The sequence below is a fragment of the Telmatherina bonti genome (genome assembly GCF_933228915.1).
Source record: "Telmatherina bonti genome assembly, chromosome: 10".
Taxonomy (NCBI): Eukaryota; Metazoa; Chordata; class Actinopteri; order Atheriniformes; family Telmatherinidae; genus Telmatherina; species Telmatherina bonti.
Genome location: NC_136628.1, coordinates 35,388,788 through 35,460,058, shown reverse-complemented (window position 1 = coordinate 35,460,058; position 71,271 = coordinate 35,388,788). Strand labels below are relative to the sequence as shown.

The 71,271-nt window shown below is 43.3% G+C and overlaps 3 protein-coding genes across 3 annotated transcripts; 1 reads left to right on the top strand and 2 right to left on the bottom strand.

Moving 5' to 3' along the window:
* Positions 1-19,454: 19,454 nt before the first annotated feature.
* On the bottom strand, positions 19,455-27,600 carry mrpl22 (mitochondrial ribosomal protein L22). The gene is made up of 7 exons (XM_079247660.1): positions 27,552-27,600; positions 27,410-27,452; positions 26,018-26,153; positions 24,684-24,749; positions 22,468-22,545; positions 22,264-22,333; positions 19,455-20,018 (listed from the first exon to the last, which is right to left on the bottom strand). Exons 1-7 carry the CDS (start codon positions 27,574-27,576, stop codon positions 19,810-19,812), a joined length of 627 nt encoding a protein of 208 aa, XP_079103786.1. The 5' UTR covers positions 27,577-27,600; the 3' UTR covers positions 19,455-19,809.
* A 1,064-nt stretch (positions 27,601-28,664) lies between these two features.
* gemin5 (gem (nuclear organelle) associated protein 5) lies at positions 28,665-54,182 on the top strand. Its single transcript, XM_079248135.1, has 28 exons — positions 28,665-28,901; positions 30,475-30,629; positions 32,556-32,737; positions 33,366-33,517; positions 33,610-33,708; positions 36,383-36,515; positions 36,588-36,753; positions 39,063-39,275; positions 39,490-39,575; positions 40,672-40,754; positions 42,170-42,303; positions 42,417-42,490; positions 42,594-42,775; positions 43,938-44,077; positions 44,148-44,319; positions 44,393-44,605; positions 44,678-44,731; positions 45,991-46,116; positions 47,090-47,185; positions 47,258-47,395; positions 47,473-47,620; positions 49,765-49,884; positions 49,979-50,189; positions 50,262-50,525; positions 50,597-50,759; positions 50,835-51,243; positions 52,870-52,957; positions 53,846-54,182. The coding sequence occupies exons 1-28, from the start codon at positions 28,760-28,762 to the stop codon at positions 54,005-54,007; spliced, it is 4,305 nt and encodes a 1,434-aa protein (XP_079104261.1). The 5' UTR covers positions 28,665-28,759; the 3' UTR covers positions 54,008-54,182.
* A 1,291-nt stretch (positions 54,183-55,473) lies between these two features.
* On the bottom strand, positions 55,474-60,883 carry cnot8 (CCR4-NOT transcription complex, subunit 8). The gene is made up of 7 exons (XM_079248201.1): positions 60,824-60,883; positions 59,583-59,788; positions 59,279-59,472; positions 58,129-58,290; positions 57,751-57,895; positions 57,549-57,659; positions 55,474-56,260 (listed from the first exon to the last, which is right to left on the bottom strand). The coding sequence occupies exons 2-7, from the start codon at positions 59,697-59,699 to the stop codon at positions 56,132-56,134; spliced, it is 858 nt and encodes a 285-aa protein (XP_079104327.1). The 5' UTR covers positions 59,700-59,788; positions 60,824-60,883; the 3' UTR covers positions 55,474-56,131.
* Between the last annotated feature and the right edge of the window lie 10,388 nt (positions 60,884-71,271).

Sequence of the window (71,271 nt, the reverse complement as noted above, 5' to 3'; positions counted from 1 at the left end):
TAAAACAGAATCTAATTCCTTCTCAAGCTGCTGCCTCACACAGTCATACTGCACTCTGATCAGCTGCTTTCTACAGGCTCATCGACATGTTTAGAAAGTACAAAACCCCTGATCAGAGATGATTTACTCTCACATCAACAACATGAAGCTGCAACAAACTCACCTGATGGAGACTCGGTCAGCTGAAAGATGCAGATAACTTCAGTGGTTCTCTTCCAGTTGTTGCTGTCCTGCTGGAGGACGTAACACTTGGATGTCCATGTTGTCAGGTGATGGCCCAGGCTGTTTTGCAGGAGAGAACACACAGATCAGAAAAGTTAAAAAGATCAGAGAAGAAAGATTTACTTCCACAGCAGCATTAGTATCATGTAAACTTGATTAAATAATAATTCTGTCAGTGGGCAGCAAACAGCAGAAAGTTATTCATGCAGGCCAGAGAGGGTTACAAGCACTAAACATAATTACACACACACACACACACACACCATTCTGAAATGGTGTGTGTGTTACGAAGTGACATAAACATTGTATTATTTTAAAAAGTGGAGAATTAAAAAGCCTGGAGAAACTTTAAGGGTTAAACTGGTAAGCAGCCAGTACAGTTCACAGCTGGACTGAATATTAACATTAATAATGATCATAATAATTTTGATCATTTTGAAATTCAATCAGTTGACATATCTGTACCAGAGAGAAGTGAGTCGCACCAACAAAGTGTGTTTTGAAATATTTAGCAATTTGCCATTTTTATGCTTGCACTCCAATGCACCAGTAAGCCCAATTACTAGACAAGTGGCAGCAAATCAAGGTGAAATGAGAAGTATTTATACTAATCATAGAAGCTCTCCCACACAATCATCTATCAGTGTTCAATAATTTAACTGCACCTGAGATGAGAGCGCCCTCTGGTGACCAAAATCGGTTCTATTTGTTTTACTTGATGCGGCGTTGGGATTTCTGATAAATCGGTTTGATGTATCATTTCTTTGTGTCTGAATGAAATGAACACCATGTTGAGAGCTGGGCATATAAGAGTTTGTGGCAAGTCAACAAGTTTATATGAACAATCAGACTGTGGCACCACAGCTCGATGACTTTTTCTGCCACTGTGAGGTAGAAACTGCTGCAGCAACCATCAGCCCAGTTCCACTCAGCCACCCACCCTGCACTCAGATCATGTGAAAAGAAGCTCCTACATGAGGTCAGCACCAGGACGGTTCTTAAAGACTGGTCCAGAGTTAGCTGAGTAAATGTTTTTAATATCTTCTAATCTGTGCTCTGTGGATCTCCTGTGTGAAGACCTCTGCCTTTAGACAGGTGGGGACATGATGCTCCTGGTTTAAATTATTCCTGACAATCGTGAAATGTTTCACAAGATTGTTTTAAAATTATAACAATAAAATAAATAATATATATACAGTCCTGATCAAAATCTTAAGACCAGTTGAAAAATTGCTAGAATTTACCTTTTGCATATTTTGATCTCAATGAGATTTTAAGTAGAGCTACAATATGCAAAAGCAAGAAGGTGCAGAGTGAAAAAAAGCACTTTGAAAAAATAATTTATTGAAAACAACAATTAAACTGAAATAGGCTGTTTATCAGCTGATCAAAAGTTTAAGACCACAGGCTATAAAAGCCTAAATCTGCTCAAAATTCTCATTTTCTGTTGGGCTTTCACATGGTCATGCCTTCCTGATGGCTAAAGCTAAGAAGCTTTCTCTTCTTGAACATGGTCAGATCATCGAGCTACTTAAAGTGGAACTATTATGTGTGTAATATTCCTGCACTTAGGCAGAGGTCCCGGCAGAATGAATAAGGAGGCAAAAAGGTAATACGAACACAACCTTTATTTTGTACAGCTCATAAGGCAACCAGTCTCAGACCTGTATGGGATTCGATAGATAGCAGTTTGTATTTGAGCCAGTCACTTGCTCCCTTTAGTGCACGGCCACAGTGGGAGGAGCCACAAGGCAACGCCTCAAACCCACCCACTCCACAACACAGCACTACAACCGTAGGTCCCCACTTTTACACCCACACAGCAAACTCACCAATACGGAGGGAACTCTTAGGACCCCCCCCCCCCCCCCCATCCCTGGTGTCACCGTAGGGCAAGCCGCAGCAGCATCCAACTCCTACTTTAACAATTCCTTCACGGTCCAATACTGTGTGCAAGCAACACCAATAAAACTTTCCTACACTCACACAGCACATTCATACAATTTATAGAATTAAAAAGACTACTTAGCTTTCCCCTGGGTCGAGACCCTCCCACGGGGTCTGAGCTTCGGCGCTGGTCCGACGCAATTAGCTGTCCCAGACAGATGCCGGCCCAGCGCAATGAGGCCTCCACTGACGGCAGGAGTACCTCTCCTCTGGCTGGGGAGTGGAAGAGCGTGCTCCTATGTATTTCCCTGACTCCTCCTATCCCTGCCTGGATGGTGAACTCACCCTACCGTCCCCCTAACTGTCTTCGCCGCCGGCAGCCCTACACAGCTGCGATCTACACCCTCCCACCAGGCCCACTGAGCACTAGACGGTTGCTTGGCTGGGTAATCACCCGATAGCAGTCACCAAGCTCCTCTCCCCAGAACACCTCACACACACTGACTCAGTCCTTTTGTCACCTCTGCTTGCTCTACCTATATACATATATATATATATATATATATATATATATATATATATATATATATATATATATATATATATATATATATATGTGTGTGTGTGTGTGTGTGTGTGTGTGTGTGTGTGTGTGTGTGTGTGTGTGTGTATATACACATACATGTATAGAAACGCATCCGAGCTCTGTGCCTTAATATGGAGGTGAACTCATCATACAAATAGACTGAAGCCATCGTCTGCCTCTTTAGTGACCGTGGAAGATGTTAAATAAACTATAAATGGTAATTAGAATGCTAATTAATAATTACAGATGAGTACAGATGAGCGACATGCTACCACACAGGTAGTTTAATAAAATTATTGCGCATTATGGTGTTGTTTTATAAGCCACAAATGCAAAGTAAGCAATATATGTCAATGATAATAATAAATTTCTATTTGAGTGTGTGTCCTGGCAGTGCATTTGGATTTCGTTGCAGACAATTACACAAGCAGACAGCTTAACAAACACCAGAATGGGCTCATCAAAACTACTCATACAGCAAAGGAACTCTGTGATGAACTGGTGATGTCTGCTCTTAGTCTTTATTGATTGGATGATTACGGTTCAATTTCAGTGGCATTTTTTTTTTTTAAAAAAGCCGTTTTTTACGAGCGTTGTACTTGCACAAAACGCTGTTTTTAACGCGCGTCAAAGTGCCACAAAACGGCGCTTTTTACGCGCATTCATTGAACGCAGGGCCAGTACAGAACGTCGTTTTTTGCGGCGTTTATCGAAACGACGTATTTTACAGCATTTTAGCCATAAAAAAAACAGCACTTTTAACAATGTTTCGTAAAGAAAAGCGGCGTATTTTGCGCCGTTGTTATGCCAACGTGCTAATTAAGTGGCAATATATGGCCCCCTTGGCTTGCCATACTTTGAAGACGTTTCGAAGCACGTTTTTGGCACAACCGGCCTTCCCGCGAAATCTCTGCCGTCACATGACCGTTGACGTGTGACTCTCCTACACGCCAACGAAACACCGGAAATTACGTACCTGATTCAAAGCATTTTTTTTTTTTTTTAACTTTATTTAAAGAGGTTGTATGACAATACAGCTTGGAACATGTGTACAGCTTTCCAGGTACATATAGTGCAACTGCGCAGTAAAATTGTAACATTGCAACATGTATCAGAAGAAGAAAAGAAAAAACAAACAAACGGAAAAACAAACATGAAAACAAAACAAACAAGATTGAGCACTATTGCCAACTAAAGTTCTCAAGTATAGGTGGATAAGTATATATATCCAGTATATACATTCCTTATGCATATATATATTTATTTGTAAGAGAGGAAACAAAGATAAAGGAAACAACAAAATACACTTGTCATTCAAACAGCCTATTCAAAAAATCATAATTTATAGGTTTTAGGGAATTTACAATATTTAAGGGCTTTTTTTTTTTTTTTTTTAAATTAATTCTTTTTTAAATCCTTCAAGAATTGGGTATATATTCAAAACTCTACATTTGTGAATAAAAAAATTTTGCCAATATAATAAAATTATTATTTTCAAATTCAACTCTTTTATTTTCCATTTGCAGACCAAATCTAATTTTTTGAAAGGATAGCGGGGGACAATCTATATTTTTGCAGGAAATCCAATATTGTAAAACTAATCCAGAAATCAGCCGATTTTCCACACGAATAAAAGCGGTGTTCAACAGTTTCAATGTCAGTTCCAAATTGAAGTTGTGTGGGGTGAAAAATTATGCTTGTAAATAATTGTCAAGTATTGGAGAACCTTTTTATGAAAGTTAGATAATTTGATTGGTAATTTAGAAATTTCAAAATCACATTTTAGTAGGAATTCAATTCCTCCAAACCTTTCAAAAATTGTTTTGGGGATGTAAAACCAAGACTCATTCAGTTTCTTAGTGAATAGCTGGAGCCATTTTAATTTGATGGTACCATTCCTTGACATAAAATCAATCATATTTAATCCTCCTTCCTCTAATGATTTTACTGTGTCATTCTTTCTGACATAATGATGTTTGTTTTTCCAAATGTAACTAAACTGAATTTGATTGATATTCTTAATTGAATTTTCAGATATTCATAAGCATTGTGAGGGGTAAATTCAGCGTGAAAGACTTTCTTATTGGAGCCAACTGTTTAGGATCTTTTTGGATTTTTAAATATTGTTCTCAAAGTTTAGTGTCTCTCTTTTCTTTATATCTTTTGTAATAGTGATTCCTAAATATTTAACTTCATTTTTAACAGGGACATTAGAGATTTTTCCAAGTGGATGGTCATAAATTGTCAATATTTCACATTTTGAAATGTTCAGAGATAATCCAGAAGTTTTGAGAACAGCGAAATTTCAAAAAGCGCTACAGGAACTTGTGAAATGTTCTTTAAAAATGAAGTTGTATTGTCTGATAATTGACTAATAATCAACGAGTTTCCCATCAAGTCCAAATGTGCAATATTTTGATTTTGTTTCATAAAAATTGCTAACAGCTCAGTCCCAATGATGAAAAGCAAAGGAGAAACAGGACATCCTTGATGAATTCCTCGTTTTACATTGAAACGTTTGGTTGTCCCGAAAGGCAGAGAAATCGAACTATTAATATCAAAGTATAACGTTGAAATTAAATTAGTAAACTTTTCTCCAAAATCAAAGTATTTTAAGGCCTTTAAAATAAATGCATGTTCAACCATATCGAACGCCTTATAAAAATCTAAGAAAAGAATCACACCATCGTCCTCAATTAAGTCATTGTAATCGAGCAAATCAAAAATCAGTCTGATATTATTATGAATTGATCGGTCCTTCAGAAATCCAGACTGAGTTTCACTAATTATCTGATTCAGGCCGACTTTTAACCTGTCTGCAATGACATGGATGAGAATTTTATCGTCCGTCGTTCAATAGTGTAATTGGTCGTAAATTATGTATAATTCTCTTATCTTTTCCCGGTTTGGGAATCAGAGTTATAAGTCCTTGTTTTATCGTGGATGTTAATGTTTTATTTAAAATTATATCTTGGATAGCATTAAAGAAAAAATCTTTTAGTTCTTCCCAAAAGAATTTATAAAAACTTGCAGTCAGTCCATCTTGACCAGGAGATTTTCCTATTATCCGTTTGTTAACTGCTAAGTTTAGTTCATCAATTTTTTATGTCAGAATCACATAAATTCTTAACTCCTGAATCAACTTTTGGAACATGGGTTTTAATCTGATCAAAGAATTCTAAGGAGTTCACAATGGAATAATCAGAGGAATACAAGTTAGCATAAAATTGGTGTATTTGTTCTGATATAGTTTAATGATTTGTACATTCATCTCCATCTATCAAAAGAGTATTTATTGATTTTTTTTTCCTGTCTTCATTTTTCCAGATTGTAAAAGTAAGATGTGCTTTTTTCCCCTTCTTCTATCCATTTTGCACGAGCTCTGATGTACGCTCCATGGCCTTTTTTCTTATACAGCTCATCCAATTGGGCATGTAAAATTCAAAGGTTGCTTTTATCTGTACTTGTCATTCTGGGTTTATTGCAACAGTTGTTTTTTATTTTGAATTAAATTACTTTCCATTTCTCTTTGTTGTTTACTTTTCAACTTACTAAAAGTAATTGAAAATTCTCATTTATATTATGAATTTAAAGAGTTCCCATCTACTCATATAATTACCAATTGTCGCATCATTATAAATATTATGGATAAGATCTGTAATAATTTCAACATATCCATCGTCATTTAGAAGTTCAGCATTAAATTTCCAATAATCTTTGAAATTTTCTTTTCTTGTCTGGATTAAGAGTCAGAGTTATAACACTATGGTCAGTTTGCGGCTGTGGAAATTGATACATGTGAAACGTATCTATACAGGACAGCTGAACCTAACCATAAATCTAACCGAGACCTATTCTCATTTGGTTTGATCCAAGACAATTGAGTGCTACCGGGGGGTTTTCTCCCCAAATATCATTTAAATGATTAGAATCAATAAAACTGCTCAATGTTGGGTTCCATTGATCGACCGTGTATCTTGGAGGGAATCTATCTTGCCACTCATTTGGAGCCAGATTAAAGTCACCCCCTAATAATACCAAATCTGTATGATATAAGCATTTATATTCAGACAAAACATCTGATAATTTTTCCAACAGTAGCTCATTTTGAGTAGTTGATGAGTATCCATATATATTCATCACTATCACAAATGACTCATCAATATTTAGCACAACAGCTAACCAGTGTCCAGATTCATCTGCCTGAAAGGTCACTAACTTTCCCGGCCATCTGTTAAGGCAAAGAGCTGCTCCAGCAGAGTGGTTTGTGCCATGGCTGAATATTATCTTTTCACCTCATTGATTTGACCAGAAGGTGGCGTCAGCGGCGCTTGAATGAGTTTCTTGTAATAAAGTGCAGTGCGCTTTCAGCCCCTTGCAGAACAGAAATAAAGCTTTTCTTTTAGCATTATCCCTGAGTCCTCTCACATTTAAAGTGACGAATGATAAACTTGTGCTTAACATCTTATAAAGAACAGTATAAATAAAAACAAAACCGGAACGATATCAGATTAGAAGAACAAAGAAAAATACTTTCCACTTGAAGGGAAAAAGTAGTAGTGCAAAAAACAGTAGTGCAGGTTCCTCCTACCCCATTTCAAAACAGTAAACTATTAATTAAACGTCCCTCTGTACCAGATCGAAGTGTTAAGTGGTTTTAACCGTCTGCAGAGATGATATATCTGAACGCTCCTCTGTTGTTAGCCTTTTCTCCTGCGTTCCAGGCTTGCAGAAGTTTTGGCCAGACCTTTTCCCTCTCCAGCTGATCTTCTTTGGTCAGGTCCTCAGCAAAACGAATGTTTTAATCCTCACAGATTTTTGCTTTCTTGGATCTTTTCCACCTCTCCCTGAGCCGTCACCTTATCGTGGTGGAGGGGTTTGTGCGTCCCGAAGATCCTAGCAGCTATGTTGTCGGGGGCTTTATGCCCCTGGTAGGGTCACCCATGGCAAACAGGTGTCTAGGGGAGGGACCAGACCAAGCACGGCTCATAGACCCCTATGACGATGACAAACCTGGGCATAAATGTTCCCTTGCCCGGACGCGGGTTACCAGGACCCCCCTCTGGAGCCAGGCCTGGAGGCGGGGTACGAGAGCGAGCGTCTAGTGGCCGGGCCTTCGCCCATGGGGCCCGGTCGGGCTCAGCCCGAAAGGGTTACATGGGCCCCACCTCCCGTGGGCTCACCATCTGCGGGAGGAGCCGTAGGGGTCGGGTGCAATGTGAGCTGGGCGGCAGCAAGGGGCGGGGACCCTGGCGGTCCGATCCCCGGCTGCAGAAGCTGGCTCTAGGGACGTGGAACGTCACCTCTCTGGTGGGGAAGGAGCCTGAGCTTGTGCGCGAAGTTGAGCGGTTCCGACTAGATATAGTTGGACTCACCTCGACGCATGGCTTGGGCTCTGGAACCAGTACCCTCGAGAGGGGCTGGACCTTCTTCCACTCTGGAGTTGCTCATGGTGAGAGGCGCCAAGCAGGTGTGGGCATTCTCATCAGCCCCCAGCTTGGTGCCTGCACGTTGGGGTTTACCCCGGTGGATGAAAGGGTAGTTTCCCTCCGCCTCCGGGTGGGGGGACGGGTCCTGACTGTTGTCTGTGCTTATGCGCCGAACAGCAGTTCAGAGTACCCACCCTTTCTGGGGTCCTTGGAGGGAGTGCTGGAGGGTGCTCCTTCTGGGGACTCCATTGTTCTGCTGGGGGACTTCAATGCTCACGTGGGCAATGACAGTGAGACCTGGAGGGGAGTGATTGGGAGGCATGGTCCCCCCCCCCCCCCCCCCCTCTGAACCCAAATGGTGTTTTGTTATTGGACTTCTGTGCTCGTCATGGATTGTCTGTAACGAACACCATGTTCCAGCATAAGAGTGTCCATATGTACACCTGGCATCAGGATTCCCTGGGCCGCAGTTCAATGATCGACTTTGTAGTCGTACCGTCGGACCTGCGGCCACATGCCTTGGACACTCGGGTGAAGAGGGGGGCGGAGCTGTCAACTGATCACCACCTGGTGGTGAGTTGGCTCAGATGGTGGGGGAGGAAGCCGGTCAGAGCTGGCAGGCCCAAACGTGTTGTGAGGATCTGCTGGGAACGTCTGGCTGAGTCCCCTGTCAGAGCGAGCTTCAACTCCCACCTTCAGCAGAGCTTCGAACATGTCCCGGGTGAGGCGGGGGACATTGAGTCCGAATGGGCTGTGTTCCGTGCCTCTATTGCTGAGGCGGCCAGCCGGAGCTGTGGCTGCAAGGTCGTTGGTGCCTGTCGTGGCGGTAATCCCAGGACTCGTTGGTGGACACCAGCAGTGAGGGATGCTGTCAAGCTGAAGAAGGAGTCCTATCGGGCCTTCTTGGCCTGTGGGACTCTGGAGGCAGCTGATGGGTACCGACGGGCTAAGCGGCATGCGGCTTCGGCCGTTGCCGAGGCAAAAACTCGGGCATGAGAGGAGTTCGGCGAGGCCATGGAGAAAGACTTCCGGACGGCTTCGAGGAGATTCTGGTCCACCATCCGGCGGCTCAGGGGGGGGAAGCAGTGCTCCATCAATACTGTGTATAGTGGAGATGGGGAGCTGCTGACCTCAACTCGGGACGTTGTGGGTCGGTGGAAGGAATACTTCGAAGACCTCCTCAATCCTACCAACACAGCTTCCCATGAGGGAGCAGAGCTGGTGGACTCAGGGGTGGACTCTCCTATCTCTGGGGCTGAAGTCGCTGAGGTGGTCAAAAAGCTCCTTGGCGGCAAGGCCCCGGGGGTGGATGAGATCCGCCCAGAGTTCCTTAAGGCTCTGGATGCTGTGGGGCTGTCCTGGCTGACACGCCTCTGCAGCATCGCGTGGACATCGGGGGCAGTACCGCTGGATTGGCAGACTGGGGTGGTGGTCCCCCTTTTTAAGAAGGGGGACCGGAGGGTGTGTTCCAATTACAGGGGAATCACACTCCTCAGCCTCCCTGGTAAGGTCTATTCAGGGGTCCTGGAGAGGAGGGTCCGCCGGATAGTCGAATCCCGGATTGAGGAGGAGCAGTGTGGTTTTCGTCCTGGTCGCGGAACAGTGGACCAGCTCTATACCCTCTTTGGGGTCCTGGAGGGGGCATGGGAGTTTGCCCAACCAGTCTACATGTGCTTTGTGGACCTGGAGAAGGCATTCGACCGTGTCCCCCGGGAGGCTCCTGTGGGGGGTACTCCGGGAGTATGGGGTACGAGCTGTCCGGTCCCTGTACGACAGGTGTCAGAGCTTGGTCCGCATTGCCGGTAGTAAGTCGGATTCGTTTCCGGTGAGGGTTGGACTCCGCCAAGGCTGCCCTTTATCACCGATTCTGTTCATAACTTATATGGACAGAATTTCTAGGCGCAGCCGAGGGGTTGAGGGGATCCGACTTGGTGGCCTCAGGATTGGGTCCCTGCTTTTTGCAGATGACGTGGTCCTGTTGGCTTCGTCTGGTCGTGATCTCCAGCTCTCGCTTGAGCGATTCGCGGCCGAGTGTGAAGCGGCTGGGATGAGAATCAGCACCTCCAAATCTGAGACCATGGTCCTCAGCCGGAATAGGGTGGATTGCCCTCTCCGGGTCGGGAGTCAGGTCCTGCCTCAAGTGGAGGAGTTTAAATATCTCGGGGTCTTGTTCACGAGTGAGGGAAGGATGGAGCGCGAGATCGACAGACGGATCGGTGCGGCGTCTGCAGTAATGCGGGCTCTGCGCCGGTCTGTCGTGGTGAAGAAGGAGCTGAGCCAGAAGGCGAAGCTCTTGATTTACCAGTCGATCTACGTTCCTACCCTCACCTATGGTCATGAGCTGTGGGTCGTGACCGAAAGAACGAGATCTCGTATACAGACGGCTGAAATGAGTTTCCTCCGCAGGGTGGCCGGGCTCTCCCTTAGAGATAGGGTGTGGAGCTCGGTCATCCGGGAGGGGCTCAGAGTAGAGCCGCTGCTCCTTCGCATCGAGAGGAACCAGTTGAGGTGGCTCGGGCATCTGGTCAGGATGCCTCCTGGACGCCTCCCTGGTGAGGTGTTCCAGGCACGTCCCTCGGGGAGGATACCCCGGGGAAGACCCAGGACACGCTGGAGGGATTACATCTCTCGGCTGGCCTGGGAACGCCTCGGGATCCCCCCCCGCAGAGTTGGCAAATGTGGCTGGGGAGAGGGAAGTCTGGGCTTCCCTGCTTAGGTTGCTGCCCCCGCGACCCGACCCCGGATAAGCGGCAGAAGATGGATGGATGGATGGATGGATGGATCTTTTCCAGACTCCATCCCGGTGTAAACGCTTAGCGAACTGGATGATCACCTGTCGGTTCCTGCCCTCCTCCTTTCTGCCAATCCGATGCACAATATCCACAAAGCTCTCCATACCTTCCGACCACTCTGGAAGAACTTTAATGAGAATCTGACTTACATCCTTTCTAATATCTTCACCCATGTTTTCTTTCATTCCTTTCATCTTCAGGTTCCACCTCCGTCAGTATCGGTCTCGTTCTTTTGCTTTTTCTTTCAGCTCGTCCAGTTCTTTCCTTGTGGCAGAAACCTCCTTTTCCAAGCTGTTCATTTTTGCTTTGCATTCCTGAACTTCAGCTGCGTTAAATTCAATGGATTTGGCCAGACTGGCTATCATCACGGAGTTTTCACACAGTTTACTTCTCATGTCTGCCATCTTAGCGTTTTCTTCCATCTTTGTTCTTTGGGCATATTTATTATTTCGGTTCGGATTTTTGAGGGGGAGTTATTAGATTACATAGTACTTAGTATAATTGTTATTGAAGTATTGTATTCAGTATTATATGGTATTGCTAAATATTTCTCTCCGACATTGGCTAGGATAACTGACAATAGAAGTTTAGTTAATATTAAAATATAAAATTTCATGATGTTGATGGTGTTTCTGACTAATGAGGAAGTGCAATATCTCATTCAGAAATCAGGAAAAAGCATATGAACAAAATTTAAGATTGTCGTAAGAAATCCCTATAATTCCCACTGAAATGCATAAGCACTTCTCCCAAACCATCATTTCTCCCAACAAACTAATTTTGACAAACCTGTCTATCATCATATTTCACAGCACACACATTATCTAAATCATGTTAGAAAATCTAATGAATAACAGAACAACACGTTGAAACACTGAGAAGGCAGAGTGTTACAACACTTAGAGATGACAATCCCTTTTTTAAAGTCTCTTTAAAAAAACTCATCTTTTTATGTTGACTTTTAACTCCAGAGAGCAGGACCACTAGGTCTTAAATGTCTTATTTTGTCTTTGAACTATTTTATTGTCTTTCAACTGTTTTTATTTTTATGTGATTAATGTTGATTTATTTTACCTGTACAACACTTTGGTCACCTCGTGGTATGTGAAAGTGCTCTATGAATAAGGTTTTGATTGATTGATTGAATAGGGGAGGATGATAAATCAGCCTATAGATTTAAGCAATTTGTCCCCCTCACTTCTAAAATGATGGCTACGCCCTTGCTCTGCTGGGTGGCTGGGCTCTCCTTTAGAGATAGGGATATGAAGAGACTTTTTTTTTTTTAAAATATATAAAATCTATACGACTTTAGTTGCCAGAGCATTTTTTTTTAAATTTTATTTTAATTGGAAGACAATCACTGTCTCTGGTGCACAAACAAAATGTTCTTCTATTCTTGAGGAATAAAAGAAGCATCAAGTGACTGAAAAAAAAACTCAGGTTGAGAACATATCCTGAATCACAGATGAGATAGGCAGCTGTGTGACAACAATGCAGTGATTAAGTCTTCTTGACTTTCTGCTGCGCTGTGTTTCACACACAAAGGGAGACATCACATGGATTGCATCATACAGCAGTCTTCTCAAAGTAACTCACTGTGGTGGAATCATGCGAATAGTGTAGTTTTAATATGTTACTCATTTATTAAGTTATATGAAGATATATATTCTGCATAGTTAGAGTAGTTCAGTAAGCTTGCTTTAGTAGATTCATGCATAAAACTAAGTGTTCTGTTCAAGGCCTGTTTCAGCTTTGACTGTTGTTATCTCCAAGCTAACAGTTGTTTTGACCAGTGCTGCCAGGCAAAGGTTGTTTGTGTATGCTTAAAGAACACTGTAGCACTCTGAGCAGGAGCAGAGCTCTCCAGACCTCTCGCCCGCAACATCTGTACATGGCCAATAAATTGAACAGAAAACAGTTGATTGATGAGATTTATTTCTCATCAGATAAATTCCACGACACTCATTCAGCTTCTGTTTCTCCATCTTCAATGAGAAGATGTGCTTCTTCAGACCCGGAAGTGGCAGCTCCTGGGATGATTGACCCAGATGGCAGCAAACCAGGCAGCAGGTGAATCAGGCGTGGAGACAAAGAGCCAATCCCAGCCAGGTATGGAACATGGTGATTTACATGCAGGATGAGAGCAGTAATTAAGTTCATGGAAGACAGTTAAAGTTTGAAGCGTTTCTGATTGAATCCCAAACAGTCACCTACACATAACCTCTTCACTATCTATCTATCTATCTATGACTCAGAGTCTGAAAGACTGAACGGACATTAAATTGATAGGTTGCTATAGTAACAAGTAGTCTAAAAACTCTGATCAGCTGCTTTCTACAGGCTCATCAACATATTTATTAAAACACAAAACCTCTGATCAGAGATGATTTACTCTCACATCAACAACATGAAGCTGTAACAAACTCACCTGATGGAGACTCGGTCAGCTGAAAGATGCAGATGTCTTCAGCGATTCTCTTACAGTTGTTGCTGTCCTGCTGGAGGACGTAATACCTGGATGTCCATGTTCCGTCAGGTGGAGTCGCACGCAGTTCTGCAGGAGAGAACACACAGATCAGAAAAGTTAAAAAGATCAGAGAAGAGAGATTTACTTCCACAGCAGCATTAGTATCATGTAAAACACATTAAATAATAATTCTGTCAGTGGGCAGCAAACAGCAGAAAGTTATTCATGCAGGGTTACAAGAACAAAACATGATTACACACACACACCATTCTGAGATGGTTGATGTTATTCAGCTACATTAACATTGTATTATTTTAAAAAGAGGAGAATTAAAAAGCCTGGAGAAACTTTAAGGGTTAAACTGGTAAGCAGCCAGTACAGTTCACAGCTGGACTAAATATTAACATTATTATTAATAATGATCATAATAATTTTGATCATTTTGAAATTCAATCAGTTGACATATCTGTACCAGAGAGAAGTGAGTCGCCATGTCACGTTGCCGGCGGAGCATTGTAGCGGGCTAAGAGCGTGGCTCAAGGCCTAAAGCGACTCATCATTTCTGCACTCTGAACCGAATAAAGTCTGAGTAAAGTAAAAGAAACGCGACCCTAAAACACTCCTCGTGAACTCAGAGTCTGCACACGTTGCCTCATGCGGCATGGCATTCAAACAAACGTTGTCGAACATCAACTAGCTTAAAAGACTCACCTGGTGTGGACACGGGGCGAACACACATAGCTAGAATGAGTCCAATAACGAAAACCTTCATTGGTGACATGGTTAAACTGATGCTACTGCACAGTTTAGCTGTTATAATCTAAGATTGAAAATTTTTTAGCTAATGATTGCGCACGCTGGTGCTCTGCTATTCAGCTAGCTGTATCTGCACAAGTACACTCGGCAACACGTGTCCATATAGAATGGAAGTGACGTAAGTTTTTGAGTCTCACAGCAAAAGAAAAGCCACGACACAATTAGCCATAACGGACATTATATTGCTTTTTATTTATTTTGTTCTCTGGACCACCACAACGAAATTTACATCATCTGAAGTGAGCTGCGAGGTACGTAACATCACGGGAAGTCAGCAGTTTGCAGTCCTTACAGACGATGTGTTGTGGCTGAATGTGTTGCTCTAAAACTTCACGTCTCAGGTTTTTTCCTTTCACAGGAATATCGTGTCTGCTTTTACACAACTAGATGGAGCAATGGAGCAAAGAAACAGTCGCAGCAGCTACCCCACCTCCTCTCACGGCACTGCAGAACAGGGCGTTTCAGGAAATCTTTCATTCCCACAGCCAGCAAACAATTTAATAAAACCAACTGAATCTCCCTACTACATGAACATACATCAGAGTTGCATCTAGTTTTATGTTGATTTAACCATATCTGTCTGTTCTATTTATTAATTCAGTTTGTAATATATATGTGAGAGACTGACAAGTGTTTTTATTGACCTGCCAGACGATTTGAATTTCTCTTTGGGGATTAAGGAAGTTTTCTTTCTTTCTGTTTTGTTTTTTCTTTCTTTCTTTCTTTCTTTCTTTCTTTGTATTTTTTCTTTCTATCTTTGTTTTTTCTTTCTTTCTTTGTGTTTTTCTCTTTCTATCTTTCTTTTCTTCCTGAAATGATGAAAACAGACATTTGGGAAGAAATGAACCAACATAAACTGAGGTATGTTTAATTGTTCATTTCACTTATGAGACAAAGTACTACCATGATATTTGTCATACATATATAAATATAAACAATTTTAAAATAATAACATTATTAAATATAATTATATATATCTTCTGCTTCCTGGTGTCCATTAAGGGGCAGAAGAAAAACTCAGACTGTGTTCAACAGAATTTTAAGCAAAGTTTTTACCACAAATTGAAGCCTAAATTCCCCAGAAACTGTATCATATATGTCATTCTGGGTTCTGAAACCTCATCAATAAATACATAAAGCCACATTGTGATCTGATTACCAAAACAACCTACTTCCATTTCCCTCTGTCACCCACAACATGTTAATAAATTAAAAGGTTTACCTTTGTGACTTTTGTTTGAAAAAGCTTGAAAATGCTGTGAACATGTATTCCATGGTTGTCACTCAGAGCTGCTTCCTGCTTCAAATGACACCAGCAGCAGTTTGAAATTTGTTTATTAAGTGATGCGGAACATGGAACAAGTCTGACTTGAAGTTCAACTTCAGGATGGAACATGTTAGTTTTTAATCATGAATACTTATTGCAACACCTTCCTAACCGTCGGCACAGACTGACAGACTTCTGGATAAACAGACAACTTCAGCTTTAGAAAATAATAAAACATGTATTTCCCTCATTGTTGTTTTGGATCTGGAAGTTCTTCCTCAGCATCTGGAAAACACATAAACAGATTATATATAAACTGTAACAAAGTTTCTCAAACTGTGACAATGAATAAAAAAGAATGAAAAGAAGTCAAATTGACCATATTTGACACCTCTTTACAAGGGGTCCGGCTCTCCAAGTCCGAGACTCTGTTAAGCTTAACTAAAACTAATATAAACTGGAGACGAGGAGACATGGAGACTTTCAGCAGCTGGTAAATATCGATTTAGTGGCTTGGAAAATGAGCTGTCTCGGTCCTAGATCCTTGTCCTCCTTTGTTTTCCAGCTCATTTTTACTGACTTCCTCTCTTTTTAGACCCAAAACAAAAAGCATTTTCTTTTTTGTTGTTGTTTCTTTAAAACACTCATACAGTTATCACTTTTGAAAACACACAAATAAGTCCTCCACATTAAACAACCTTGTGATATGTGCGCAGTCATACTATTACTGTTCATGTACTTATGTTTAATCCATCCCTGTGGGCTCCCAGTTATGGAACCACCAGTTTAACATGGTTCAGACTGGCTACAGAAGATCAGGCTGTGTGTTGAAGTATAAGCAGCACAGAAAATGAAATCTTTGAGTAAGGTAATTTACTACATCATGATTGGACATATACTACTTTTATTTCACACTGGCTGATGAATCACAAATTCCGTTCTGCATGTAGACCTACTTTAAACCCCAACAAAAGCTGTTTTAACCCCTTCATAAGAGCACTTGTGACTCAGCTGTGAAGTGACTACAGGCCTGTATCAGGTTGTGTCCTGATCTGAAACTTCAACCACAGTAGAAAACCTGCTGAAGGAGTCAATCTGCAGATTATGTCTGATCTGGTTGTTTAAAATCTACTGAAGCAGAATGATCTCTTTAACTGTAGGAGGAGGAAGAGGATGATGAGGATCCAGAGACACAGACAGTACATTTCTACCATCACACACCTCTGATGTGATGTTTTCAGACAAGTCCTCAATGTTCTGTGTTCCCAATGTCATAAAGAAAACAGAATGAGGTTTTCATAAAGTATAATAGTAAACCACAAGTTCCCATATGTAGGTTTATCTGTCTAACCAGTGTCCGGATTCATCTGCCTGAAAGGTCACTAACTTTCCCGGCCATCTGTTAAGGCAAAGAGCTACTCCGGCAGAGTGGTTTGTGCCATGGCTGAATATTATCTTTTCACCCCATTCAAACTGTTTCTCCAACCTTAACCCCCCAAATGACTTTACATGAGACTTTATTGTTAGTAAACTGCCCTATGTTTTAGGCACTCAGTCTTGGTTTCACCATCTTTTTTATAATAAATAGTCTCTAGTTTATCCCATAGTCTGCATGTTTCGCCCAGTTTCGCCGCACATTCAATGGTACGCATGCGCAGTAGAACACCAGTGTTTCTTCAGTTTAGCATTCCCATCAGAACCATTGGGTGTTTCTCAGTCCAGGTTCCGCACACTTCCAAGTGCAGATTTGTCGGCTGCATGTGTCACAGTGTGTGCTGTCCCAATTCAAAGGCTCCTTCCAGTTGTCCCTCCCAGTCTGCACTTTGTTTGGCTCCAGATTAGCTTATAAGGAAAGATACAAGAAATGCATCCTAAGCGCCCTCTCCTATCCAAGAATTCATGGAAAAGAATGAGCAGCAGAGCGCTGGTGTAGGTACCACACCAGACAGACCGTTTATTTATCTATTTTTATGTATATACACACACATATCTGTCCCAGCAGACAAACTGGGAGGACAGCGGCATTGTGTCCAATAACCACAAATGAATTTCATTCTCAGATGTCTTCATCCCCTTTCATTAAAGAAAAGACTGAATTTCTTACAGTCACTCAGATAACTGGAGACGGGAATAAGGAACAATAATTAAACATGTACGAAATTATAATTCAGTGATATAAGACACTGTCATTTAATTGAGTTAAAGAAAAAAACAAACAAACAAATCTGTCCTGGACAAATTAGAGCATTTTTCTGTTGAGCAGTGGGACAGAATACCTGTCAACAGGTGCAGAAGTCTGACTGAGAGGAACAGAAAAAACCTGACTAGAGTGGAAACATTAAAGGATTCTTAAAAATATATATTTTAATTTGAGAGATGTAACATGTTATTTTATCATATTGGTTTGCTTTTTAAAAATTTTTTCTATCAAACCAGAATTAGAAAATAATGTCATGATTTTCATAAAACCTTTATTTATTATTACTTTAGTCAGTTTCATCTTATTTCCCAGGCAGCTGTTTTTCTCCTTCTTTAATGGGAGGGTTTGAATACATATGAGGACGACTGTATATGTGTCTAACAAGGATTATTTTCAACTAAAGTTAACCCCATCTAAACAGGATGAACTGTCAGCCAGAGGAGAGCTCGTCTAAACCGCCTCCTCCATGTTTGTCATTTACACACAAAGGAAAAGGAAAATAAATCAAAGTTAAATTACTAGCACCATTTTCTGTCATTTAAAAAATATGTTTGTGTCTTTTTGTGGAAGAATGGGATCAGTAATTACATAAACTTGGCATATGTAGTTGCCAGGCAACGAAAGACCGGAGCACTATGGGTAATTCTCATACACGAGATAGGCCGTCTCATTTTACTGGCAGTAAGCACACTTCGGTGCAGACGTCGTATGACACTTCGTTGCCTACACAGTCTGTGCACTTGGAAGTGTGCAGACCCTGAATTGAGAAAACACCCTATTGTATATATCAAGCGGCAACCTCCGGCGGTTAAAAGTGAAGTCTATGTGTTCCCCCTTCATCCACTAGGGGCTCCAAAACAGAGTGAATCCCCATAGACTCCCACGTTAAAAAAAGACCAACTTCACAGCAGAAATAAACATGTTTACCGCCTGGTTCAAAAATCCATTTTCGGATAGTAGTTCAGGTTTACCTTCATGACAACTGTGGGGGGGGTGAATTTTTTTCTAACTCGCCCGTTTAAAAGTAATTTAATCTCGAAGTTCGGGAAATTTAGGGGCGTGTCCTTTTGATTGACAGGTACCCGATCTCCTGCTTCAAGTCAGAAGAACGTAGAACAACCGCGGTTTTTAGCCGGTTAACAACATGACTTAGTTGTAGCCCGCTTACCTCCGTTAGCTGGTTAGCTCCTGTTATCTCCAGGTTAGCTCGGTTAGCTCTTAGCTACATAAAGCTCGGAGTTCGCTTCATGTCAATCATCCCCCCCTCTCAGCTCCACCTCTTTGCCCATATTTGTATTTTCCGGGTTCTCTGGAGTGGCGTTTCTACAGACAACCCATGTCTGACAGCTGCTTCAGGTGGGAGAAGACAACCTGCCAGAGGAGGATGTTGACTTATCTCGCTTCCTGGAACGGAAACTACCGAGTTTTCCCGACTCGGGGTTTAACATTCTCAGAGTTTTAACATAACCTGCTTTCTGGAACAACCTCTGTTTATTTTCTCCCACAGTAAGGCAATAAAAACTCCTGGCTGCAGGTTTGGAAATGAAAACGTAACAGTGTCTCTTTTCCTGGAAGTCGTGTTTACCAGTGTTCCAAATCAGCATTTCTTACTAAATGGCACTGGTGTTTACATGCTCGCTCAGCCCCTCCCACACACGCTCATAACGTAACCTGATAGTGACATAACAAAAGAATAGAAAAGGAAATGTATATCTACTCTTTTCTATTTTAACATATTTATATAAATAAATAAATGTCTATCAGCTGCATACAGACATATAAGGGGTTGTTTCTGACCGACTGTGGGAGCTGACAAGAAAGCACAAAAACAAAGGAACCTGAAAAAAATAAAAAGTATAAAAAGTTTCACAGCCTCATAACATCCTGAAAACAGTCCAGCAAAACATGTTTAAATTATGAAACGTTACTTTTAGGGGCAAATATTGTGAAATTAAAATACAATTATTCAAAAATTATAACTTCTGAATAAATTCAAAGGAACTATTTCCTTTTTTAGATCAATTAATTAATTTAAACATTTCAACAAACATTAGTATAAAATCTCACCCATTCCATTATTATTGTTTTTATTTACAGATATCAAAAGATACACACACAGAATATTGGGGTTTATCTGAGTGATCTACAGGCTGTGGATGATGGTTCGGTTCTTCAGGTCCTGGACGTACTCTTTGGCCTGGTCGAAGCTCGTCTTCGGCTCCGTTTTGGGCGGCGATCCTTCCACCAGTTTGACAAAATAGTGACAGTAAACCTTGTCCATGATGCCAAACATGCCCCTGCCGTGGTAACGGATCCGTTTCAGGTACTTCCCTTTCCCGGAGAAGGACTCAGCTGCAGGAGCAGAAACATCAGGAAGCGGGGTGATGGAAACAGGATAAAGGACAGAAAACAGCTCATTTCATTCACAGAGATGCTGTTCAACAACAACAGGTTGAAATTAGAAGACAGAGTTCAGGTTTATCAGCACAGTGACACCTCCACATGAATTATTCTGTCCAGCATCTGACATCAGATGCTTCTGCGTCTGCAGCAGACTGCACGTCTCCGTGTCTAAATAAAGATCATTTCACCATGTTTAATTCTATTCTATTCTACAGTCATTTAGCAGACACTTTTATCCAAAGCGACTTACATATGAGTGAGAACAACACAAGCACGAAATAAAACAGTAGAGGGCATAGTAGGAAGATGCTGGTGGACTGTCCACTTGGATGTAGATCCTTGCATGAAGTGCTACAGGCTTTTTTTTTTTTGTTTTTTGTTATTCTGTTTTTGTGTTTTTTTTGTTTACTCCCTTCCCACCATATAATGTCACCTATGTTACAATACAGAGAATTAATATCAAAGTTTGTTGCAAAGAACTGGGCTCAGTTCTTCAACTTTCCAATAAATACAGCTAGAGTTTGGGAGATCATTCCACCATCGTGGCACAACAGAGGAAAAGAGTCTGGCTGGTGATTTAGTCCCACGTTGTGGTGGTAACACGAGGCGTCTTTCACTGGTGGAACGTAGCTGTGGAGAGGGAGTGTAGGTCTGGATTAGGGAGTGAAGGTAGACGGGAGCCGTTTGAGTTATTGTTTTGTAAGCCAGAAGCAAGGCTTTGAATTTGATGCATGCTGCAACTAGAAGCCAGTGAAGAGCGATTAGCAGCAGAGTGACATGAGCTTGTTTGGGTTGGTTGAAAACCAGACGCGCTGTGGCATTCTGGATCATCTGCAGAGGTTTAACAGAGCATGCAGGCAGACCTGCCAGTAGGGAGTTGCAGTAATCGATGCATGAGATGACCAGAGCCTGAACCAACAGCTGAGTCGTATGTTCTGTCTTCGGTCTGATTCTCTTGATGTTGTAGAGAGCATATTGACAGGTACGGGAAACCGAGGCAATATGGACCTTAAAGGTCAGCTGGTCATCCAACATGACCCCAAGATTCCGGGCAGCAGGCGTAGGAACAAGTGTGCCAGAGTCAAGCTTCACACTTAATTGCGGATATAAGGAAGGATTGGCTGGACAGACAATGAGCTCTGTCTTGGACAGATTGAGTTGAAGGTGGCGAGCCTTCATCCATGCCGAGATATCAGCAAGGCAGGCTGATATTCTCATTGAGACGGTTGTGTCATCCGGAGGAAAGGAGAGGAAAAGCTGAGTGTCATCAGCGTAACAGTGGTAGGAGAAGCCGTGAGAACTTATGACTGAACCAAGTGAGGAGGTGTATAGTGAGAAGAGAAGAGGGCCGAGCACCGACTCTTGAGGCACCCCTGTTTTCAACTCATGTGAACTGGACACGTCTCCTCGCCAGGATACCCTGAATGATCTTCCTGAGAGGTAGGACAAGAACCAGGAGAGGACCAATCCAGAGATGCCAAGCCCAGAGAGTGTGGAGAGGAGAATCTGATGGTTCAGTGTCAAAAGCAGCAGACAGGTCCAGCAAGACCAGGACTGAGGATTGACCAGTGGATCAGGACCAGGAATGAGGATTGACCAGTGGATCTGGCAAGCCGGAGGGAATCGGTAACAGACAGGAGAGCAGTTTCAGTGGAATGGCCTTGCCTAAAGCCAGACTGATATGGATCAAAAAGGTTTTCATCATGGAGGAACTGCGAGATTTGGCTGAAGACTGCACGCTCTAGTAGTTTAGATAAGAAAGGCACCAACGAGACCGGCCGGTAGTTTTCAACCTGGGCTGGGTCGAGTGTGGGTTTCTTCAGCAGCGGGGTGACCCGAGCTTGCTTGAAGACAGAGAGAAAGACCCCAGATTCAAGAGAGGAGTTGATAATATGAGTTCCTGCAGTTTTGATTGTAGGAGAAATGCTCTGCAGGATGTCGGTAGGGACCGGATCAAGTGCACAGGTAGTGGGTTTAGAGTTTTGTAGACGCTTTAGGACTTTAGTCTCATTCAGAGTGCGGAAGGAGCAAAATGAAGCACCACTAGCTGGATGTGGTGGAATGAGCTGGTCAGGCTCAGAGAACTGATTACTGATGGTAGCAACCTTTTCGGTAAAAAGGATGCAAACATTTCTGCGGTCAGCATGGCTGTTTAAGTCTGAAAGCTGATCTAACTGGACGTTCTGACACTCACCTACATACAGGTTAGATTTATACTCCACGTTGTGATTCCTCACTGCCATATCCTGAGCTTCTAGAAGAACCTGAAACAAAATCAGAAGGTTAAACAGTCAGACGTGGCTGAAACAGGATGTTACAGAGAAGCATGAAGAGAAATGATTAAATTAGTGAGAGATTTTATCCAACACTGATACGTCGGGTTAACATGCAGACAAACCTCCTTCATCACTTTCGCCCCCTTCTTGTCGTTAAAATCCAGCTGTGCGATGGCCTCGTCGATGCTCATCCCCCGGATCTGCAAGGTAAAACACCACCAGACGGCTGTTTTTCCACAGAGAGAAGGAAGAGACTGACTGCATCATCATACCTGTGTTGTTCTGTCAGAGAAAAATAAATCGTCTCCTCTTTCAGCTCTAAAGTTAAACGGATCAAAACATCTATTAGTGCTGCACGACACCGGAAAAAACTGACAATGACTCTTTTCTTGTTGATAATGAAGCTGGACTGATCTTCCGTTGTTTCCTGACTGTTGGAGTCAAATTCATTATTTCATATATTATAATTTAATGTAAAGGAAAGATAAAAATATCCAAAAGGATTTTGAGCTCTGAAAGTTTATATTCGCTAAAATGCATAATTTTACGTTTCTTAAGTTATCATGCATCACTGGGAAGTTGCTGATTTGTCAGATTGAAGCCAGAGACGTAGAAGCAACATAGTTTTTTGACCGTGTCATCCTGTTTTGTTCTTATTAAAAACTAAAATAAAAGAACTGGTCGACTCGCGTTTCAAATACAAAGTTGCTCGACTGACTTCAAAGTGGTGGTAAAGAAGAGAAACGAAGTGCCACGACACTGAATGTTCCATGTTTGTTGTTTTCTGTACTGGAGACTTACTGTCTTATTTCTGGCTTTTATTGTGATAGGTCCTGAGGAAATATTTCCTTGCAAACGTGAAAACATTTTACTCCAGACGCTGTCAGGTACCCTGCAAACTGTTCAAGTTCATTTATATCGCACATTTCTACAGCGGCAGCTGCCCAAAGTGCTGAACAATAAAACAATAAACACTCCACAATTTAAAATGAAACACTGAACATTAAACAATAAATAAAATCTGGACACAAATGAAAAATCTAATATAAAAGTAAAAAAAATTAAAATACACAAGAAAAAGCTCAGGTTTGACCAAAGAAGTGGGTTTTAAGGACAGACTTATAATCAGAGACAGATTGAGCAGCTCTGATGTGAAGAGGAAGGATGTTCCAGATCTTAGGAGCAGCAACAGAAAAGGCTGGGTTTTAATCTGACCAACGGGACTTTAAGTAAAAGCTGAGAAGAGGACCTAAGAGTCCCGGCTGGAGCATGTTGATGTAACTCTGACAGATACAAGGGAGCCGAACCATTTATGGCTTTAAAAAAAATCAATAAAATCTTGTACTGGGTCCTAAAACTAACTGGAAACCAGTGCAGAGAAGGGAGCACCGGGGTGATGTGATCATATCGTTGTGTTCCTGTAGGCAACCGAGCCGCAGCGTTTTGAACAAGCTGCAGTCGCTGCAAAGTTACCTGATCAACGCCTAAACAAAGAGTTAATCTAAACGGGACACGATGAGCAGGTGTGGCACTCTTTCCAGGGCAGGTTTAGGAAGATAAGGCTTTAATTTACCAATCAGCCTGAAATTAAAGAAAACACTTTTAACTGCAGCGTTAACCTGCTGATGGAAGTCAAAGGAATTGTCAATGATGACTCCCAGATTTTTTGCATGATGAGAAACTGATGAGAACATGTTGACTTAATTTGCCTCCTACACTGCAGGACCTGTGATGTGCAGCTCCAGTAATCACACCAACACAAGGGAGTACTTCGCTGTAAGTTAAGCGTGCACATCGGGTCTGGAAGAGGTGCACGGTCGAGTGTCCGTGGACATACACACAGAGCAGACAGGCTCCCGCCGTAACCGATCTCACATGAGGATAAATCCAGCTTTAGGTTTGTGAAGCTGATAAAACAGCAAGTCTTCTGGAACAGTGTTGTTTGGACTGACCAGACCAAAGTGGAAACGTTTGGTCAGAACACAGAAACAAAAAGCATATCAGCACCAACTGTCAAGCACAGTGGTGGAGGGATGATGATCTGGGCTTGTTCTGCAGGACCTGGACTCCTTACAGTCTCTGAGCTCTGGATATTAAAGTATTGTAGATAAAATGTGAGCTGTAGATCTGTGATTTCTTTCATCATGTTCAGATAAATAATGCCTCAGAAGTGAAAGAGGTCCAACTTTACCGTCTTTCACTGAGCTTCATCTCATTTAGCTTTAGTTTATTTCCAAATTACTTTCAGCTTTTCTGTTTCAGTGCAGCAGGAGGGAAAAGTCAGACGAGGTGCAGCTAATAGAGCTGTTCTCACATCAGTCCCAGCTGCAGATCTTACCATTTTAGCCAGGTACCACATCTTGTCCTTGCTGTATTTAATCTGCCTCCTGCAGTGGTAGATCTCCTGTACAGAGACGCATCAAAATGCTGAGTAACTTAGAAAAAAACAAGAACAACTCTTACATTTACAGTAGGGCCCGACCGATATATCGGCCGGCCGATATGGAGGTTATCGGTAAAAAATTGCCAATTTTTTTATTTATTTATTTTAGTCATATATTTGTTTCTGCATCTCATTAATGAGACTGCCCAGTTAAAAATGTAATTGGGCTACTTATCCAGCAGATGGCGCCCATGTCTGCTGGATAAGTAGCGGGGGCGGGGTCATCCTTGCTCATGGCTGCCTACCGTGGAAGCCGAGACGGAGCAAACCGGACGGTGAAGCAGATAGCAGCTGAGCCAAGTAAAGTCAAGTCTGCTCACCAGCATTTTATATTTTGTCACTGGTAAGTTGAAATGTTAAATAAACAAACATAGTTATGTTTTCCCTCTTACATTCTCTACACACATGTTAAGTTAAATAGCGACTATCGTCATCATCTCTAAAAATAGCCATAATCTGACGGCTGGTTTTTCCAACAGTGTCTTTAAAAATGACGACTTTACATGTTATAGAGGCGCCCCCAAAACACCTATAGTCACGAGGCAGGAAAGTCATCAGAGTGAGGAAAACTTGATGTTTTGCAGCAAGGAAGGCAGTGTTTAGTGTTTAGCCTCGTGAACGTGTGTGAAAGTTGGTGGCTGCGTGTCATTTACACAACTTCTGAATACTTATTATTATTAGTGGTGCAACGGATCATAATTGATCCGCGATCTGTTCGGATCAGTATCTACGGTTCGGCACACACGTGATCCGCGCATTGATATGAAAGGAAAAGAGAAAAAAAGCTGCGTGCACAATCGTTCCACACACCGGTTCATTCAAATCCCCAGTGTGGGAACACTTTGGTTTCCCTGTCAGATACGATGAAGAAGGAAAGAGATCAGCTGATAAAACAGTGATGGTGTGTCAGCACTGTGGAATAAGAAAACCGGATTTACATTTTTTTTAATGAGTGAATCATTCAGTTCATGGTGTCTAACAGGTAGACATGAGTTTAAGAATGAGCTCAGAATGTAGTGTTTTAGCTTTGAGTAATATTGTTTCATTTTTTTCCAGTGGATGGATTTATCGGCCATTTTATCGGCTATCGGCTCTAAAGTCTTTTTATCGGGATAAAAAAATCCATATCGGTCGGGCCCTAATTTACGGCATCAAATATTTAGACAATAACTTTAATAAAGTTCCATATGACTACAGGATTCATGTTGTATCCTGTCAGAAAGACTTACTGCTGGTCTGCGTGGTTCATCTGGCAGCTGAGGAGGATATACGGTCAGGTTCCCCCTCTCCCAGTGCCGTGATTCCAGTGCGGTGCTGGTGTGGAGGCATGTAAGCTGCTGCGATGCACCGCTGACAATCTGTAACCTGATGGATGAACAGAAAAGATTATATTTTTCCAATTTTTCTTTTTAAAAAAAAAAAATATCGATTTTACTGTGTCATTGTTATGCCTCGTCTTGTGTATACTAATGTGTTAATGTACGCCGTACATTGTACGGTGTCTGCAGCTGAATCGGCACTATGTGCCTATGACATATTTCCCCTGGTGGGATAATAAAGTTTAATTCATTGAAATATTCTGCAACTGAAGAGCAATGACAAGCCAGCTTCTAAACTAAAAAACTCCATCCATCCATTTTCTGCCACTAAACTTGAAACCGTTGCACCATAATGCGATTAAAAAGTCAAACCAAGAACCCAATAAAATGACTTTACCTACATCAGTCCACTGAGAAACCCGAACAAACCTAAAATGACTAAACTATGGTTATTATGATCTCACAATTCTTTGATATTGATGACTTTTGTAGATTAAAAACAAAATAAATGTATAAAATCTTTTTTTTTTTTACTCTTCATTTTCCTTGATTTCAATGAGGAAAAAAAGAACACAGTAGCCAGACCATCATTCTGTTGCTAAAACGCCCAAGAAGACAAGCAAAAAAATCAATAAAAACAAGAATGACAATAATTTTAAAATGGATTATTTTTATTTATTTGGAAAAAAAAAAAAAAAAAAAATCCATTTTAAAATTGTGAAGCAAAAAAATCCAGATTTTCAATTTTTCGATTCAATTTTCCCACTCCTAATAGTTATGGAATAAAATTTAGTGTGTTCCTAAATCCAGTCCGAATCACAGAAAGTATACTTAGCTTTGCATAGTTTTTATTAGAGAAAATAATAATAAAAATAAAAGCCTAATCTGTGTGCTGCATTACAGCTGGTGTTTTTCAAGGTAAACTTTGCTTATTTCAGCAACACAATCCGCATAAATAACTGCATTGCTCCACAGTAAAGGGAGTCAGTTTGAAACTCTGTTGTCTGTAGACCAAAGCTATAAGCCACTGTAAACATGTGGAGAATTTATAGCCCAAAATAAGCCACAAAGGAAAAAACAGACTTTAAATTTCGTGTTTATCTTTGTTCACAACACAACTCGCTAATTGAATGACTAGTTTTAACTTTAACACAGCAAACTGAGTAGAAAATAAAAATGCATGTTTATTATTTCTGACAAAAACAGTATATATTGTCATATTATCTGGATGCATGGAGTAAAATGTGCCTTTATCAGCCGAGTTCGTCCTTCTGCAGACTGTCCACATTACATACAACTTACCTGGACTGAAACAACCCCGATATGTTCCGTAGAAATGCTACACCTGGGGGGAAAAAACGCCAATGCATTAGAAAATATGTCAAGTGTTCAATTTTCTCACTAAAAAGCTGATTCCTGATCAATAATGCATAATTATTCTTACCACGTCCTGTCATTGAGGCCGTCATGTTGGAGTTTCACGGCGCTGTGCTTTACGGCTGTGACGCCGGTATGCAGTATAGACATAAATATACATAGACGCCTCATTGAGCCATATTGGATGGGTATCCGCCTTCGAGTCTTGCTGCAGAGTCATAGTTTCCCCACATCACTGTTTTCTGTGGAACGCCGTGAATAATCTACCAAATGAAAATAATACATTTTACCCCTATTAAGTGTTTATGGAAAAATATGATATTGATGCTTTAAAGGCCTTGGCGGAGGTTTGCGCTCGATGAGTGTTTTTCTGGGTAACTTCTGAATTGCAGAGTTTTGATAAAATACTTTATTTTCAGACTTTGTACAACTATATCTCTATATTGATAAACTAATAAATGAAGAATGAGTAAACCGTCGTCAAGAGGAAGCAGCAACTATTCCTGTATTTAATTCAGCATATGGTTGCTGACCATATGCGAACGCCGAAATATTGAAAGCAGATTGTGTGGAATTACATTTCACAAGGTTGAATATTCAACCAGATAAAAATAGATAGATAAATCCAAATGCATCTATAAAGAGTCTATCATGTTAGTATCAAATTCATTTATACATTTATTTATATAGTAGCTACCTCATGTCTTAGTTAAATAGCATTATAAAAACATTTTAGCATAAAAGTACGTTGTTTTTAATGTTCTACAGTGATACATATCATAAAAATATCTCTGCCGTTTGTAACAAACCAAACTGTGAGGAAAATCAGGTAAAACATGGTGAAGTTATTGTTGTGGTTGGACCTACACCTTACAAATAAATAAATTGGAGGGCCATGGCAGACCCATCCAAGATGGCGGCGCGATGAGCCGTATTATGTCTATGGTTTACAGTATTTGTATGATTATTTCTTCCGATAACTTTAAATCATTAAAAAGTCTTGTATGTTTTTAATTATCGATTATAACAATTCTTAATGATACAGTAAGTTGCGAATAATTCTGCATTCCAAATAGCAAACTACGCATGGTTTGACACATATAGGATTCCGTAGATAATAATGACACGATTTACGACACCACGCCGGCCATACGACAATTAGTCTGGTAGCTATGGAGAACACAGGTAACATGTGAGAAGCTGGAGTTTTTTTTTTGTTTTTTTTTTAAACTTATAAAAGGAAAAGATAAAGTTAGTAAAAGTGTCCCAGACGCCATGCGGGAAAGGTCGCTTCCCGCCTCTCCCAACTGGTACAGCTCGCGCTGCAGTGACGTCAACAGCAACGGTTTGCTGGGAGTCGGAGCCAAAAATGTTGTCTGTTTGATTGACGTGTCTGCATCCTCGTGCAGGGTTTCAGGTGAGTCTGTCGTCCTGCAGAACATCACGGATCACCGGCTTTGGTGTTTACAGCTACAAACCAGTTACACCAGTCAAAGTGGCACCAGTTCAGGTGGAACAAATGACCTCAGGTGGGGGGGGGGATTATAGTAGATGCTGAAAGAAGCGGCTTCCTCTGATTGGAGCTCAGTTATTAAACAGATCAGGATTTTCCAAAGGTGTCCCTGACAGCTACTTTCCTGCTGATTTTCCATGCATTCCTGCTTCAACACACCTGACTGAAATTAAATGGATAAAACACCCTGTAAACCTCAGTACAAGACTCATTGTTATAGCAGGGATACATGGAAAACCTTTATTTATATAACGTCAAATCACGGTAATGCCATCTCAAGATGCTTTTCAGATAGGAAAAAAAGAAACATAATGAAAGCCAATTCATAATAGCCTTTATAAGGAAACCAACAGATCTCCCATCCTGAGCAAGCACACGGGCGACAGTGGGAAGGAAAAAACTCCCTTTTAACAGGAAGGAAACCTCTGGCAGAACCCGGCTCAAGGACCGGCAGCCACGACGACTCACGGTTTGAGCAGGGTTACATGGAAAAAACCTGCAGGATGTTGGACCGGAGCTGGACACCGCTGAACCAGGTGGTCCAGTCAGAAAAGCCAGTTTCATCTCAAATCCACATTCAAAGCAGAGAAACTGGGATTACAGTTGCTATTAAACCCATGTAGCAAGAGCAGTCTGGTGGTTTAAGTCTTCTGACATGTCCCAGATGCTGAAAAGACTTCCATCAGGGGTGGATTTACACCTTTTTTTACTTTGTGCATCCTCCTCTCTTGCACGTATGTGCTTCAGGAATTTTGAGATTCTTCAATTCAACTTTCAATTCAATTCAACTTTATTTATATAGCGTCAAATCACAGCAATGCCATCTCAAGACGCTTTACAGACAGGAAAAAGAAAACATAATGAAAGCCAATTCATAAGGAAACCAACAGATTGAGTTGGAGGCTCCAACTCAATCTCCCATCCTGAGCAAGCACACTGGCGACAGTGGGAAGGAAAAATCTCCTTTTAACAGGAAGGAAACTTCTTCCAGATATCTGGTTGGGAAAGACTTGTTGGTCCGAGAGAGGATTGGGGGGAAAGGAGGATGGCGGGGAGACAGATTGGACAAATGAAATGAGCCTGTGTGAGGTTGTTTGGTGTATTCTTTTTTACATCTCTTTTGGTCGACTAATGTCTGCATCTCTGTTCATTTTTTTTCTTTTTTTTTTTAAATTTTATTTCTGATTTCAAACTGAAAAATAGGACTTTTAAAAGAACAAATATTGGTTACAACAAACAACAAATAAAATAAGCTTCTTAAGTTTGAATGAGGGTTTTGGAAGAAGTTGGGCGCTTATCTAGTCCAAATTTTCACAGCACACACCCATAATTCAGGTAAATTTTTCCACCTCTCAATAAGAGTCTTCTTGTTTCAAAGCACAAACTGAACCCTGATTCTGTTCAGATAAAATATATTTAATTTTTTTTCCCTGAAATCCGAGTCTGATGGAAAGTTTCCTCTTCCTGTGCTTTGCAGGCGAGCTTGTGGGCCACAGAGACCTGGTCTCGGGCTTCTCCTTCTGTCAGCATGCCGGTCAGAACCACATCTGTGTCAGCGCCTCCACTGATGGCAGCATTCGCTTCTGGGACTCGGAGAAAAAGACTCTGATCAGGGAGCATGCAGCTCATCAGGTGGGAGTCAGCGTTGTCCGGATTCCACTCAGTGGTGCATTTGTGTCTCGTTATAGCGCCCCCTACAGGCAGATGCATTCTGCTTCCTCACTTCTGGGCTTTGTTGCGCCGGTCCTGAGAGATGAAGCTGTGGGATTCCAGCCTGACAGGATGCATAGATGGTTTTTACTCTGCAGGGGGAAAAACGCAGAGATATACCACTCTGCATCAGTTTGAAAGCCTAATCCCGTTCCCCCAACTTGGATTTGAGGAAGGATTAGGGGTCACCCAGGTCATTTGGATGATTCCCGATCCGGATAACACCTTATCCCTTCTTCCTCTTTTCTTTCTTATGGCCAGTTTTTAAGCTGTTTTTGTGTTTATGGCACACAGACATGGTTAAAGGGTTTTTGTGACAAAAGTCTGTTTCCAAACGTTGACGTCCGCCTTTTTTCTAACAGGAAAACTGAACTATTTTCCTGCCTTCTGGAGTCATTAAGGTCAAAACGGCTATAAAAGCTTCACAGAATAACATTTCTGAAACAACTTGATCAAAACTGAGGATTTTAACCCTATAAATGCCAGCTTGATTACTTGGAACAACTGTTGTTTAAGTGAGGGATTTTACTCCAAAATTTGAGTTATTTTCCTTCATATAAATTTTGGTGGCAAGATTTTTTTCTTTTTTTTTTTCTTCCTTTTTTTTCGTAATATGTCAGAGATTAGCAAAAATATTTGCTTAAATGCATTACTTAGTTTTAATTTTAAAGTTTATTACAACAGAGACGTAAATGTCTGTTTATAAAAACGGCAATATAAATAGTGTGCATTAATTTTTCTCTTAGGTTTTTGGGTTAAATCTTTAATTAAATTCACTTCAGATAAAACTGATCAAAATATTGCATGATGATCAGGATTTTAACTCTTTAAATGCCAGTTTAATGACTTGACGGTAATATTTTTTTACGGAAAACGTGACAAGAAATGAGATATTTTCCATTAAACACATTTTGGATGGCAATGGAAATCGTTTAAAAACGGTCTTGGATCGGTCAAAGACGAATCTTTCATCATGACCTTTATAAAATAAATTTCTTTTCAATTTCCCCAGACACCAAAACAAACATGTTTTATGGGACTTTTTAAGATAATTTCTTTTTCCACCTAAAAACGAGGGACGTTGAGTATAAAGTTGGGATCTAAAGGGTTAAAATCCTCCGAATGATCAGGACTGGAGTTGTTTCAGATATTTCTTAAAATAATAATACTCATGTTAACGACAATAATGATTACGTCTGTGATGATGTGCTTTTGTCCCGATTCAATTCCAGATTTTTAGGTGCCAATTCAATTTAAATTGCGATTCTCGCAATTTTTTGATAATGCTCATTTTTGTACATTAAAAGACAAAATAATTGAAGAAAACGTTTTTTTTTTCACATCATTTTTCTTAATTTCAATTAGGAAAAAACAACGCAGCAGCCAGACCATCATTCTGCTGCTTTTATGCCCAAGAAGACAAGTAAAAAAGTAAAGTAAAAACAATAAAAATTACAAAAATTTCATCATGGATTATTGTTATTTATAAAAAAAAAAAAAATCAATTTTAAAATTGTGAAGCAAAAAATTCCAGATTTTCGATTTTTCGATTCAATTTTCCCGCCCCTAATGATGATAAACTACAGAGTTGTTGGATGTGGACATTTTTGTCCTGAATGGTATTAAATGAAACGGAGGCCTGTAAAAGTCGGGGCGGCAGGAAGAAGTCGGTTTCTGTTTATAGTAAATCCCAACATGAATAAAAAACTCTAAAACATGTTTAATCTTTCTCATTTTTCAGGAATGTTCTGCCAACACATAAAAGACAGATCTCAGAATGAGACGTTAATGTCAGATGTTTCCAGTCGGCATCGACACAAAGTCACTTGAGTTGTTTCGTCCTCACAGACCCCCGTCTCGGCGGTGCACTGGTCCCCCGTGGAGAAGAACCTGGTGGTGTCGGGGGATGAGAAGGGAGTGGTGCTGCTTTACTGGTTCCACACAGGAGACACGAGCAGCTTCTTCCCCGAACCCAGAAGCATCTTCTGCCTGTCCTGCTCTCCTCACGCCTGGAGCTCCGTGGCCGTGGGGTGAGAGACAGTTCAGGATGCACATCTGAACCCAGCTCAGAAACCAGGAACCTGTAACTCTGGTCTTTACCAAGAAAATAAAATAACGGATAAAAAAAAAATGACACAACATGAATTAACATCAACAATATTCTGTAAATTAACTCATGTAATAGATAAAAAATGACATATTTTATGAAATAATAGACATTAACAAACAGTGGGGTTGTAATGAAAGGTGCTGAATATATGTAAAATATACAGAATATATTCTGTTTCTCATTGAAAATTAGTTTTTGAGTATTTTTCCTTATATTATTATTTTCTGAGTTTCTTCTGTTGAGGCAGCTGTGATGGAAAGTTTTTATTTTTAGTACATTTGAAGCCTTAAAAGGTCAAAGTTCAGTCTGTTGGAAATTCTGACGTCTGTTTCAGCTTCTTGCTGTGGGAAAAGCTTCGGGTCTACTGGAAACCAGCACTCTACTGGTTTATGATGCTTTGTCAGGATGTTTCCGGATCAAACATGTTTTATTTATCTGTAAAAGTCGCTTTGAGAAGTTTTTTGTGCCTAAAATCTGAGCTTCGTTTCAACTAATTATTTAGCCGCCTTGCGGAAGTTGCATCAGTAACCATGGCAACACTGTGGCAGGTACAAAGACGGGATGATTGTGCTGATTGATGTGAGTAAGAAAGGCGAAGTGATGCACCGTCTCCGCGGACACGACAATGAGATCCACTCGCTGGCGTGGTCGCCGCTGAGCGGGGAAGACGCTCTCTGCAGCAGATCTGAGGACAGTAAAGGTGTGACGTCATCTTTAAATAAATAAACGGATAAATAAATAAAAACATAATAAGCTTTAGTAACAACTGGACTTGTTTTTGATGTGTTGCAGCAACAAACGGAGAGTCTACAGGAGAAGAAAACGGCTGCTACCTGGCGTCGGGGAGCAAAGACCAGACTGTGAAGATCTGGAGCACAGCGAAGGCAAAAGGTGAGGAGTTGCTGGTTCAGTTCCTGCCGCTTCTAAACAAACATTCAACTCTGCTTAGGTTTAGTTTTAACAATGTTTCCTAACCTCCTCTTGATGCGAGCTGGCAGTGCAGAAGGTTTCCACATGCCAGGAAGCAGCCATGGTGGGAGAAACGCTGATAAAAGACTCTACCAGGCTTGTTATTTAAACCAAACACAGCATTTATTCCACCGAACAGCTTCTGCTAACTTCTCCACGTCGAGCAAAGCGACTCAAACAAGGTGTGGAATGAAAGCAGAGGCTCTGCTGATCCCAGAGACGTCCGTCTCGTCTCTGTGGGACAGAAACCACACACCATCTCCTGCTTTTGCTGTCCCGTAGTGAAACGTTTTATTCCAGCGCTGAAAAACTTTGAATGAAGGTCCTGCTGGTTTCCATGGAGATGAAGGAGGTTTAAAGTCAAGTGTTCTCTCCTCCAGTCATGAACTCTTTTGGTCTTTCTGGATCCTTGTGGTGTCTCAGAATCAGAAAGACTTTTACTGCCTTTGTCTTTGAACAATTCACAGACTAGGAACTCGTTTCGGTGCTGATTAATAAAGATAATAATAAAAACACTGAATAATAATAATATGAAATTAGAAGTATTTTACAACTATTTTACAAATAAGGTAAGGGCATGCAGAGAAAGGAACAAATATACAAATGTTTTGGGGTTTTTTTGTGTTAAAAATATATAATTAAAGTAAAAGTAATTTCTTCTGTAGACGTGCAGATATGTAGAGTATGAACCGTGCATATTAGCAGTGCCGCAGATGAAGTGATGTGACATGAATTATTTAGGTGACTGGAGTTATCGAGGGTCCAGCTCAGGTATTATCAGTGTTTATGGGTCTGACGGCAGAGGGGAAAAAACTGTTTTTTTGTTTTTTTGTTGTCCTGTCCAGCATCTCAGCATACAGAACAACAATCTGCGTGCCATATTTTTGCCAGACAGATTTGCTCTGTCAAGGGAGACATCTCATGTATATAGCTGCCCTTGATAATCTGAATATTTTTATTATTATGATAATTATTTTATTTTATTTATTTATTTATTTTCCTTTTATCATTTTGCAATCATTGTCAGTCTTGATATGGCCGAGCTGGACCGGGCAGGGAAAGAGGAAAAAAGAGGAAATGAAAGGAGGAGAAAGAGAGAGAGAAAAGAAAGGCGTGTCTAAGCTGCTCAAGTTACAGTATTTGCAAAACAATATAAAGTACTGAAAAAATACAACAAGACATAAGTAGGATAGTGACAATATTCAAAAACAGACAAAAAAAAATAAATAAATAAAAAAAGTAAATGAATTAATAAAATAATTACAATAGTAACCGTTATTAAACATACCTACAGAGAGTCATCAGCAACATTTAGTAGGAAGCAGATGGGAAGATGAGCGCTTTGTGGGCGTGCACGTGTGACTGTTCAACCTGTGATCATGCAATCAAAGATCAGCTGAGTGCTTGTAGGGGAGCACGACCACGACCCGAGGTGTAGGGGAGGAAGCCAAGGCCCCCAGGGCCCGGCAAGCCCACCGCGCACAGAGCCCGGGCAGGCAAAGCAGAGAGAGCCTCCGTCCCCCGAGCCCAGAGCAGTGGAAGCCTCCAGGCAGGCGCCACCCGGTGCCACGAGGCAGGGGCACCGGGTAGCACAGGGCGACGGCACGCCGGCCCGGCGGGTGCTGAAGCACGGGCCGCACAGAGCCCGGGCAGGCAAAGCAGAGAGAGCCTCCGTCCCCCGAGCCCAGAGCAGTGGAAGCCCCCAGGCAGGCGCCACCCGGTGCCACGAGGCAGGGGCACCGGGTAGCACAGGGCGACGGCACGCCGGCCCGGCGGGCGCCGGGTGCTGAAGCACGGGCCGCACAGAGAGCCGGCAGAGACCCAGCGGGCCCCGCCCACCCAGAGCAAAACCATTGCGGGCTGGTGCCACCACGATACCAGGGGCGGGATCCCCAAGGACAAGGACACGTCCGTAGACCATCCCCCCCAACAACCCCTCCCCCAGCGACAGCCGGAGCCGGAGGACTGCAGGCCCCAGACCTGAACTCTCCACATTCACACACACACACACACACACACTCATGCAGCCAACCAGAGACCCTGCCGGCCCCCTCATGCGGCGGTGAGAAGAGTCCTGGAGCCGTGCAGGTCCTGGAGCGATGGGAGGCTGCAGCCCATCACCTCCTCAGCAGAACGCACATGTCTCCCAGGTAAATGCAGGTCGATCCCTGGATTCTCCAGACTCTGACATCGGTAGAGGTGTCCACCACCACCACTACTACTACTAATCATCAATCATCCTGAGATGTTTACCTGGAAACACCTCGATTGAACACCTGGAAACCTGCTCAGCTTCACTTCTTACCTTCTACTGTAGAACAGCTCCTCATCAGATGTGACTTTACTCTGCTGTTTTCAGCTGAAAATGATGCAGTTTCTGTTAGGAAGAGCAAACATGGACATTTTCTCCTGTGTTCCAGGTGAATTCTGACACAGTGATGCAGGTCTTGAATCATCTCATGTCTGAAGAGACTCAGACCAGGCAGAACAAATTACTTCTTAAAGAAGATGTTCATTCTCTTTGTAAATGTCTGATTATCTGGAAAGAAGGACGTCTTTGAAAGCGTCTCAGGCTTCGTCTCTCCTCTCCTTCCAGGTGTGATGACTCTGAAGCTGCCGTACCTGAAGAGGCGAGGCTCAGCGGTCGATCCCGGGGTCAAAGAGAGAATCTGGCTCAATGTCCACTGGCCGAAGGGACGACCCACGCAGCTCGTGTCGACCTGCTTCGGGTGCGTTTCCTCCTCTCAGGCGGTCCTTTTAAAGCTCAACATGGACCTGATCTACTTGGTTTTTGTCTCCAGCGGTGAGTTGGTGATGTGGGATTTGACCAAGGCGGGGAAGCAGAGATGGAGTCTGTTTGGGACGTCCTCGGAGGGCCAGAACCACAACCGAATCGTCTTCAACATGAGTTCAGTCGCGCTGCAGGACGGCAAGGAGCTGCTCATCAGCACGTCCATGGACAGAGAGGTGGAGGGGGAAGGGGGTGTATTTCACGTTGTTTCATGCTTTGTCTAATGTTTTATTTATTTATAGGAAACTACGGAAGAGTATTAGGGCCACTGAATAAAAAAAAAAAAATGATTCTGTTAAAAAAAAGTCAGAATTCTGACTTTAATCTCAGAAGTTTAACTAAGTTTAACGCCGGGGTTTTCAGTAGCTGTGTTCCCATTTCATTCTGTCGCAAAATGAAAGCAACATTTGTCAGTTTTGACAAAAAACAATTTATATTTGCAGGTGTTTCCATTGGATAGTGTGGAAGCCTCAGTTCTGAATTGTCAGAATTGCTGCTCGATTAGGCCAAAAATTATAATCACGATTATTTTGACTGAAATTGAGATCTCGATTATTTAACACAATTATCCTTTTATCTTTAACAACATGATTTTTTTTTTTTTTTTTACATTAAACAATGACTTTTAAAAAAATGCTTTGAGGTTTCCACATATTTTAGAAGACAAAGAAATAACATGAATCTTTTTCTTGACAAAGTGCAAATACTGATGTAAACTGACTTTAAAGAAAAAAGTCAGAATTCTGAGATTAAAGTCAGATTTCACAGAATTATTTATTTATTTATTTTTTTTATTCAGTGGCCCTAATATTCTTCCGTAGGAAACAGGTCATGTAAACTTTTACATGGTTATATAAGGTCGTTGGACTTAAAACTGTTCAATAAAATGACATCATATATAAACAAAGTCTAATATCGAGACAAAAGCATAATATTCCACATGGACAGCAGCATGTTTTCCATGAAGTGGTTGCAGATCTGGTTCTGTGTTTACTTGTTGTGTTTTTATCTCAGGAAGGGTCTGGTTTCATAAGCAGGTTGATCAATGTTTCGTTATGGATTATGTGTCAAAAACAGTTTGAAATAATTTACCTGCTTTTCAAACACTTTTTTTTAATAAGTTAACAATGTAAGCGAGCACATTGTCAGGCTTAGATTGGAGTTATATTATGATGTTTATGTGGAAGATATGAAGGTCTTCTGGGACTTTAAGTGGTCTTAAATCTCTTTTTAAAACTCATTTTTTTTATGTTGGCTTTTAACTCTGCAGAGCAGGAGCACTTGGTCTTTTCTGTCTTTTAACTATTGTGTTGTCTTTATTTTAGTGCTTTTAATGTTGATTTATTTTATTTTAGCTGGACAGCACTTTGGTGACTTTGAGGTATGGGAAAGTGCTCTACAAATAAAGTTTGATTGATTGAAGGTCAGACGGCTGAGCTTAGCATGAAGTATGCTAACAGGAAAGACGTTAGCCATGGTGGGATTATGGAACGGGTCCTGCGATGGAGTGGCAACCTGTCCAGGGCGTACCGCGCCTCTCACCTGAAGACTCCTGGGATTGGCTTCAGCTTCCCCGCCACCCTTGATCGGATGAAGCGGTTCAGATAATGGATGGATGGTCAGAGGGAAGGGGTTAGCCATGTTAGCCATGTTGGCTGTTTCACTAAACCGGTTCAGAGCCAGATTCTAAATTCACTCCCTTTCCAATAACATAATTCATTTCTGGGTCCATATGGGTTAGTTAAGTCTGTTAACCAGGATTTTAGTTGCATCTCTACATCCCACCGTACCTTAACCTGGTCGGCGGGGCGTTCATCATAGCGGCGTGATGCTTTCCTTTCATCATGACAGAAGAACGCATCACAGAAAGGAGAAGAATGGTGGACATTCTTTCTTCAGGCTTTAAACAAGAAAAAATCCAGCATAAATTCATGAAATTCCTGCTTTGCTTGTGGTGCACAGGAAGTGATGACATTTTCGACCAGTAGATGGATCACAGTGTGTCAAGCTCCCGCCTTTTCGGGTCAGATCAGCAGGACTGTGAACCCAACAGAAAGGTCCTAAACGTAAGACTGGTTGGACTGGATATTCAGGCTCATTTCCCAGTTTTTTGCGCCTCTAGTTTATTTTTCTAGCATTGTCAGAAAATAATAGTCAGCTGGTGTTTACTCTCAAAATGACCTGCAGAAGTTCTTGTTTGTGTCGGTGTGCATGATGCTGGTTGGCTTTTGTGGAAACCAGTAGATGCCGTGAAGAATAAAAGCAGACTGGTGATACTAAGACACTAGTTGCAGAGAAAACAGGACAGATGCTTGTCCTGTTGCATCCAGAGCACACTGTTCCAGATGTTTAAAGTGACCCAGTGGTGTGGTTCTGTGGTGGTTCTCCGCCTGAGGAAAACCAAACCAGTTTGAAGCTGGAGAAAACTTAAAACCAGCTCAGGACCTCAAACTAAGATTGTTTATTTTCGCCTGATTTTCCTCAGATTAAATGTTGGGACCTGAACTCTCTGAGCTGCTGCTGGACTCTGCCCACCCTGGGGGGTGTCATCCAAGCCCTCACCTTCTCCCCCGTGGGTTTGGGGTGCCTGGCGCTGGGCGTCGGTGACAATACGATCCGTGTGTGGAACACGCTGAGCACTCAGAACCAGTACGACGTCCGGTCCTTCTGGCAGGGCATCAAGTCCAAAGTCACAGCGGTGAGACGTTCACTGACCCAGAGTTTATGGGATTTTTCATCACCTGTTATCACACATCTGAAAATGAATCCTTTAAGAGCGTTCACACTGCAGAACATTAATGTTTGCAGCACATATTCCAGAAATAATGTGAACATGTTGAGAAAAAGGCTGAAGATAAGACAGAAGATTCCTTTCAGATGGAATATTTAATCAGGTTTTCATGTTTCTGTAGCTGGCGTGGCACCCGGTGAAAGAAGGCTCCTTGTCTTTTGGGACTGATGATGGGAAAGTCGGCGTCTACGACGTCTTTTCCAGCAAGTAAGACCTGTTTGTAAGCTTTGGCTCGGTTGGGGGAGGGAAAGGCGGAAAGTCGTCTCTTCTTCTTCTTCTGCTGCTGCTGCTGCTTGTCTTCAGTTGTTAAAATGCAAAAAAATGGTTAAAAACCAGAATAAAGTAAGAAAAGTGTCTTTAGGAGCAGAAGCGGTGTCATGTTAAACAGTAAGCCAGGTGCGCCTAGCTCTGGTCCTCTAGGGTTTTAGATGTTTCCCTGCTCCAACACACCTGATTCTAACTAAATGGCTCCTCAGCAGCTTGTTGAACCATCATCCTGACTCAGGTGCTGCAGTAGGAAGCATCCTAAACCTGCAAGAGGACTGTTTTAGGCTCAACTACTTCCACTCTAGCTTTACTCTACAGGACAAACCATCATTAATTAACATTAACTTACAATTAACTCGATGCTCAACCATAAAACATTTCTGTGTACATCACTGCACCAGTACAATGAGTAAAATGTTCCAAATGGATGCATATGTTGGCTCTTCTAAAATAACCAGTTACCTAAAAGTATGTGCAGATGCTACAAGGTAACCACCTGCTCTGGACACAGTTCTAGTTTAAAGGCCTGAAAACAACTGTTGTTACTGGGGTGGGGGGGGGGGGGGTCGCTCGCTGGTAGGAGTTAACTGGGAGCTCTCTTTAGTTTCACGTGCTAACGCCACACGAATGCTAACAGTAGCATCAGTAAATTTACAGATGTGCAACACAACCGAAGGTTTTTCCTGCCAAATTTATTTTATAAAATGTGTCTAAGCATCACCACGGAAACAATTTGTTCCCAATTAAAAATAAAATATGTTGAGGATTGAAGTTTGGTCTCACTGAAGAGCTGAACTCTTCTAGAAACATCGTTCAGGGTGAGAATGTCCAGGACTTGTTAGGATTCACAGGAAGGGGGCATAATTTTTCTCTGCATTGGGTTTTTTTTATGCAGCAAAGCTGCTGTGAACGGCTGACTCTGGAAACGTCTGTGGAAGTTACCATGGTAACTTGCATCTGCCCATCATCTCCTGATGTTTCTAGCGCTCTTCTAATGAATCACTGACCGGCTGTTTATTCTGCTCCGTCCTCCCAGGCCGCCTCAGATATCGAGCTCCTATCACAGGAAAACGGTGTACACGCTGGCCTGGGGACCCCCAGTCCCCCCGCTGTCGTCTGGTAAGTTCCTGCTGAACTCTTAGCAGCAGCTCACACTCCGACCCGACTCAACCTGCCGCAGTCAGAAAGCAGCACGTCAGCAGAAAAGTCCCAACGTTGACTTTTCTGATCCACTCAGGGATCAGGGTGTCGCTCACCCTGCTTCAAACCTGTTCATGTCGTCGTTGCCGTGCCGACAATCCACTGAGGTCTCCTAAACGAAGAAAAGGAGTTGATGGAAGTAGACGAGAAGGACACATGATACGTGTCAGCGCATCAATTTAATGATGGAAAATAACCTAAAAACCACCAGTTTCTGATTTCTCTGGCAGAACCAGTAACCTTACTGGTTCAACCAGACCTCATAGACTCTACCAGACCTCAGTCTGCCAGCTTCCACCTGCTTCAGTGCCCCTTCGCAGGATGATGGAGGCTGACAGTTTGACTTTCTTCTGGTTTTCTTCATCGGAGAGACCTCCACTCTGACGTGTTCTGATTTCTGTCTCTGTTCCACCATTAATTTCCTTTTTATGGCATCGCAACGATTCTCTGAAGGCCCTGGTAGCGCAGCGTGTCCAGCGCTGCTGCTGCGCAGACAGAAGGTCTGGAGGTCACCTGGAAAAGCAGGGACAGATGTTAACGTCAACTTCCAGGATTCAGTCCACATCTGCGAAACAGATTTTAGTTCTTAATCCGTTTCTGGTTGGTTAAAGGTGGAGTATGTAAGATTTTCAATATTTTCAAAATAAATTAACTAAAAAAATAACTACAATCATAATTATAGTTTTTTTTTAAACATTTAGGTTCCAGTCTGTCCATATTTGATGTGTTATTAAATTACAAGTTTAATTATTGACAAAGACCCTTCTTAAATGTTTGCCTACCAGTAAAAAAAAAGTGCCTTTTGTCATTTGTCATTAATTAAACTTGTAATTTAATAACGCATCAAATATGGACAGACTGGAACCTACGTGTTCAAAAACTTTCTAATTATGATTGTAGTCATTTTATTAGTTAATTTTTTTTTTTTTAAATATTGAAAATCTTACATACTCCACCTTTAAAGCTGTTTTTATAGTTCAGAAAGATGTTCAGTTTGGGGAAACCTGACTTCATCGCCCACCTTTTCTAACAACTCAGGATGTTTTTTAAAATAAAACGAGTGTGAAATAAAACTTTTATTGGTGGTGTAGCTCGGCTCTTTTGCGTGAATTTACATCTAAACTATGAAATCGCTCAACGTCTTGCGTGTTTGTTGACCACCACGTGTCAGGCTTAAACATGAGTTCATCATTAGAAACAGCTGATGCTGTCCTCTGGAGGGGGTGGGGGGGGGGGGCGACACAGCAGGAAACGACACAAAGAGGAAGAGCGCTGATATGACGTATCGCAGGTAAACTGGGAAACAAACAGTTGTGTTTATGTGTGACGTTCAGGTGCAGCAGGAAAGCAGAGCTTCAGCCTGTACAGCTGCGCAGGAGAAGGCGTCATCTTGCAGCACGATCCCTCCAGACTGAGTGCGGAGGCTTCGGACATCGACAAGCTCATCAGAGACACCAACAGCATCAAGGTGAGGATGATGATGATGATGATGTCAGCTTGCACATATCACCTGTACCGATGTGGAAGCTCAGATTTCGGTGCAATGTCCCGCCTGCTGATGTGAGCTCTGCTTCCTAACAGCACAAGCTGTCTCCACACACAGACCTCAGCTGGAAGCCGGATGGGAAAGTTGTTGCCATCGGCAACGAGGACGGGTGAGTGGCAGAGCCGGGAGCGGGACAAGCGGCACGTCGTTCCGGTCGGATGTTGTCAGAATTTTCCCCCGTTTGGTTTGATACGTACGAATGTGTGCTGCAGGTGCGTGGATGTGTATCAGGCTCCCAGTCTGAAGCTGCTGTGCAGCGTCCAGCAGCACCACAAGATCATCAACACCCTGCGGTGGCACCACCAGCACGACGCTTCGCCCGAGCTGCACGGGCTCCTGGCCTCCGGGTCCAGCAACGCCGTCGTCTTTGTGCACAACCTCCGCGCCGTCGTAGGTAAGATATGAACTCCTGATGGCCGTTAGCTCCACGTTTCACCGCTGAACTTTAGTCTCAGACTTTGTCTTGTTTTACATGATTCCCCAGTTTTACTGGACTTTTCAAGATTTCATTTATTATTTTTATCTAATTCTAGCTGTTATGATTTTTTAACTTTCATGTTCCCATCTGCTGTGTGAGACTAGGGGTGGGAAAATCTAATCGAAAAATCCAAAATCGAGATTTTTTGCTTCACATTTTTAAAATCGATTTTTTTTTTTTTGGTTAAAAAATCTTTTTTGTTTTTCATATAAATAAAAAGAATCCATTATAAAATTAGTCTTTTTTTATAGTTTTATTGGTCTTTTTGCTTGTCATCTTGGGCATTATAGCAGCAGAATGATGGTCTGGCTGTTGTGTTGTTTTTTTCCTAATTGAAATTTAAAAAAAAAAAAAAAAAAAGACCAAAAAAAAAGTTTAATGCTTTTTTTTTTTTTTTTTTTTTTTTTAAATCAACAAAAATCAGCAATATCGAAGAATTTTGAGAATTGCAATTTAAATCGAATCGACACCCAATAAATCAGAATCGAATGGAATTGGGACAAAAGCATTTCATCACATCCCGAGTGAGAACCATTTTTCTATTAAGTTTAATTTCATTTGCATTTTTTAGTAATTTTAAGGCATTTTTATTCAGTCATTTATTTGTTTCTTTTCAGGTTTTACTTTATTTTTTTATTTTATCTGCATCTTTTATCTGATTAGGAAAGTGGTTTATAATATTATTATTATTATTATTATTGTTAATAATAATAGTAATAATAATAATAATAATAATTAATAATAATAATAATTTAATAATAATAGAACATTAAAATACAGACATTTCTGTGTGAAATTTTGGATAAATAAGCTTCTTATTTTGCCTTCAAGGCTTCGTGAATCACAAAATAACATTTTTCTAAATAATTGGTTTAAATTTCTAATAATTCACTGAAGTCTGACAAGTTTTGAATTTTGATCAATAATGCTGATGAGCTGTTGGATAAAAAGATGCCGACTCATCCTGACTCAGCGCTGTGACGTTTTGTTAGTTTCACATGTTTAGGATCACAAGTGTTTGTGTGTGTGTGTGTGCGTGTGTGTGTGCGCGTGCGCGCGTGTGTGTGTGTGTGCGCAGAGCACCCTCCAGACAGCCCGCTGCTTGTGACGGAGCCGTTCCGCAGGTTGTGTGGACACACGGGAAAGATCACCAGCATGGCGTGGAGTCCGCACCACGGCGGCCGGCTGGTCACGGCGTCGTATGACGGCACAGCGCAGGTCAGTCTGGACGGGAACCGGGACACGCCGCGGTCGTTCAGACGTGTTGTAACGTTTTTTATTGTCTCAGGTGTGGGACGTCCTGGAGGAGACGGCTCTGTCCAACTACCGAGGCCATGCTGGTTACCTGCTGTGTGTGGACTGGTCGCCTGTGGATCCAGACGTGGTCTGGACCGGAGGGAGAGACTTCACCGTGCAGGAGTGGAAAGTCTCCCAGCAGGAGTTCAGCAAGCCTCCGAAGGGTAAGCGAGGAGCTCCTCCTCCGGCTTTTCTTCTCTGGGTGTTAAATGCCGTGACGTTGACGCGTGTCTGCAGGCAAAAAGATGACCATGCTGCAGGAGAAGAAGAAGACCGGATCCAAGCAGAAGACCAAGAACAGACCTGCGTCGGGGTCCGGAGGAGCCGCAGGGCCGAAGATGAACAGAGAGGCGGCGACAGGAGACAAGCTGCTAATGGAGGCGGAGCTGTCGGAGGAAGAGGAGGATGGAGATGAAGTCAGGTCATCAGTCAGTCTGGAGTCTCCAGCAGGTAGCAGAAGACAAACCCGTCAGACTGAATCTGAATCAGATTAGTTTGATTCAGTTTTTCTTTGTGTTTTAGGGACTGAGACACAAAGAAAATCCTTCTCTGCTGCAAAACCAAAAGAAAAACCAGGTAAACACACAAATTTACACAAAAACCTCCCAAGTTTCTGCACATTTCCTTTTTATGCATGTTTCCCGTTAACGTTTGGTTTATGTTGTTTTTTTAAAATAAAACTGACTAAATATTATCTAAAACTCTTGTGAAGAAAAATGCATTCTGCGTGATTCATGATGTGGTAATTTATTGTGATCCGTGTACAAGTCGAGCTGCTAATGCTAACTAGCTTCTGCCAGTTGCTAAGCAACGCCTTTTGTTTAGAAACAACGCAGTCTTTCCTTGGACGTCCACGACAGCTTCGGTGTTTCTCACTGGGTCGCTCCTTTTAGCAACTTTATTCGCACATCAGAACATTACACCTAAAAAGACAGAAAATATTTTCATTTAAAGCAACAACAGATTCAACTTTTTTCTATGAAGAAACTTCAATTTGAATGTTTGTTTTTATTTCTATATTTCCTTGCAGTCTTTCTTTTAATAATTCCTTTAATAAGCACGATCACCTGAGTTCAGTATTTTATTCTTCATGTTTCATGACAGAATTACAACAAATATCCCTGAAAAATTCTGAAAATATGGAAAGAAATGGCAGCTGTTCCCACTTTCATATTCTCAGGCAGTAAACGTTCTTTGTGTCTGATCTGCTGAAAAAAAAACCAAAAAAACAAACAAAAAGTCGTCGTTTAAGCGAAGCTAAAAGCAGCTTTTATTCTGCTTTTGTTACGCAAACCTCTGAAAAAATAAAATACTTTAAATCCTGTTTATTTATTTGTCTATTTAGTTATTTTATTTTATAATACACACAACAATCTTTTTTTAAAAAAGGAAAAATACCCAGTTTAAACTAAAAACTAACCCACTGATGTTTACACATACTGAAGAACCTGACCTGATGATGATGATGATAGTTGTAGTTATCTACACGCATACAAATCCCTTACTGATCAATCAATACAGTAATCATGATCATATTTGTCATTTTTATTTAAATCGTTGTTTACACGTGTAACTATGATTAGATTGTAACTAAGCTGTAAAAAGGAGGAATATTTAAATGAAATCCTACTTTAATGTCACTTTAATATAAATTTATTCTTGTTTTTTTTTAACATGTAAAACATCCAGAATGTGTTTCTGCCTGTTTTTGTTCATTTATTTTTATTTAAACATCTGACTGAGCTCATGTTGTTTTTATGTTGTGGATATAAGCTGAATATAATGAACACAATAAGTCATAAAACCAGCTGATGTTTATCTTCGTGATTATGCAGATTTACACTTGCAGAAGAAGAAGAAGCCTCGCTCCATGCTGCCCCTCAGCACCTCCATGGACCACCGGCCCAAAGACGAGCTGCTGCAGGACTGCATCACCCTGGCCACCGTCACACACGGCAGCGGTGAGGCACGTTTCGGTCAAAGGTTGCCATGGTTACACATGCAGATATATGCTAAAGTGCATCAGTGTCCCAAAATATGTGTTTAAAAAAGTTAGAGGGAGATTAGTTTGATGGTTTAGCCCGACAGATTTTCCACCTTAAAAACGATCTGAGGTGAGTTTAATTATAAAAAAAACAATGAAAATGAAATAATAGTGACGATGATGATGGTTACAAATAATGGTACTGATAATATCTGCTGCAGTTTTGCTGCAGAAAAGCGCAGATGCAGACAAGTAAAAAGCTTTTAGAGTGGGAAGGCGACAACATGGTAGTTTAAAGTGCCAGAGAAAGAAAAAGAATAAAAACAACACTAATAAGTCCATTAGAATAAACATAATCTGATTATTATTCTGATAAATCTGATTTATTAACTGTAGTCATAATAAAATATTCAAAGCCAATAAGAAACGGATGGAAAAAACAAACCAGTTTTGAGTTTTCCCACCCTGTTAAAGTCCCTTAAACTCATCTCCTGACCTCCACGGGCTTCAAACATCGTTTTAAATATCAAAGCAAACATTTATACCAGTCAAATGAACAGTATGTGTATTTATATTTCCATGCCTATCAGAAGAAACAACATAAAGAGAATCCTCGAAGCAGCAACGTTTTAAACTCAAGTTTCAGATCAGCAAAACAAACAAAATAAAAGAGCCGAGCAGTCGGCTGAAGGGTCTGAGCTGCTCCGCCAAACCAACCAAAATAAAACCCAAATGAAGCTGCAGTGGTTCAGGCGGGGATAGAGACCAGCAGGACGTCCCGTCGGCCAGTCAGAGCTGAGGGAGTCCCCAGCAGCGGCCAATGAAAGAGTCTCTTAATTTGATTGATCCAATCTGAATAAATACAACCAATCAGAGGTTTTTTTTTTATCCTGACTGGACATTAAAAAGCTGAAGTTATTGATAAAATCTACTGTATCTGTGTCATCCAGCGCCGCATGCAGGCTGCGTACCGGGTCGGGGAGACCACATCCATCTGGGTCTGTTTGCCGACCGGCAGGCTCTGCACCGCATGTTGGAGGCAGAAGGTTTGTTGGTGGAGTCGTGTTCTGGTCAAGATGAGTTTTCCTCTTGTTGTCTGACTGGAGTCGTTTCCTCAGAGGAGGCTCACGTGGAGGCAGGTCACTACGACTCCGTGGTGTACCTGCGGCTGTGGAGCGGGGACCTGGAGGGGGCACTGCAGCTCGCCACGGAGAGAGGAGAGCTGAACGACCATCTGCTGTCCATCGCTCCAATGGGTGAAGACTGAATTTATCTCTTATTTACCCTTTTACATGAAAAAAACCCATTCATTTCACCGTGTTTGCTTCTACAGCCGGCTTCAGTGTGTGGACGCTAGCAGTGGAGGCCTTCGTCAAGCAGCTGTGTCTGCAGGAGCAGTACCTGAAGGCGGCGTCGCACCTGCTGTCGCTCAACAAACTGTACGAGGCCGTCGACCTGCTGAGATCTCACAGACTCTACAGGTTGGCTGCTTCTTTTCTCTTCTTCTCTGCTGAAACCAGAAGGTTTCAGGAGAATCTTCCATTCCACCTCATCACCATGAGAATCTCCCGTTCCACCTCATCGCCGTGAGAATCTCCCGTCCCACCTCATCACCATGAGAATCTCCCGTCCCACCTCATCGCCATGAGAATCTCCCGTCCCACCTCATCGCCATGAGAATCTCCCGTCCCACCTCATCGCCACGAGAATCTCCCGTCCCACCTCATCGCCATGAGAATCTCCCGTTCCACCTCATCGCCATGAGAATCTCCCGTTCCACCTCATCGCCATGAGAATCTCCCGTTCCACCTCATCGCCATGAGAATCTCCCGTTCCACCTCATCGCCATGAGAATCTCCCGTCCCACCTCATCGCCATGAGAATCTCCCGTCCCACCTCATCGCCATGAGAATCTCCCGTCCCACCTCATCGCCATGAGAATCTCCCGTTCCACCTCATCGCCATGAGAATCTCCCGTCCCACCTCATCGCCATGAGAATCTCCCGTCCCACCTCATCGCCATGAGAATCTCCCGTCCCACCTCATCGCCATGAGAATCTCCCGTCCCACCTCATCGCCATGAGAATCTCCCGTTCCACCTCATCGCCATGAGAATCTCCCGTTCCACCTCATCGCCATGAGAATCTCCCGTTCCACCTCATCGCCATGAGAATCTCCCGTCCCACCTCATCGCCACGAGAATCTCCCGTCCCACCTCATCGCCATGAGAATCTCCCGTTCCACCTCATCGCCATGAGAATCTCCCGTTCCACCTCATCGCCATGAGAATCTCCCGTTCCACCTCATCGCCATGAGAATCTCCCGTCCCACCTCATCGCCATGAGAATCTCCCGTTCCACCTCATCGCCATGAGAATCTCCCGTTCCACCTCATCGCCATGAGAATCTCCCGTCCCACCTCATCGCCATGAGAATCTCCCGTCCCACCTCATCGCCATGAGAATCTCCCGTCCCACCTCATCGCCATGAGAATCTCCCGTCCCACCTCATCGCCATGAGAATCTCCCGTTCCACCTCATCGCCATGAGAATCTCCCGTTCCACCTCATCACCATGAGAATCTCCCGTTCCACCTCATCATGATGAGAATCTCCCGTTCCACCTCATCACCATGAGAATCTCCCGTTCCACCACGTCCCAAAGCTGCTCTGCTGGATGTAGATCTGGTGACTGTGGAGCCGTTGGAGGACAGTGAACTCATCGTCATGGTGGAGATGATGTGAGCTTTGTGACATGGTGCATCATCCTGCTGGAAGTTTCCATCAGAAGATGCTACACTGTGATCAGAAAGGGATGGACATGGTCAGCAGCAGGACTCAGGTGCGCCGGTTAAACCAGGCTCAGTTTTCCAACGTAGTGAGATGAACCAAACTTTTTTTTTTTTTTCTTCTTTTTTAACCTGTCTTGTCCAGCATCTCAGCATACAGAACAGCAATCTGCGCGCCATATTTTTGCCAGACAGATTTGCTCTGTCAAGGGAGACATCTCATGTATATAGCTGCCCTTGATAATCCGAACTAAATTTAGTCTCCTGAGGATGTTTCACTCTCAACAAGAAGAACTCGGGACATTTTCTTGAAGTAGTTTGTGAAACTTCTGGTGTTTAAGATCAAACACCAGTCCTGACGGGTCGCTATCCTGCAGGTTTTTGTTGTCTCCATGCTCCAACACACCTGACCGTAATGAATAAATAGGTTGACAAGAAGCTGCTGGATCCATTTAAATGGAAACAGGCGTGTTGGAAGAGGGAAACAACAAAAACCTGCCAGATAGCGGCCCTCCAGGACGGGAACTTTCAAACCATCTCATTTTGGTGCTGAGGAGCCAAGGAGAACTCTTGGTTGGAACCAGCGCTGATTGGACTTCCTGTTGTCTTCCCATCATCTCCCACCAGTCTGACCAGTCTCCTCTGCCATCATCATGTTTTCTCCTCTTTGTTAACACTGGAGATGGTTGTGTGTGAAAATCCCAGTAAAACACTCAGACCAGCATCTTCCTCATCCCGATGCTCAGTCTGAACATTATAAAGTCATCGTGTTGATTTGCTGCCGTGTGATTGGTTGGTGAGGTGTTTACCTGACCAGCAGGTGTGTCTCCGTCTCTCAGGGAAGCCATCGCTCTGGTGAAAGCCCGGCTGCCAGCAGATGAACTGGTCCTGAAGGAGCTCTACACCAGCTGGGCCGCCGTTCTGGAGAAAGATGGACATTTATCTGGAGCTGCTAAATGGTCAGAACCGGAACGATCCGGTTTAACGTCATTTATTCAGTTTTATCCACAAACATCACCTGAACTGGTCCTCCTGTTGCGCCATTCCTCCCAGTTACCTCGCTGCTGGTTCCAGTTTCGATGCAGCCAAAGTGATCTCCAGGAAGAACGACGTGTCGTCTCTGAGGACGGCGGCTGGGCTGGCGAGGATCTGCGGAGAGGACGCTCTGGCTCAGGCGCTGGCGCTGCGATGCGCCAAAGACCTGGCAGCTGCTCAGGACTGGGTCCCAGCGCAGGACGTCCTGCGCTCCCAGGACGGCTTACTGGTCGGTACCCGGGTCCAGACCTGAACTCTCCTTTCAGTTAAACATCGCTCCTCATTTGTTACCGTCCTCCAGGTCCACAGGCTCCACCTCTGCGTGGCCGAGCTGCTGGGCGCCATGCTGGAGGCCTCCGAGGTCGTCCCGCCGCCGTCCGCCGTCTCCGCTAACCGGTGGGCGTCGCCGAGCTTCCCATCCATCCTGGACCGAGTCGGAGACATCTGGGAGGAGGAGTTTGCCGTTTCCCAGAACTCCGGAGGACCCGGCGTCATGGCGGCGCTTCTGCAGGAGCTGAAGTCCGTGGAGAGTCCGGCGCCATCTTCCAGCGTGCCGCTCCGGCAGGTCGAGTCCACAAACCAGGCGTGAGAAGTGGCCGAGTCTTATTCCACTGGGCTGAACCTGTTTGTCCTCAGGTGCTGCTGTATTCCTCCGTCCATCTGACCCGAGCCGTGCTGAGCTGGTTGCTAGGCGACGATGGCGAACTGGTGAAGGAGCTGTGGCGGGCGGTGGCGTGGACGAGAGATTCGGGACACTTCCGTGTCTCTGCGGAGCTCCTCAGGCTGCTGTTCTGCGACGGTAAGAAACCGTCAGGACGTCAGATTCCGCTTGGTTCGGACGCGTTTAACATCCGTTGTTCTCTCCGTCTCCAAGGCGACGCCGGCGTCTGCTCCAGGAAACATCCCGTAAAGCTCCGTCACGCCGAAGACGACGCTGCAGCCGCAGCTGGCAGCCTGCAGGCTTTTCTCTGTTACCATCGTCTGTATGAGCGCTGGTGGAGAGGCGGCCAGGAGGTCCGGAACGAGCGTCCCCTCCCAGCGTCAGACCAGACCGGCGGGATGGAGGAACCGGACTTTGATGCGTGGGTCCTCCTGTCGGAGCGCCACGCTGCCTGCCAGGCCGCTCAGAGAGCCGTGCGGGAGATTCAGGAGCGGCTGGGCACCATGGTGCTGCAGCACAGCCGAGCCCAGGGGGTGCAGCTCCAGCCTGGGGACCAGGAGGACGACGGTCCCTCACGAAGTCCCTCTTCAGACGGGAACAGCTCTGAAAGCCCCGATCAGCGGTGAGACCTGATGTTCATCCAGATCCTTCAGCAGCGCGGCTGTTTGGCGTTTCTTCTTCCAGACAGAATATCCGCGGCATCGAGGAGAAACGGTTTGAGATGGATTTTAATTTGACTCGTCGGGGGAAGGAGTTCCAGTCAGGTGGTTTTAAGCTTGTTCCGTCCTCCAGGAGAAGCAGGTCCGCAGCGGGGAGGGGTCACTGCAGGGGGCGATGTCTGCTTTATGTGCCATGAACCCGGTTGTTACCTCCACCAAGGAGGTTGTTTTTCCCGCCGTCTTTGTGCTCAAGATAACTCAAAAGGATTTTTATAAAGTTGTTGGAAATGTGAAAATGAAGAAGTGATTAAATTCTGGAGGTGATCCGGATCACCGTTTGGATCCAGGAATGTTAAAAGGATTCTTTAACATTGTGCTTGGCGGAGGTTTCTGTTCTCCGACTGCTTTGGGGGTTTTTTGTGTCTTGTCCAGCATTTAAGCAGCAGAATGATGGTCTGGATGTTGTGTTCTGCTGAGCAAATTTACTTTGCCAAGGGGAGCATTACTGGTATGATGATCCTCTTGATTTTCTGGATTTTTATTTAATTTTTTTATTTATTTTGTATGATTTTAATACAGAGTTTCTACTGCTGGACCTACTCTACTTTTTCTACTTTTCTTTTTCTACTGTTTGGAGAGGATAGGAGCAACAGGAAGACAAAGGGAAAGAGAAAGAAAACACCTCAGAGTGCTTTTCTAGTTTCATATTTGATGAGCAACTTCGTCCACGGCAGGGCGGGTCGTGCACGCGGCAGGGCGGGTCGTGCACGCGGCAGGGTCCGAGTGTTTTCATGCCACTGTTGGTACTTTCTCACCACCTCCATCAGCTGTTTTATCAAAACAATCAGTTTTACCTGCAACAGCAAAAACACGAAGCAGCAACTCTGCTTCCTGCTTTCTCCGTGTTAACCACGCCCACCTCACATCTCCGACCAATCACACGATACTTCTCGGGAGCCCCGCAAGAAAAAAGTTCTGTCAGCTCGATGTGTCGAGAACTGTCTTCAAACACGTCCGCGAGAACAAAATGACGTCATTTTCTTCTCGGAGCCTCGAGAAGAAGAAAAAAAGTTCTGGCTTTTGGTGGAGGATGGAACAAGGTTTCCCTGCTGCAACACACCTGATTCAAATCAGTGTGTTTAGCAGACATGTGCAGCAGGAAGACCTGGAAAACCTGCAGCACGTCGGGTTTAGACTGAACGAGCTGCGTGACTCGTGCTGGTGCATCGCTTTACGGCACGCCGTCACACAACTGGAGATAAAGAAACTGACTGAAAGCAAAGAAACACGACGACTTTTCCAGAGTTTAACGCAACGAGTCGACATCAGACTGACTTTTACCGACTGGAGGGGTCTCAGACAAGAGAGCTTGCCGTCTCCAGCTGCTTCAAATCACAGAATTTCATCTTTTATGCATCAATTATAAGTTTTAACCCTTAAATTTCTTCCCTTCAGTTGAACATCAGCTGATCACAGGTGGAGCTAAACTGTTAGCATAGTCTGCTAATGGATGAAGATGTTGATGCTGCTGTTTCTTTACGTGGAAATCTCCAAAGTTGTTGAAACTCACTCTGGTTTTTTTTTTTAAGTTCTGAGGACCAAGAAACTCTGCTGTCGTTGTCCAGTAAGATGTCTAAATACCAGGAGGAGCTGGCCAACATGCCCGCCACGCTGAAGGTATGCCTCCCACCACCAGGAATCACACCACTCATCTTGTTGACAGGAGGTGGAAACTGGTCACATTTCATGACCTAAGTCGGTGTTTTTTTCAACCACTGTGCCGTGAGAAATCATCCAATCACACCTAATTGGTCTAAAAAGTAAAGGGAAAAATCACAAAATTCCCTTTTCTTGTGTTTATCTGATGGAAAGGCGGTAAAACTTGATAAGATGGATTTTAAATGATTAATATGTGACTTTTTCTGTGGAAAAAGTGGATCTTGGCTCAAAAAAAGTTGGAAAACACCGACCTCAGTCACGTATCCACCTTCTACTAGCAGTTTACTGCTGTAATATGAAACTTTCCACCTTAAAACTCTGCATTCAGGACATCCATCCGTTCCTGGAGGAGTCTCTAATGTTAGTTTTTCCTCTGCGTTGCTGCGTAAAGTTGCAGCCGAGTTTTCATCCAATCCAAGCGAACAAATATGAACACAGCAGCCGAGGAGGCTCCTCCTGGTGCAGAAAGTAAAAGTCCTGCCGTGTTTCTGGATCTACCTGTACATCTAGAACAGTTTATTTACCTGGTAAATAAACTCTGCTCAGTAAATTCAGCTGGTTTGGTGACGCTGCCGGACTGGACTTTTACTTTCTGGACCAGGAATCACCACCTCTGCACAGCAGGTGTTTTAACAAGCATGAGAGAGCAACAGACGATCTGACTGGTCAGGTAGGATGGAAGATGGATGCAGGACTCGTCGTCGATGCAGGTTCTTCAGTGGGAACCGGTTCTGTAATGTGTTTAAAGCTGCACTGATCACATGAAGGTCTGAAGCTTTGCAGCTAAATGTTCCTCCATCAGAGAAGCAGTCATCAGATCGATCTGACCAGCTCTCCGTCTTTCAGATGTTTCCTCATCCAGACGTGGTGGAGTGTTGCCTCGTCCTCCTGCATCTCGCCAGCTCTTCACCCGTTTCCGATTCTCTCCAGCAAGAGGCCAAAAGTCTTCTCCGTCGGTACGGAACGGGACCGTCGGTGCTCAAAGCCTCGCGCCGATTCCTCACGTGACTTTTCTTTTCTATGATTCAGTAAGGCTTCGTCTGGACAGTTTGATGAATAAAAGCTTTAATAAACTGAGTCGATGTGATTCTACGTTCAGGATCCCTGAAGCTGGAAACGTCCTGCTATTGAACCTACCAGAAAAACATCTTTATCTAACTGATTTAGGAAGCGAGAGCAGCTGCCGGAGTCGCAGAAGAATGTCGTCCCGTTCTGGTCTGATGCAGGATGATGGTTTGTACTGGTGAGCAGCAGACCAGTTCTCCTGTTCTACCATCAGGATGTGGTCCAGCGTGGTCCTACCGGACCAGTTCTCCTGTTCCACCATCAGGATGTGGTCCAGCGTGGTCCTACCGGACCAGTTCTCCTGTTCCACCATCAGGATGTGGTCCAGCGTGGTCCTACCGGACCAGTTCTCCTGTTCCACCATCAGGATGTGGTCCAGCATGGTGGAAGGTCTTCCCTGAAAGAGACGTGGTCTGGATGGGAGCAGATGTTTCAGCATTGATGGAGCTTCCCAGATGTGGAAGCTGCCCACGCCATCGGCACTAATGCAACCCCATCCCATCAGAGATGCAGGCTGATAACAAGCTGGATGCTCCCTCTCCTCTTTAGTCTGCAGGACACGCCGTCCATGCTGTCCACAAACTATTCCACATCTTCATCCAGGTTTCCACTCAGAACATTTTAAATGAGCTTTGGTCCAGAGAAGACGGCGTGTTTCTGGATCCTCTTCACATATGATGGAGCTTTAACCTGCATGTGTGGATGTCAGGATGAACTGGATGTTTTCTGGAAGTCTTTCTGGGTCTATGCACTGGTTTCCAGTAGAGAATCATGTCTGCTTGTAATGCAGTGCTGCTTCAGGACCTGCATCCATTGTAGACCTTCAGCCATTTCCCCTACACACAGAGATTCCTCCAGATTCTCTAAATCTTTGAGAGCAGTGTTTTTCAACCACTGTGCCGTGAGATCATCAGGTGTGTCGTGAGAAATAATCCAATTTCACCTCATTGTTCTAAAAAGCAGCTCTGTGTTCATCCAAACAGGCCCCCAGTGAAGGATAATAATACTCCTTCTTCTTGTGTTTATCTGATTTCTATCCAAGAGGCTTTGACTAGATGGACTTTATATTAATAATATAGACTTTAAAAAAAAACAAAAAACAAAAAAAAAAAACATTTTGGTTTGTGGTGTGCTTTGATTATTCAGTGAAAATAAAAAAAAGTGCCTTGGCTCAAAAAAGGTTGAAAAACACAGTTTGAGGATCTTGCCTCAGACTGGCCAACCTTTCTCCACCTTTACAATCAGATTTCATCTCTGAAATGTTCTTTTCTGCTTCTAGTTTATCAAAAATAAAACTAAAACAGAGTATAAACTATTTCAAACAAAGTTGATTAGACCGTATAGACCATGATCTACCTGCGACCTCTAGATCCATCCCTTCTCTAAACACCTGAAGCAAACGGCTGAAATCCCTCGTCGGCGTGCAATCCAGCCCTGCAGAGGCCGGCTAACGAGACCTTCATGTGGTTCAGGTGCGTTGGAGGAGGGATGCACCTGGAGTTGCAGAACGGTCGAGCTCGCGGTCTGGACTCCGGCACACAAGGTACGAACACATCACAGATACTTTGTTCACATTGAAAATACAAAACAATTTAATGTACAGCTGCTGAAAACACTTGAATGTAAAAACAGCCGAGGCGACGGGTGCGTCGCCGACTGTCGGACACGTTGGCTTTTGGTGCTAAACGTACAGAATCGCACGAGCAAACGTTCACACACACCGATGCACGATCGTGTTTCTGCAAATGAGCTAAAACTTCTTCTTTTTTTTATTTTCATCAAAATTATACATTTAAATTTACAGGCCCTCCAGCTTTAACTTAAAAAAAAAAGAAAGAAAGAAAAGAAGTCCTGCTGAGGCAACTGTCCGAACCCAAGAGTCTGTTGGAAACCGCAGGAGATGGTCCCGATCTTTGTTTAAAAAAGTTTCTGACTACACGGCCGCACGCTCAGTAAAAAGTGACTAAAACAAACTCGCTGCGAGTCCAAGCGGCTCTCGGGAGGGGGAGACGTCCCGCGTGGAAATCTGCTGGTTGGCGGATTTTAAAACAAGTGCGAGTCCAGCGGTCAGTGCTTGTTGTTGGTCTCCTCCTGACCCGAGCTGGAGATGCCGTTCTGGGGCTGGCTGGAGCCCGAGCCCAGTCCGTACAGCCGGCCGCAGTACTTGGCATCGTCGATGTTGTCTTCGAAGAAAAGCTGAGCACAAAAGAGGGACAGAAAGTTCTGATCAGTCCAATAAAAATGCTTCTGAATCTGTTTGCTGCTGGACATGAAACAAATACATAAACAAAAATCTAAATATACAGCCGCAGTTTCCCATTTCTGCTCCAGTCCCGCTGCTTAGCCACGAAACATGAAGTTTACTTTGCTTCCAATCAACGTAATATTTCCCAGCAGCCTGCGAAGAGCTGCCGGGTTTAAAGAACACGGTTGAAACTGGGTTTACTGGGAAATAAATCAGTCTGGTGGGATTAAAAACACATGAAGTGTTTTAATAAGAGGAAACCGAACACACCTGCAACATGAAGCATTTTAATCTTCGCTGTGCTAATGTCTGATGCTAACTTGGCTTGACTTGTGAGGAAACAAAAGGAGAAAATAAAACATAAAAACAAATCAAAGCTGCAACAAGCGAAGGAAACGAGTTAAAACCGTCAGACAGGAAGGATGGATGATGCTAAACATGCTGAAACATTTAGCACCTTCCTACCACTGACACCAGCAGCTGATGCACCACCAAAAACATGACACAAAGCAGGAAACTGTAAATATAGACTGATCAGATGATTACAGTAATCTGATTACTCTGGGATAACTGATGTGCGTGCGAACGGGCACCGTGAGGCTGAGATAAATGGAATGCAGCCCTCTTGTCCTGCTTCAAACACGCTTCTGTGAATGATGAATATCTGATATGTTGTGGATCTCTGCAGTAATATAAGAACATTTTTTATATTGATCAGTCTTAATCGCAACATTTACTTTGTTCTTCTGGTCAATTAGTGACGTAAACTAATAACCAGAGCTGTTGCAACAATCTGCTCTGTGTTTTAGTTTTTAATACGACGATGCTTTTCGGTTTGACCAGCGGCGTTTTCATGCTTACTGGGCTTTTTCCTTCTCAGATCAATAAACTGATTAGTTTCACCAATCCACAACACTAACGGCTGTTTTAGTCTGCTTTCCCGCCTTTTTTTAAAAAAATAAATAAACCTTTTCTATGTTCCTGACGTTGGGAGCTGCTTAGAGAAGATAACGTGGGCTCAGTTCCATGTAGTGGGCCGAAACACGGCGAAGGGAAGTCGCTCCAGCGACACCAAACAGCCCCTAAAGGCCACTTCAACAACTCTGCTTCTCTCTGTCTGCTGTTTGGTGTGTGTGAATCTGGACCTATCTGAAGTGGAACCCGGAATTCTAACTCAATGATCTCAACGCTTAAAAGGAAATTTCCTCCCAAACCAAGAGGAGCTGGACGTGAGCGTACCTCCTTCATCCTGAAGAAAGCCATGCCGGTGAGCAGCGAGTCCGAGCCAGCCTGGTGCTGCCGCCCAATCCTCTTCAGCTCCAGCTGGTCTGCCACTTCCTGCAGTCCTCCCTGCACACACACACACACACACACCCAGATGTCTACACACATCCCACACCAGCAGGACCATGTCTGAACTGCATCTCTGAGGCTTCGGTACCTTCAGGTTTTTGCAGCTCTTCATCAAGTACTTGACATCGTAGATTGCGGGAAAAAACAGGTTGAGGATCTGAAAGAAGTCGTGCTCCTCCTCTGGAAGCCGCGCGTCCGTCAGGAGCTTCACCAGGTAGCCGAAGTCGTAGCCGCTGGAGGAACGACAAACATGAAGCAACTCTTCGTGTGATCAGACTTTCAAACCAAACCAACTTTATTTGTAGCCAATTTAAACACAACTTCTGCTTCTCTAACATCACTTTGATTCAGCATGTTTCACACTTCTACTGCTTTTCATGCAGGAATCAGAGATTTTAACATCTTATTAGAAATGTTTCTGTAGACGTGTGAAACCCGTCAAACGGGCAGGAGCGCAGCAACAAACCTGTGGAAGGAAAGCCACTTGACGTTTTCACACAGCACCAGACCAGACGTCATGAGCAGCTCGGCGAAGTACAGCGTGTCGATTCCTTCTTCTTCGTGCTTTTTGAACTGGAGGCCGGAGTTCTGGAGCAGGTCTATGGAGTCCTGCGAGTACATGTCTTCTCTGAGGGGACAGAGGAGGAAGACGCCGAGTTAGTCGGGATAAACACGACAAAGTCTGGGTGCTGCTGGTTTAAGGCCTGTCGGGATGAAGGACAACAGGATGACTTGTGGTCTAACTCTGAGGTGGAGACATTTCTCTGGTTGCTGAGGAAAGGATCCAGATGGAGCCACACGAAATTTAAAAAAAATCTATCAAGAGCTTTCCGACGCTATGGCTACGGGTAGCAAAGGAGTTTCCAGCAACGCCGAGAGAAGCTGAAAAAGCCCAAAAGTTACTTTCGACAAGGCCCACGATGGTCGGAGTGGATCAAACAGACGGAAACCATTTATGTTCGGCGACCGGCGAGCCGCAGACAAGTAGCAGATTTCCTCAAGGTCCTGTGTTAAAGAGCTTGTCGTGCACAACACTGACATCACAGTGATTTCACACAAACTCCGCCCCTTTTAGACCTGGTACTAAACTGTAATGGAAAAGAAGCAGGACCAAGCTGAGACGAGTTAAGTTGAGACAAGTTGATACTAATGGGACAGAGGCATTAAATACCTATGAAGAGCTTTTCAGTAATTTCAGTGTTTTCACATTAAAAAAAAAAAAAAACATCAATCAATCACGATAAACATTGATCGCACCAAGAAAATCTGCTCACCACCTCACACAACTGATCATATAATTACACATTAACACTGAAGTTGTACATTATTCTGCAATCAATGTCTGGAATGAGAGGAGAATAAAACGACAAAACCTCCCACACACGTTCCGACGCCACAGCGAGGCCAACTACAGATCAACATCAACAAACTTCGGATTGAAATCAAGTCTGTTTTTCTCATCTTGGACCTTGAAATTTCTAGTTTGATGATTTTTCTTTTGGTGCATGAATGAATCAATCAGAAGAACGTGATTCATCCCCAGGAGGCGAATGCTCGCTACTTGAGCTTGGCCATGACGAAGGGAAACGCTTCAGGAAAAAAACAGGTCCACATACGTGAGGTTGAACTTGAAGTTAAACTGCCACGTCGTCGTGCCCGGAGGATAATCTCCATCCTCATTCATGAACGTCAGCCCAAGCTGGATGATCTTCAGGAGGTCCACATTGCACCTCAGAAGCTGGTACTGATAGTCTACTGTGCTGCGAAACTCCCCGATGGGCCGGACGACGACTCCGGGGAACTCTGTGTCCTGATGCACAACAACAACAACAACAGGGAAATCCTTTGTCACTGATGCCTTCATGTCACCGTTTGGCATCCTCTGTTTCTTTAGATAACTTCTAATGATCCACACATTACCATGGCAACGTAGTTGTAGCTTTGGATAATCTGCCGGATCTTCCTCATTTCATCCTCCACGTTGCTCGCCCAGACTTCACAGATTATCTGGCTGGAATCTGTAAGTGCCGCCGGCATGTTGGCAGGTCGGGTGAATGAGCTAAAATCCAAACAGTCCTGCAGCGCTCTCAAGGGGTGGGGTGGGGGGTGCAGAGAAATAATAAAGCCTGGGTAAAAACATGATATCAGTGAATACATTTATAATGAATCCCAAAGTTAATTTTAATCTGGATGAAACCACAGCAAACATCAGACAGTCATGGTATTAATAAGGAAAGCACAACTGAACATACAAAATAAAAGTCTGGTAAGCAGATTGTATCTTTACTTTTCACTATTTACTGCTGAATCAAACATAAAAGATCAGACAGTTTGTCCATTCCAGTCTTGTAGCGCTCAGACTGATAAATTCTAGCAAAACACACACTTTAATGTTGCAAAATAGAGCTCAGAGTGATTGTTTCTAGCAAAACACACTTTACTGTTGCAAAATAGAGCTGAGTGATCATTTCTAGCAAAACACACAATTGCAAAATAGAGCTAAGAGAGATAAATCCTAGGAAAACACACTTTGCTGTTGCAAAATAGAGCTCAGACTAATAATTTCTAGCAAAACACACACTTTAATGGCACAATTCCTGATCCACGTGGATCACAACCTCGCTTAGTTCCAATGTAAACATATAAACATTAGTTCCAATGTAAAATAGTTAAACAACATAAACAAATAATAAAAACAGCAGCCTCCCTCAGCATTCCGTCTGTTTGGAACAGTTTAGTGAACCTAAAGCAATAAAAACACGCATGCAGGGGATGAAAACATGGTGTTGCAGCTCCATGCAGACTCTTTGTTACCATGACAGCATCTGATTCAAATCTTTGTTTTGTTTTGATTCTAGCACCGATAACCTAACTGCGATTTGCTTAAAAATGGCAACATTTTAAACTGTTAATAAAATCCAGAAGTTAAATTATTTGGGTTTGTTGTTACAAATTAAAACAATCAATCCTGCAAACAGGATCCGGTTAGCATCTGAGCTAGCACCTACATGCTAACTCTCGAGATAACGATGAAGCTCGCGCCACTGGAAGAGAGAGTAAACAGTGTCTTCCGTCTTATAATTTATCTGCGTCTTTTTAATGTCATTTTTACTGGAAATATGTCACAGTTTTCCAGCTGTAACAATAAAAGCTACATTTACCTGGAAGACAGCTTCGATGAAGCTCGCAGCCAACTTGAGTTCTTCTTCACTGTTTTCCTGCTCTCTCCCGTGTTTGCGTGCATCGTGCGCTCTATGACGCGCACACCGCCGCCTGCTGGTGGGAAGTTGTAATGCCGTTTAACGTGCGCTCAAATGTATAGATAAATAAATTAACAAATAATCCTGACATCCAACTAACTACAGTTGTGCTCATATTTATCCATAGCCTTTCATTAAAGAAGAAAACAAACAGCTGCCTGTAAAATTAGCTGAAATTGACTAAAGTAATAATAAATACAAATTTTATGAAAATCATTACATTATTTTCTAATTCTGGTTCAATAGAAAGATTTTCTTGAAAAAACAAAAAAATAAGATAATTTATTACATATTACATCACTCATAAACTAATATTTAGTTGAACAATCCTTTAATGTTTCCGCTCCAGTCAGGTGTTTTCTGTTCCTCTCAGTCATACTTCTGCACCTGTTGACAGGTATTTTGTCCCACTGTTCAACAGAAAAGTGCTCTAATTTGTCCAGGACCAATTTGTTTTGCTTTGTTTTGTTTTTTCTTCAACTCAATTAAATGAAAAAACAGTGTCTTATATTACTAAATTATATTTTGGTAAATTTTTAGCTATTGTTCCTTTTTTAGGTCTCCAGTTATTCTAATTTTTCTGTTTATTGAGGTTATTTACAATATAGATAACATTTTGTTTTAATGATTTAATAACAATTATGACTTTTGTTAAAACCCATTTTTGAACCAGCAGTGTCAGATTAGATCTGAGTTGCTTTATTCATCTCCAAGAGGGGAAGCTAGTTTGCCACGACAAGGGCATTTTGATGAACTTGCATAACTTCAAACAAAACTTATGTAAAAAAATAAAATAAAATAAAAAAAACCTAAATGAAATAAGTCAAAATAAAAAATAAAAGAAATAATGTAACAATTATTTTTTTTATTTTGTTTTTTTATTTTTATTTATTTTTCTTTTTTTATTAAAAAAAAATTGTTACATTGATGTGTGTGTGTGTGTGTTAAATCCTGTTTTAATTCTTTTTCTTAAGCTAGTAATTATTAGATTTTAAAGCCAAACAGACCATATGACATGTTTAAACATTTATTATTCTTAACCAATCTTCGCATTTATTTACCCTCCCGTTACCATAGTAACTGGACAAACAGATGGCATAAAGAGCTCTATAATCTAATGCTTGTCTGTTATGGAAGCACTGGCAGTTTGCTCCACAACTTATTGCATGGAAGTGCTTAACGTTACACGACTCTACGCTTTAGTTGAAGAGAAACACTTACAGCTGAAAATACAGCAGTTTAGTTTTCTCTACGATGAAGGAAAGAAACATTTTAGAAGCAAAACAAACCGCAGAAATCACATCATGATATCATACAGTCATTTTACAGTGTACAGATATTTAGTCTTCACATTAAATCTTTTTACATCCAGTTATTTTTCTAACTTCATCATGCAAATATTTCTGCTTCCTTTAAATAATGGAAGATATATGTAGCTACAAATTTTACATGTAGCTGTAAATAAACTAAAGTAACATTCACATTCATAGTTAAATAATCAGTTATGCAAATCCACATGATTGTTTTGTCCAGCCTGGTGCTTCTGGTCACGGTTTTCATGAGGTTCTTCCCACTTGACATCACTTTGACATGCTCTTCGCCGTTACCATCATCCTCAGAGGTAAAACATCCTCCACCCATTCACCATGAGACTGCAACATCCTCTGCCACAAATCCGATTCATGTCTGGTTGAATCCATCCAAAAGACTTCCACGCCGTAGCTCTTCCCTGCAGAGATCATTCCAGAGAGGATGAGATTATTGTGATGAATGTGACAGAAAACTGAAGGCTTTATACAATAAAGGAAGACCAAAAAGCCCATATTTACAAATAAATAATAACATCAGAAATAAACTATTGAATATAGATGCAAGTAAATCATTATTCTTATTATTTCAATTTATTCATTATGACACAGCAAGAGATGGTAGACTGTCCAGTCTGGATTTGTTCAAGTACTGAAATTAGTGGGTAAAATATCTGGTTTATTGGTTTAAGAGCTGGACCACACAACAGAATGAGATCTCACCTGTCCCCAGTCCCAGTCTCAGACCGCCTACATACTGGTTCTTCAGTCGGTCGTGATCCCACACTGTGATTTCCACGCAGGCCTCTTTGAGGTCCTCTGAGTGGAAGCCATCATACACCATGATGTGGTTGAACATGGGGCTGGCCGTCCTCTTCACCACCCGGGTCTTCTGTCGGCTCTTTAAGCTCATATCAGGAAGTACGGTGCTGCAGCAGGAGAGAAGAGTTGGGATAGAAATGCCGGATACAACCAGAGGAATGGAAATACAACATGACAGCAAATAATAAATAAGAACAATGAACTACGCAGCTTAATCATAAACATTTGATTAAATATTTAACTGTCATATTAGTTGATCTGTAATTTAAAACTTGGACACACACATTGTTCAATTAATTAGCAATAGCTGTTAAGATGTTCAGCACAAACATCTAATCAGCCAATCACGTTGCAGCATTTAGTCATGTAGACAAGATGAAGACGATGTGCTGAAGTTCAAGCTGAGCATCAGGATGAGGAAGAAAAGAGATTTAGGTGACTGTGAACGTGACGTGTTGGTGGTCTGAGTATTTCCTGGGTTAGGATCAGAATGTGATGGAAACATGACAACATAGATCCACCCAACCATGTCCATCCCGCACAGTGTAGCATCTTCTGATGGAAACTTCCAGCAGGATGATGCACCATGTCACAAAGCTCACATCATCTCCACCATGACGATTCTCATGGTGATGAGGTGGAACAGGAAATTCTTATCATGTTGAGATGGAACGGGAGATTCTCATCATGGTGATGAGGTGGAACGGGAGATTCTCATGGTGATGTGGTGGAACGGGAGATTCTCATCATGATGAGGTGGAACGGGAGATTCTCATGGTGATGAGGTGGAACGGGAGATTCTCATCATGATGAGGTGGAACGGGAGATTCTCATGGTGATGAGGTGGAACGGGAGATTCTCATCGTGATGAGGTGGAACGGGAGATTCTCATGGTGATGAGGTGGAACGGGAGATTCTCATCGTGATGAGGTGGAACGGGAGATTCTCATGGTGATGAGATGGAACGGGAGATTCTCATCATGATGAGGTGGAACGGGAGATTCTCATGGTGAGGTGGAACGGGAGATTCTCATGGTGATGTGGTGGAACGGGAGATTCTCATCATGATGAGGTGGAACGGGAGATTCTCATCATGATGAGGTGGAACGGGAGATTCTCATGGTGATGAGGTGGAACGGGAGATTCTCATCATGATGAGGTGGAACGGGAGATTCTCATGGTGATGAGGTGGAACGGGAGATTCTCATCGTGATGAGGTGGGACGGGAGATTCTCACGGTGATGAGGTGGAACGGGAGATTCTCATGGTGATGAGGTGGAACGGGAGATTCTCATGGTGATGAGGTGGAACGGGAGATTCTCATGGTGATGAGATGGAACGGGAGATTCTCATGGTGATGTGGTGGAACGGGAGATTCTCATGGTGATGTGGTGGAACGGGAGATTCTCATCATGATGAGGTGGAACGGGAGATTCTCATCATGATGAGGTGGAACGGGAGATTCTCATGGTGAGGTGGAACGGGAGATTCTCATGGTGATGTGGTGGAACGGGAGATTCTCATCATGATGAGGTGGAACGGGAGATTCTCATCATGATGAGGTGGAACGGGAGATTCTCATGGTGATGAGGTGGAACGGGAGATTCTCATGGTGATGAGGTGGAACGGGAGATTCTCATGGTGATGAGGTGGAACGGGAGATTCTCATGGTGATGAGGTGGAACGGGAGATTCTCATCATGATGAGGTGGAACGGGAGATTCTCATGGTGATGAGGTGGAACGGGAGATTCTCATGGTGATGAGGTGGGACGGGAGATTCTCATGGCGATGAGGTGGAACGGGAGATTCTCATGGTGATGAGGTGGGACGGGAGATTCTCATGGCGATGAGGTGGAACGGGAGATTCTCATGGTGATGAGGTGGAACGGGAGATTCTCACGGTGATGAGGTGGAACGGGAGATTCTCACGGTGATGAGGTGGAACGGGAGATTCTCACGGTGATGAGGTGGAACGGGAGATTCTCACGGTGATGAGGTGGAACGGGAGATTCTCACGGTGATGAAGTGGAACGGGAGATTCTCATGGTGATGAGGTGAAATGGGAGATTCTCATGGTGATGTGGTGACTGTGTGATGTTTCATATCAGTATGGAGGAAAATCTCTGAGGAACATTTCCACCATCTTGTCAAATTTATGAACCAAGAAAAAAAGCTCTTCTTATGGAATCCAGGATCCAACCCAGGTACTCTTAGGGCTGCTAGGAAGTGCATATTTTGTTATTCTGAGCCCAAAATGACCCATTTAGGGGAACTTGGTGGAGGAAAGGATAATAAGGGACTTGTTTGCCAAACAATTGAATGAATTTAGTAATACAGATGATTTTTTTTTTCTTATCAGCATTTCATACCATTTTACAAAGGGGTTGATGACTATTCCTCTGACTGGAGGAAGATTCTTACAATCTTTCACCCAAATCTGCATCTCACCGGTCTCCAGTCTTGATGCGGCTTTACCTGTGGATGAAGCAAGGCCACAAATAGCAACACTAATTAAAAATGAATAAATAAAGTGAGGGTACTGAGTGAAAAACAGCAGAGGTCGTTCACTCACTGTGGGGCGTCTGCAGCAGGAATCTCAGGGCGACTCTCATCTGTCCTCTGTTGTCAAGGATACGTGATGGAGCCGGTGCTGAGGCTGGTTCTGATGCCTGAAAGGTCAAAGATGAGATAAATAAAAGTCTGATCACTGCAACAGATTGAACAGAAACGAGACGGCCAAGAAGCTTTTACCCTGGCTTTTAATGCATATTCATTTATCTGCGTGTTGCTGAAGTCCCACTGAGACAAGTCCAGGTCCACCTCGCCCAGGAAGCTGTTTCGCCCAAATGTGTCGTTGTGCCACACTGAGATGTTTAATTTCTGAGTTTTCAGCTTGTCCAGTTTGATTTTAAACTATGAAAAGAGAAGATGGTAATAAATTCAGAAGCACTAAACCATAAAGATGCTGATCTGATTCACAATGTTACAGATATGCTGACGGTTAGTTTGCAAAATTAAAAACAATTTGCTTTGAATAACCACCTGTCTGAACTTATTATTATAAATGTTATAATCAACAATGCTGCTCTCTGAGCCACCACCTTATCGTGGTGGAGGGCTTTGTGTGTCCTGAAGATCCTAGCAGCTAGGTTGTCAGGGGCTTTATGCCCCTGGTAGGGTCACTTGGCAAACAAGTGTTGAATGGAGGGACCAGACTAAGCGCGGCTCAAAGACTCCTATGACGACGACGACCATGAGCGGTAATGTTCCCTTGGCCAGACGCGGGTTACCGGAGCCTCTATCTGGAGCCAGGCTGGGGGTGGGGCACGAGCTCGAGCGTCTGGTGGCCGGACCTTTGCTCGTGGGGCCCGGTCTGGCTCAGCCTGAAAGGGTTACATGGGCCCCACCTCCCATGGGCTCACCATCTGCGGAAGGAGCCGTAGGGGTCGGGTGCAATATGAGCTGGGCGGCAGCAAGAGGTGGGGACCCTGGCAGTCTGATCCTCAGCTGCAGAAATTGGCTCTAGGGACTTGGAACTTCACCTCTCTGGCAAGGAAGGAGCCTGAGCTTGTGTGTGAGGTTGAGCGGTTCTGGCTAGATACAGTTGGACTCACCTCGACGCATGGCTTGGGCTCTGGAACCAGTATCCTTGAGAGGGGCTGGACTTTCTTCCACTATGGAGTTGCTCATGATGAGACGCGCCAAGCAGGTGTGGGCATTCTTATTAGCCCCCGGCTTGGTGCCTGCACATTGGGGTTTACCCTGGTGGACAAAAGGGTAGCTTCCCTCTGCTTTCGGGTGGGGGGATGTGTCCTGACTGTTGTCTGTGCTTATGCGCCAAACTGCAAATAGCAGAGTACCCATCCTTTCTGGAGTCCTTGGAGGGAGTGCTGGAGAGTGCTCCCTCTGGGACTCCCTTGTTCTGCTGGGGGACTTCAATGCTCACGTGGGCATCAAGATTCCCTGGGCCTAAGTTTGATGATCAATTTTGGAGTCGTATCGTCGGGGGAAGAGGGGGCAGAGCTGTCAACTGATCACCACCTGGTGGTGAGTTGGCTCAGGTAGTGGGAGAGGAAGCCGGTCAGATCTGGCAGGCCCAAACATGCTGTGAGGGTCTGCTGGCAACGTCTGGCTGAGTCCCCATCAGAGCGAGCTTCAACTCCCACCTTCAGCAGAGCTTCAACATTTCCCGAGTGAGGTGGGGGACATTGAGTTCAAGTGGGCTGTGTTCCATGCCACTATTGTTGAGGCGGCCAGCCAGAGCTGTGGCTGTAAGATCGTTGGTGCCTGTCGTGGCGGTAATCCCAAAACTTGTTGGTGGACACCAGCAATGAGGGATGCCGTCAAACTGAAGAAGGAGTCCTATTGGGGCTTCTTGGCCTGTTAGACTCTGGAGGCAGCTGATGGGTACCGACAGGCTAAACGGTATGCGGCTTTGGCTGTGGCCAAGGCAATAACTCAAGCATGGGAGGAATTCGGCTAGGCAATGGAGAAAGACTTCCAGACGGCTTTGAGGCAATTCTAGTCCACCATACAGCGACTCTGAAAAGGGAAGCAGTTCTCCATCAATACTGTGTATGGTGGAGTTGGGGAGTTGTTGACCTCAACTCGGGACGTTGTGGGTCTGTGGTAAGAATATTTCAAAGACCTCCTCAAGCCCACCAACAAGTCTCCCGGTGAGGATGCAGAGCTGACGGACTCAGGTGTGGACTCTCTTATATCTGGGGCTGAAGTCCCTGAGGTGTTTAAAAAGCTCCTTGGGAGCAAGGCCCCGGGGGTGGATGAGATCTGCCCAGATTTCCTTAAGGCTCTGGATGCTGTGGGGCTGTCCTGGCTGACACACCTCTGCAGCCACATGTGGACATTGGGGACAGTGCCCCTGGACTGACAGACTGAGGTGGTGGTCCTTCGTTTTAAGAAGGGGGACCGGAGGGTGTGTTCCAATTACAGGGGAATCACACTTCTCAGCCTCCCTGGTAAGGTCTATTCAGGGGTTGTGGAAGGGGGCATGGGAGTTTGCCCAACCAGTCTAGATATGCTTTGTTTGACCATGTACCTCTGGGACTCCTGTGGGGGGTACTCCGGGAGTATGGGGTACCGGACCCCCTTGTACAAGCTGTCCCTGTGTGACAGGTGTCAAAGCTTGGTCCGCATCTCCGGCAGCAAGTTGGATTAATTTCCAGCGAGGGTTGGATTCCGCCAAGGCTGCCATTTATCTCCAAATCTATTCATAACTTTTATTGACAGAATGTCTAGCCTCGAAATGCAGCCGGAGTGGATCCGGGTTGGTGGCTTCAGGATTGGGTCTCTGCTTTTTGTGGATGACGTGGTCCCGTTGGCTTCATCTGACCGTGATCTCCAGCTCTTGCTTGAGTGATCAGCAGCCGAATGTGATGTGGCTGGGATGAGAATCAGCACCTCTAAAATCTGAGACTATGATCCTAAGCCGGAATAGGGTGGGTTGCCCTCTCTGGGTCGGGAGTGAGGTGCTGCCTCAAGTGGAGGAGTTTATCAGGGTCTTGTTCACGAGTGAGGGAAGGATGGAGTGTGAGATCATCAGGTGGATTGGTGCAGCATCTGCAGTAATGCGGACTCTGCGCCGGTCTGTCGTGGTGAAGAAGGAGCTGAGCCAGAAGGCGAAGCTCTCAATTTACCAGTCGATCTACGTTCCTACCCTCACCTATGGTCATGAGCTGTGGGTCGTGACTGAAAGAACGAGATCTCGTATACAGGCGGCTGAAATGAGTTTCCTCCGCAGGGTGGCCGGGCTCTCCCTTAGAGATAGGGTGAGGAGCTCGGTCATCCGGGAGGAGATCAGAGTAGAGCCTCTGCTCCTCCGCATCGAGAGGAACCAGTTGAGGTGGCTGCTGCCCCCGCGACCTGACCTTGGGTAAGTGGCAGAGGATGGATGGATGGATGGATAATTGACAATGCAGCTATTCAATTTCTCATTTGACTTTTTAATATTTTACAAAAAAAATGTCACTCGAAACATTGTTAATATTCTGCCCATTAACAAACCAATAAACCAACAATTCATGGTTATTATATATAACTATTGTGCCGTTAAAATCCAGCATTTCCGTAGCAAATACTGACATAAAAGTACCTCACATTTGCAATGAAAGCCTGTTTGAATAAAACTTATGAGAAAGATTTCAGTACATAAAGTGCATTGCAGATAAAAAATACACATTTGTAAAAGAAGAAATAAAATATCGTCACCCTGAGGACTTCGTTGTAGGTTGGGTTTATTGTCCTCTTTTTGACTGTTGTTTTTCTTTTGCCCAGCTTGGTTTTGTCAGGAAGAAGGTAACATTTCACGTACCTGCAAAAACACAGGTGAGTTAGGAATACTGGAACACAGCCCCAAATCAGAAACAACGGATCAGGGATGTCGGGGGCTGCTGTCCTGCAGGTTTTCGGTTTATTCCTGCTTCAACATACCTGACTCAAATTAAATAGATCTAACAGTCTATAAACTTCTGCACAATGACTTATTTGAGTTAGCTGTGCCTGAGCAAGGAGACATGGAAAACCCTGGAGTAGATGGTGTGGAAAGTAGGTAGGGTTCATTTGTACGGCAAATTTTACAAATAAAAGGATGTTCAAAAGTATTATAATAAAAGTCAGCAACAGTCAGGATAAGTTAACAGACGTGGTTAGTCAGGGATTTGTAAACTATCAGTCGGATTTCATAATTACTCTGTGGCAGCTCACAGTTTGCTCAATGTCAATCATCCACCATGACACTCACAGCCCCCCTCTCAGCTCCACCTCTTTGCCCATTTTTGTATTTTCCGAGAGAAACGATATGCGTGATGCTGGGAAGATGGCGATGGTAGAAACCGCCTAATAAGCTTCATTTCAGCTCTTCAGAAACCTACGGGTGACGTCACAGATGCTCCGCCCATCTTTTATATAAAGTCTATGGTTCCAATCTTAGTCCTGATTTTACTCCAGCAGCAGTTGGATGAGCTGCTGATGTTTAAAGCTCTTTCTGGAACGTCCTGATAGAAGGCCGTTCCAGTAACCAGTCTACTGGAGACGGACGTCCTCTGCTTCTTGGGAGACAAAACTTTTGATCACGTTGATGTTTTTGGGTTGGTAAAAAGCTTCTTGATGAAAGCTTTGATGTCAGATCTGATCTGATTGTGTAAACCCTTCATACGCCAAAGTCTCAGAGTTGCGACAAGCACCAGGCCACAGAACCTAAACCTGTTGCCACGTTCCACCACTAGATGGCAGATGTGTCCCATTGGCAGTCATCCACGCTCCACCATGTGATGCCACAACATGTAATTTTACCACCATCATAAACGCTGACTTATATTCAACTTTTTGTCTCCATTAAAATCTTTCAAATTTCTGGTACTTAAAGGCCCATTTACGCTCCCCTACACATGAACATCCGTTTCAAGTGCCATCGCCGCCTTAATACTTCAATACATGTTTTGCGTCATGGTTATGAGGTCAGGGTTCACTCCCAGGCTCGAACGTCCATTTTGGACCCAAGTTGGTAGCAGAAATGCCACCAAACAATCTGATCAATACAACACCTCTTAGCTTTTGTTTTGGCTTCTAACTTCCCTTTTTTACCCTGAACATAAAAAATCTTTACAGTTTTTACTTTTTAGAGAGTTTCTAACAAGAGCTTACGGGTCTGAGCGGTTCTTCTTGGTGTCGGCCACGGCTAAACCCCTGATGAGCACTACGAAGACATGAAACTCTCCAAGCTTCTGGATGTAGTTCACAGCAAACTGGATGCTTCCTTGGACGTCAATGTCTCCACAGTCTGGAAGGTAGAGGCTGCTGACGCTGCTGCTGATCTGCTCATTCATTTCACAACAGAAGAGAGAACTGAATACATCTTTTTCAAGAGACAAATGAGGCAACTATTCTCAGGGTGTGTTGGAAGAAAAGATAACATCCTCATTTGGCCGGGTTATCATATTAATAATTGGCAGCCAACTCGTCAGGACCTCTCTTACTTGTTGTAGATACCTGGTCTTGGCTGACCCCCCTTTCCTTTCCTGGTGATTATGTTGCCTTTCTGTTGATCCCACTCTGCCACATTTATTCTGTTTAAACAACTTGCTGGACATTCTGGGGAGTTGATGCCTCATGAAGGTTTGTTATACAGCTTGATAGAGCATCTCCTTGATAATGCCTTTACGTCTGTGTTTCCTAGTTCTGGGTCTCAGGTACCACTGCCCTGC

Excerpts from the sequence above, each read along its gene's own strand:
- gemin5 (XM_079248135.1), top strand. The coding sequence starts at position 28,760 with ATGCGGGAAAGGTCGCTTCCCGCCTCTCCCAACTGGTACAGCTCGCGC. Across the intron at positions 36,516-36,587 it reads CTCGTGTCGACCTGCTTCGG|CGGTGAGTTGGTGATGTGGG; the intron begins GTGCGTTTCCTC and ends TTTTGTCTCCAG. Across the intron at positions 36,754-39,062 it reads GCACGTCCATGGACAGAGAG|ATTAAATGTTGGGACCTGAA; the intron begins GTGGAGGGGGAA and ends GATTTTCCTCAG.
- mrpl22 (XM_079247660.1), bottom strand. The coding sequence starts at position 27,576 with ATGACGGCCTCAATGACAGGACGTG. Across the intron at positions 27,453-27,551 it reads GGCCTCAATGACAGGACGTG|GTGTAGCATTTCTACGGAAC; the intron begins GTAAGAATAATT and ends TTTTCCCCCCAG. Across the intron at positions 22,546-24,683 it reads TGTGGTACCTGGCTAAAATG|ATCCGGGGGATGAGCATCGA; the intron begins GTAAGATCTGCA and ends TTTACCTTGCAG.
- cnot8 (XM_079248201.1), bottom strand. The coding sequence starts at position 59,699 with ATGCCGGCGGCACTTACAGATTCCAGCCAGATAATCTGTGAAGTCTGG. Across the intron at positions 57,896-58,128 it reads AAGTGGCTTTCCTTCCACAG|CGGCTACGACTTCGGCTACC; the intron begins GTTTGTTGCTGC and ends TCGTTCCTCCAG. Across the intron at positions 57,660-57,750 it reads AGAGCTGCAAAAACCTGAAG|GGAGGACTGCAGGAAGTGGC; the intron begins GTACCGAAGCCT and ends GTGTGTGTGCAG.